The 66736-nt window shown below is 44.7% G+C and overlaps 9 protein-coding genes and 1 non-coding gene across 14 annotated transcripts; 4 read left to right on the top strand and 6 right to left on the bottom strand.

Annotated features, from left to right (window-relative positions):
- Positions 1-9683: 9683 nt before the first annotated feature.
- LOC112903291 (protein ACCELERATED CELL DEATH 6-like) lies at positions 9684-14041 on the bottom strand. The gene is made up of 3 exons (XM_025972530.1): positions 13843-14041; positions 11095-11744; positions 9684-10714 (listed from the first exon to the last, which is right to left on the bottom strand). The coding sequence occupies exons 1-3, from the start codon at positions 14036-14038 to the stop codon at positions 9962-9964; spliced, it is 1599 nt and encodes a 532-aa protein (XP_025828315.1). The 5' UTR covers positions 14039-14041; the 3' UTR covers positions 9684-9961.
- A 3530-nt stretch (positions 14042-17571) lies between these two features.
- Positions 17572-21170, bottom strand: LOC112902942 (DNA repair protein RAD51 homolog A). Its single transcript, XM_025972141.1, has 9 exons — positions 21034-21170; positions 19758-19902; positions 19544-19654; positions 19357-19448; positions 19173-19267; positions 18980-19093; positions 18343-18472; positions 18072-18193; positions 17572-17962 (listed from the first exon to the last, which is right to left on the bottom strand). Exons 1-9 carry the CDS (start codon positions 21118-21120, stop codon positions 17839-17841), a joined length of 1020 nt encoding a protein of 339 aa, XP_025827926.1. The 5' UTR covers positions 21121-21170; the 3' UTR covers positions 17572-17838.
- A 182-nt stretch (positions 21171-21352) lies between these two features.
- Positions 21353-25623, top strand: LOC112903376 (proteasome subunit alpha type-5). The gene is made up of 9 exons (XM_025972626.1): positions 21353-21511; positions 21631-21712; positions 22257-22337; positions 22790-22903; positions 22989-23090; positions 23673-23731; positions 24613-24715; positions 25091-25156; positions 25238-25623. The coding sequence occupies exons 1-9, from the start codon at positions 21498-21500 to the stop codon at positions 25328-25330; spliced, it is 714 nt and encodes a 237-aa protein (XP_025828411.1). The 5' UTR covers positions 21353-21497; the 3' UTR covers positions 25331-25623.
- A 6248-nt stretch (positions 25624-31871) lies between these two features.
- On the top strand, positions 31872-32204 carry LOC112872338 (protein LATERAL ROOT PRIMORDIUM 1-like). Its single transcript, XM_025935436.1, has one exon. The coding sequence runs from the start codon at positions 31872-31874 to the stop codon at positions 32202-32204; it is 333 nt and encodes a 110-aa protein (XP_025791221.1).
- Positions 32205-33792: 1588 nt separating this feature from the next.
- LOC112903361 (GRF1-interacting factor 2-like) lies at positions 33793-38325 on the top strand. The gene is made up of 4 exons (XM_025972605.1): positions 33793-34020; positions 36461-36537; positions 37510-37603; positions 37685-38325. Exons 1-4 carry the CDS (start codon positions 33928-33930, stop codon positions 38057-38059), a joined length of 639 nt encoding a protein of 212 aa, XP_025828390.1. The 5' UTR covers positions 33793-33927; the 3' UTR covers positions 38060-38325.
- Positions 38326-38602: 277 nt separating this feature from the next.
- Positions 38603-42320, bottom strand: LOC112903390. The gene is made up of 4 exons (XM_025972648.1): positions 41753-42320; positions 41182-41334; positions 39857-40156; positions 38603-39347 (listed from the first exon to the last, which is right to left on the bottom strand). Exons 1-4 carry the CDS (start codon positions 42278-42280, stop codon positions 38904-38906), a joined length of 1425 nt encoding a protein of 474 aa, XP_025828433.1. The 5' UTR covers positions 42281-42320; the 3' UTR covers positions 38603-38903.
- A 327-nt stretch (positions 42321-42647) lies between these two features.
- Positions 42648-49960, bottom strand: LOC112901916 (phosphatidate phosphatase PAH2-like). 5 transcript variants are annotated; one of them, XM_025970784.1, is made up of 12 exons: positions 49720-49960; positions 46112-49641; positions 45278-45840; positions 45135-45208; positions 44725-44809; positions 44460-44546; positions 44189-44261; positions 43779-43822; positions 43555-43683; positions 43308-43409; positions 43066-43217; positions 42648-42978 (listed from the first exon to the last, which is right to left on the bottom strand). In XM_025970784.1, the coding sequence occupies exons 2-11, from the start codon at positions 49245-49247 to the stop codon at positions 43161-43163; spliced, it is 4350 nt and encodes a 1449-aa protein (XP_025826569.1). In that variant the 5' UTR covers positions 49248-49641; positions 49720-49960; the 3' UTR covers positions 42648-42978; positions 43066-43160. The 5 variants fall into 5 exon arrangements, with proteins under 5 accessions (XP_025826569.1, XP_025826570.1, XP_025826571.1 ...); XM_025970785.1 differs by having other exon boundaries at positions 49749-49960; XM_025970786.1 differs by having other exon boundaries at positions 49754-49960.
- A 2413-nt stretch (positions 49961-52373) lies between these two features.
- Positions 52374-52476, top strand: LOC112872493. Its single transcript, XR_003224687.1, has one exon. It is a non-coding gene; the product is annotated as a U6 spliceosomal RNA (small nuclear RNA).
- Positions 52477-53123: 647 nt separating this feature from the next.
- LOC112903418 lies at positions 53124-57130 on the bottom strand. The gene is made up of 7 exons (XM_025972679.1): positions 56782-57130; positions 56295-56352; positions 56085-56165; positions 55974-56009; positions 55569-55808; positions 55332-55470; positions 53124-53803 (listed from the first exon to the last, which is right to left on the bottom strand). The coding sequence occupies exons 1-7, from the start codon at positions 56967-56969 to the stop codon at positions 53340-53342; spliced, it is 1206 nt and encodes a 401-aa protein (XP_025828464.1). The 5' UTR covers positions 56970-57130; the 3' UTR covers positions 53124-53339.
- A 5396-nt stretch (positions 57131-62526) lies between these two features.
- Positions 62527-63710, bottom strand: LOC112872337 (cyclin-dependent kinase inhibitor 3-like). Its single transcript, XM_025935435.1, has 3 exons — positions 63376-63710; positions 63072-63230; positions 62527-62958 (listed from the first exon to the last, which is right to left on the bottom strand). The coding sequence occupies exons 1-3, from the start codon at positions 63708-63710 to the stop codon at positions 62889-62891; spliced, it is 564 nt and encodes a 187-aa protein (XP_025791220.1). The 3' UTR covers positions 62527-62888.
- Positions 63711-66736: the final 3026 nt, after the last annotated feature.

Raw genomic sequence — 66736 nt, 5'->3', positions numbered from 1 at the left:
CTCGCAATTAAGAAGGTGTTTGAGAGTACCCGAGGAGGAACACGTGCCAATAGAAGCAATAGACCTACAGCCGGATCTGCGATATCAGGAAATACCGGTAAAAATTTTGGACACTGTCACAAGAAGAACAAGGAACTCCGAAGTGCGGATTTGCAGAGTTCAGTGGAGCAGACATGGAGTGGAAGAAGCGACATGGGAACTCGAAGATGCTCTGAAGAAGGAATTTCCCCACCTGTTTAGAAGCCAGCCGAATCTCGAGGACGAGATTCATTTTAAGTGGGGTAGGTTTGTAACACCCTGGAAATTTCGCCCGGAAATCACGCGCTAATACTTTCGCTCTCGAGAACCATTTCGCCCAAACCCTAAATATTTTCCCGAGACCCGAAACCGGCAGCCGAATCCAACCGCAGTCACGCCATCTTTTCCCTCGTTCCGCGTGCGAGTGCCGCGCGCGCGTGGCCGACCGGCCGCGGTCTCCGCCGTGATTTTCGCCGCGCGTCCGCCGCCGCGAATCCCGCCGGCGCGCGCGCTTTCCCTTTTTTTCCTTTTTCCTTTCCTTTTTTTTCTCCCCATTGTTTTCTTTCTCCCTCTTTCTCTTTGTTTTCCTCTCTTTCCTTTTTTTTCCCCCATTTTTTCTTTTCTTTTTCCCCCTTCCTTTTTTTCCCTTTCTTCTTCTTCTTCCTGTTTCGTCCCTCTCCTGCACCCGCGCACCCGCACGCCTCCTCTGCTACCGAGCGCGCACACCACCCGCCGCCACTCTGGCCCCTGGCCTTGCCCTCGCGTGCACGCCAAGCCGCCCCGCCCTTCGCGGCCACGCCGCCGTACGCGCGCGCGCCGCCGGCCGCGCGCACGCGGACCACGCGCGCGCACAGCACGCGCGGCTGCTCGGCCGCCGCTCGGCCGTCGCCCGCCGGCCTCGCCGCGCCCGCCCGCCGCTGCCGCGTTCCGCCTCGCCGCTCGCGCCGCCCTGTGCCCGCACAGCGCTAGCCGGCCCCTCCACGTGCTCGACCTGCCCCCCCCCCTCGCAAGCAGGAGCACCATTAATGGTGCCCCCCACTGCTCGCCGGCCGCCCCCTCTCCCCGCTGCTCGGCCCGCCTATAAGAAGGGCCGAGGGGCACCCCGGCACCCCCACAACCGCCGCCGCACGCCCAGCCTCCGCCCCCATCGCCCCCAGCGCCGCCCCGCCGGCCCGCACCGCCCGCCGCCGCCGGCCTCCGCCGCGCCGCCGCCTCGCGCAGCCCCCGCCCGAGGTAAGCCCCAAAACGGGACCCCCTCGGCCTCCTCTCCATTTCCCCCCACACACCCGAGCCGCCCGAGCCCCTAGGCCGCCGGATTTGGGCCGGCCGAGCCCCACCCCCCCCCCCTCTCTTCCTCTGTTCTGTTGGCAGGAGGAAGAAGAAGGGCTATTTTGCCCATAACCCCCCCCCTTCTTTTCTATTTTGTTAAGAGCCCCTCCACCCTTGTGTATTTTTGCAAGAGGAGCCCCTGTTCTCTATTTTTCTTTCAAACCAAGCCCCCACTATATAATATTATTTCCAAATAGGCCGCTCACACTTTCCACTGCCCCCCCCTAATATTTCTAGGATTTACAAACAAGCCCTTCCCTTTGCAGAAACTTGCAAATAAGTCCTGGATTCCCTGTTTGACCCTAAACCCTTCCTTTACCTCGTCATTTTATGTGCGAAACGACCTCCGATTGACCCCAAATTTTACCACGGCCTTTCTAGCATAGTTCTAAGCACGCCATACAAAAATCACCCAAAAATATGGCCCCTACCTCCGTAACCAAATTATTTCCGATTCAAGCTTATCGGTAAAAGCTTTTAGTTCGTTCGCTTGATCGTGTGCCTGTTTACTCGCGTCTTAGGAAGCGGAGCGAACGAGGAAGGCCCCGACTGCGATCAAGTGAACGCGGACCAGTTTTGCGACCCCGAGCCCGAAGGACAGTGCTCCGAGCAGGACCTTCCGCAAGGATTCGAAGACGGCAAGTTCAATACCGCCCTTTAATGCATGTTTCTGTCCTAGTTTTTACAAATACAACCCAGTGGCCTGTTTTACAAAACTTTCATGGTTTTACTTGTTGAAAACAAGGTAGGATAGCCACCCTTACTTGTGACAACCATACCTTAACCATCTAGCTTTATAAAGCAAGGTGCGTGTGTGCGTGTGTGGGAGTGGGAGGAAAATAAAAGTGGATTTAAAGGATGAGCTAGACGGGACGGATGGCGTGTCGGTGTGAACTGTCATGGGTGTGCTCGTACCTGTGTGGTTGAGCAAGGAGCGGACATGTCCGTCCTGTCACCACTAAGGCCCGAGTTGATGTGTCGTCTCACCTAGCTTCCTGTCGTGCAAACCACTTGACCGTTGTATGGGCAACGGCTTAGCACAACCCCACTAGTTAGTCTGCTAGCCATCAGAAGAGCTGAGAGCAACGGGAGATCAAGGAAAAGGGAATAAGCTCTGTGTGACTTATGCCCCGGTTAGACCTCGGTGAAAGGTTGAATAACCCCTTGATGGATCCCGTGGTGGCTAGTTAGGTCTAGCTAAGGTGGGTAATGGCTTTGTTGGGATCCGCGCCGGCACTACGGTGATCGTGCCGCGGTACCCCACCTGTGGGTAAAGTCGCACACCTCTGCAGAGTTAAAAATCTATTCGAATAGCCGTGCCCACGGTAATGGGTAAGTTATGGTGTGGTCACACAACTAGTGATTTCATGGGTTTGGTTGGGTTGGCGTGAGTCGTTCTTAAGGTGTACGGCAGTGGTGCCGCGTGCTACGACGGACGGGGAGTCCGGTAGCCACGTCAAAAGTGAAGTCCGTGTGAGGCTTCGCAAGTGCTCCTCAATACTTAAGTATATTCTTTTTGAAAGATGTTTAAAAATAAACCCTTGCATGCAATCACGGTTTTCCGTAAAGAAACCCTAGCCTGATCCTTGGTTTATCCCGTGCATCGACTTCTGTTTTATTCCCCCTCCGTGGGTGTGATTGGACTTGCTGAGTACGTTTGTACTCACCCCTCTTTTACTGTCTACAGCAGAGGACCCCGACTACTATCCAGAAGACGTCGAGTAGGGTATCGTCCTGCACCCAGCCTTGCCTGTGGTTGAGCCACCGTGGATTTCCGCATGGCACAAGACTCTGATGATCCTCATTTCGTAGCAAGTGTAGTAGTGTGGACTTGTATTGTTTTCCTCGCGATAGTGGCGCTTCACTGCCCATTACCGCGTCGTGCCGAACGGTGATGTATCATCTGATGTAATAAAGTGTTATCAGCCTCCTGGAGACTGATAAAGTATCACTTTTAGTCTCCCCTGATGGGCGGGACGCCTCACCCTATCTAGGTCTTTGGTATCCAAAAGGTTCAAATTTCAAACTAGTTGGCTATTCCGATGCGGATTATGCCGGATGCAAAATTGATAGGAAAAGCACATCCGGGACTTGCCAATTCTTGGGTAGGTCCCTTGTATCATGGGCATCCAAGAAACAAAATTCCGTTGCTCTTTCCACAGCCGAAGCGGAGTATGTTGCAGCCGCACATTGTTGTGCTCAACTTTTGTGGATGCGACAAACTCTAAAGGATTACGGTTACACCTTGAATCGTATTCCACTCCTATGTGACAATGAGAGTGCCATTAAAATAGCCGAAAATCCTTGTGAACACTCTAGAACCAAACACATAGATATTCGGCATCATTTCTTGAGAGATCATAACCTTAAAGGAGACATAGAAATCTCTCATGTGAGAACAACTGACCAAGTAGCTGATATCTTCACCAAACCCTTGGATGAGAAAAGATTTTGTGAGTTAAGGAATGAGCTAAACATTATTGATTCTAGGAGTGTTAAATGAAATGTTGCACACCTGCTTGCCTAGTGGAGAATTTCTTTTTGAAACAAAATGAATTTTCAAAATGATGCATGCTTTGTTTGTGAAAATCTCGATTTTTCTTAGTTGTTGTTTTAAAGTGGTAAACTTTTTTTTATGAGGTGTTGGGTTGGAAAACGTGTTTTATTTGTCTTTTGCTATGTCTCATATACATCCAATCTTCTCTCTAACATATCTAAAAGTTTGGATATGAGGTCTGTTTGGCTAGCTGAGAGGTCCTGGCGGACAGTCCGCCAGGACGTCTCGGGGTCAGCCAGCAGAACTGAACATTTTTCTTTCATCCAACGTATCTATTCGTGGGCCCATTGTCTTATGTCCGTGGGAGGCTGTCCAAAACCCCCTATACCCCTTGGGTGAAGCCCCTCTCTCTCTTCATCCACATAACACAACTCCATCCTCTCACTCTCCCTCCCCACGGACACCACCCCCCATTGTCCGTGGAGCCAAGGATTCGATCCCTCCGCAAGGTCCACGGCAAAGGAGATCCTCCACAAGCTGCAAGGACCTACTCCCTTCGATTCCAATCCTTTGGAAGCACTTCCATTCATCCTAGGGCAAGAATAAGGTATATGCAATCCTCCATCGATCTCTCTACTCGATGCATATCTTGAGGAATGCTTTTAGCTATTGATTCCTGCTAGGTAGAGCATTCTATTCCTTGAAAATCTTGAAGAATGGATGGCTAAATCTTAAGTTCCCATGTTCATGTTCATTTCATGACCTAGACCTTGTTTCTAATCGATCTCCCAATCTATCCATCCAAAGTTGTTCAAAATTTAATTCTAGGCTTCCATTATCATCTAGAATATGCCTACAAAGTTTGAGCCCCATTGGATTAATCCTTGACATCACATATTTTCGCGGGAATATTCAAAACTGAGCCGTCCTGGCGGACAGTCCGCCAGGAGGCCTCAGTTCTGAGTTTTGCCACATAAGCATGTGTTTGTCAATACTTGTTCTTTCATCACTTCTAATCAAGCAATATGCTTCCTATGCCTGTCCAGATGGTGCATGAGAGGAGAACCAAGTTCTTGCATGATCCCGTCCCCGACTCCGATTCCGATGAAATTGAAGTCGTTCCTCCACCCAAGCGCACAAGGAAGCCAACGCCCAAAATTCCAATGAGTCGAGCTGGCCAAATGGGTGGTCCTAGCCATGCGGCACCTAGGCGTAGCTACCAAAGGGCTGCTCAACCACAAGAAGATGTGCCTCAAGAGTCAGTTCCTATCTTTGATGATTACCCTCCACTCCAACCCTACCGGAAGTATATCATGCATAGACCGGAGTACACAAGGATCAACTTCGGTGACCCTGGAGTGAAGCGAGTGGATTACACCACAAAGCAAAGGGGTGCTGTTTTTAAGGAAAGAAAAGAAAATCCTTATGACTTTGAGAAATACATTACGGATAGAAGATTTTGGAGCAAATTCCAAGCAGATTGGTATATATCCGTTTTCATTGAGAAGAAGAATGCCATTACCGTCTCCAAGTACATTAATTGGGATGAAATGAGGGAGAAGAATAATCCTACCTTTGAGATGGTCATAAGTGAATGTGAGAAGAAACGCCTATATGACTTCTTGGCCATCAAACAAGATTGGAACAATGAGCTAGTAGCCCAATTTTGCTCCACTGCTTGGTTTGAAGGAGAAGGCAAGAAGTCCTTTATTCACTTCAACCTTCAAGGGCGTGCTTTCTGGGTTTCATACAAGCAATTTGCGACAATCCTTAAGCTTGATGACACCTTGGATGAGATGGAGATTCATGATGAAGTTAATCCAACGGATGAATCTCTTGCGACTCTCTATCGGGATGAGGATTCGGACTTGTCCACGACACATAGACTACGTCCATACATGGAGACCATGAACAAGATATTCCGGGAGACCTTGACTCCCAAGAGAGGTGATCGCACCAAGATTCATGGAACGGTCAAGCTGCTTCTCTTGGCTATGGACTTTGATCACCCGTCCTTCAGTGTCTTTCACTTTTTCTGGACGGAGTTGAGGTACATGCTCCATCATGGCAGTAATCCAGTTATCTATGCTCCATACATTCAGAGGATGATTAATGCTGTGACTGGAATGGAGTTTGGATATGACACGGTCCATGCCCCATATTGCCCACAGCCTCCCAAGGAGCTAGAGTTTCCTCCCGACCGCGACTCTCCACCATCAGCTCACTCTCCACCTCAGCCCACTCCGGACATACCCTCCCCTTCGGTGGTTCCCTCCACTTCTAGGGCTCGTGCTCGCAAGAAGGGCAACGCTTTTGTTCGTGGCTTGAAGGCCATCTTCAGGGTATGCCACAACACAAATGATGTGGTCCGCACTCACGCAAGAGCAAATCAGCAGAGCATCAACAGGATTGAGCGCCACCTTGGCATTGAGGAGACGGCTTGGCCCGAGTTTCCACCATCTCCTCCTAGTGACTTTCCAGCTGAGTGGGAGCAATATGACGATGATGATGATGAGAATGATGAGTAATCGTCGCTCCTAGCTTCCTTTTCATCTTTTCTCTTTTTGGTGCTTGATGCCAAAGGGGGAGAAGATTGTATCCTTGCATTCCTAGCATTCTTATCTATCCATCCTTTAGAGTCATGGTGAGACTTTGGATGTATGTGAGACTTGGCTTGTATCGTATTTGAACTAAGCTGGCTTGTAATTTCTAATTTCTTTTTATGGATGATGCTTTGCTTGGTTGTGAACTTATTGTTTTTTCAATGTTTGTGGAATCTTGTGGTATTCTATTATCTTGGTTTTATCTCATCTTGATGCTTTGACCTTATTTGGTTTGCTCATTATAAAATGGACTTCATGTATATCTTGCGGATGCATGGATTTAGGGGGAGCTCTTGCAAAAAAAAAATTCTTCTATTGTGAAATAACATCATCAAGCTCTTTTGAATTCATTATTTTTATAGTTTCATTTTGGTTGTCATCAATCACCAAAAAGGGGAGATTGAAAATGCATCTAGGACTAATGACCTATTTTGGTGATTAATAACAACCTAAATGTGTATCTAATGTTTCAATTGAGAATAATGAGCAGGGGTCAAAGAAACCAAAAAGGAGAAAAGAAGAAGAACCAATTCCGACGATTCGCTAAAATTGGAGAACGGTACCGGTTCAAGAAATGTGGTTCAAGCGAAGATAATTCTTTGTTTTATATTTTCTTGAGTCTAGGTATACCGTACTATCAAGGGGGATGTGGAAAGTGTGTGGTAGAATACAAATAAACCAAATCCGGAACCTATGCCTTGAACAGAAAAATGCAAACCCGAGTGGTCCTGGCGGACAGTCCGCCAGGACACTAAAAACAGCCTAGGCTCTATGTATACCCCTTCAACCCCAACGGGAAAAACACTCTGTCCAACTATTCAAGCTGAGCCTAAAGCATACTCTAAGCACTCCAAAGCTCCCCAAAGTGAAACCCTAGCTTCTCCACTCCAAATCTTTGGTCTAGGGTTGGGGTTGAGCAAGATCCAAGCAAGATTCAAGCTTTCCCCAAGAGATTCACCTCTCTTGGGCATCTCTTGGCATTCTCCATCACTTTCCATATCTATTACTCTTGGAGCTTGGCTCCTAGATGGTTAGAGGTGTTCAAGAACAACCAACTCATGGTGTGGTTGTCTTGAGAAGTTTGTATTACCCTTGTTGCTAGTGAAAAGCTCAAGTTTGACCTTTGTGGTTGCTTGAGAGAGGAAAGGGTTGAGAGAAACCCGGTCCTTTGTGGACTCCTCAACGGGGACGTAGAATCCTTGAGTGGATTCGAACCTCGGGTGAAAAATCGTGTTTCTCTTGTGTTTGATTACTTCACCTCATCACTTGTGCATTCGTTATTCTTGCTTTTTGTACCTCCGTGTAGTATTCTTGCCTGATCTACTTGTATACTTATCTTGTGCTAGATTGCTTCCGCATTTAGTGTTTATAACTTGTTTTAGAGCATTTCTATTCAAATAGATTTTGTATACAAGTTTTAGTTTTCGAACGGTTGCATTTCATACCCGAGGCGTCCTAGCGGACATTGGAAGTGCCCAGCGGACAGTCCCAGCGGACGGTCCGCCAGGCAGCCTCGGACTAAGTTTTTGTGTGCAGGTTTTAAGCAACGATCGCCTATTCACCCCCCCTCTAGGCGTACTTTCACGTGCACGGCTACCGGGAGGCCACCGCCGCAGCGCGTAGAGGAGGCGTGCGGGCTACCGGCTGGACTGACCCGAGGACGATGCAGACTGGTGGGGTAAGCAGAGGAGGATGCGGAGGTTTAGGGTGAGCAGAGGAGAGCGGCTGGCCGGGGGGCGAGTGGAGGAGGGTGTAGAGGACGGCGCGGCAGCAGGGAGTGTCTGCAGGGAGCAAAGGCGGCGGCGCAGGGAAGACTGAACGAGAGAGAGGTGCTGCGCTAGTGTTAGGGTAAAGGGCCTAACTTCCGTCGACTCCCCGACCGACGGAAGTTACCACTTAATTTCCCTCGGTGGCCTCACGGGCCGACGGAAATTAATCAGTAACTTCCATCGGCCTGCTTCAGCCGACGAAAATTACTTAATTTCTGTGGGCCACCGAGAGAAATTATTTTTAATTTTGGCCGACGGAAATACTCTAGATTCTTGTTGTGTGCGGTGAACGGGACAAGAACAGATGGCTTCCGGCGGCCGTTCAGCAGCGCTGAGCAGGAAGAACACGACGACGACGACCAGGTTTGTTGCCTGCGTGATGGTCCTGGTGGTTGTGCAGCTGCTGCTCCTGATGATGGCCACGCCCGCGGCCGCGCAGTGCTGCTCCAACGGCAAATGGTGCCCGGAAGTCCAGGCATGCCGCTAGGCGATGGACAGGCCCTGATCGCCAAGGGCGTCTGATCATCGTCTTTGCCGTCGTCCCTGATCGATGTGATGCTTCTTCAATTTCACAGTCGCCTCTGTGTGTGCGTGTCTCTGCGCGCGCTTTTGAATAAAGTCCCATCCTACGCCCTGCCCCACGGGGCCCCCTATCCTAGAATTGAGGATGCATGTTGTGTTAGTGTTGCACTGTTGTTCCTGTCTGTTCAATGTTTATGAAACTAACGATTTATTAGTGCATCAGCATTCTTGTCGTCAACCTGGAACAGATTTGTCATGACGTTAGAATAATTTCCTATTTTATCTCGTGAACTTGCAACACCGAATTTCTGCAGTGAGTCGACGCACAAACCTAGTAAATAAAAAGTTCTAGTATAGATATAATACAGCAAATTGTGCCATGGCAAGTCCTCCTCTTTGCTCCTATTGGGGATTTGCCTTTCGATCGGCCGCTGTTCTAACATGAATTTCTCTACCCAAACCGTCACCGCAAATCCATGAATTTCTCTACCCAACTTACGTGCCCACAACACTCTGATGGCTGGCACAATTGATGTGAGCATGCCCTCCACCATCCACCAGAAATACTGCAGTGTCTCTCTCATCATCCCTTGTGCGAGAATCTAGCAATGGCCACCCCCATGGATTTACATTTCTTTTGGGCATTTCCTCGAACAGCATAATGGTGGCATGTCCATGACCTCAGTCATCAGCATACCGACACGCCCTAGGGACACATTCTTGATGAGCATCGGGTGTGTGGTGGGGGCGATGGACATGGCCGTCCTGGAGCTCCTGAAAGGACTTGAGCACATAGCCTTAGGTGCACTCGTCCATTTCGGTCCCCATAGCGCGCAAAATCTATTCAGCGATGAAGTTGATGATGATAATGATAATGACGGCACCACTGAAGTTCTATGATTGGCATTGAGAGGATTAAGAAAGAACTGAGGAGAAGGTGAGAAGTTTTACAATTTCCATCTCTGTACCATCAATTGAATAAATGGGGGACCCATGACTACAATGAATAAGCTTAGCAAAATAAATCCAGCTATTTCACTTTCCCCAATATTGCTAGTAGTGGCGGACGCAAGACGAGAATCTGGATTGGGTGAAGAAGGGAGGAGAAGATGGCCAAAGTGGATCAAACTCCTGTTTCGCCCCACCTACTGTTAAATTTTTTCTCAATTTTGCAGTACACTCCTGGCTTCCAAAAATTAAGGTGGGACGATGGCCCACCTTGCCTACCCTTTGGATCCACCCCTGGCTAGGAGATTGGAGAGAGTCTTGAAAATAGCGAATAGTGCTATGAGATCGAATATTACTATCAAGATCACGAAGGGGGAAAACGCAGAAAAACAGGCGACTGGAGCTAAATTCCACCATGTTGCAAGCAGTCTTCGTGTTCCTAACCTGGCACGGGCCGTGTTTAACACGCAGAGCATCCGCCAACCTTCCAGGTTTCCAAAGACCAAAGCTCCAGAACTAATCACACAAACCGTGATCGCTATGGCATGAGCAATTGGTGCCAGCACCAGGTATAACCCCAAGGCAAAGGAGGCCATTAAGCTTGCTCCTGAAGCATGCAGCAACATCGTAGAAATCCAGGTATGCCTGTAGCGTGCAGAGAGCCCCATGGCAGGCACCCCGGCAAAGACCAGGCTGAAGGTAGCCAAACATGAACAGATGAATGCCAAAGCATCGGCGAGAATGAACGCATTGAACGCATAGCTCCCAGCGAGAATTGGCGTCCCAGGCACACCACCGTCGCTCGATGATTGATAATAACCTCCAGGCAGTGTGAAAGCTGATGCAAATGTCACCGTCGCAATAAGCACAGATACAATGCCCATGGCCTGTGTTGTTTTTGCCAAATCCTTCGACTTCTTTTCCACGTCTATTTCTCCAAAATATTTTTCACGGAAGAGGTCAGAACGACTTCCCCCAGCTGGAGCTCCCACCAATAGTAATGTCCTCGATATTAAAACTCTTGGATGCTGTAAGAAAAATTCCCAAAATTAAGTAAAAATCAAGTACTCTAGCTACTGACAAGAATCGTTTGGTGCATTTTGCAAGAACTGAGAGGCAGGAAGAGAGAGAGGGAGTTGGAGAGAAAAGAATAGCCTCTACATTATCACATAAAACTCATTGAACTTAAGTCTATTTTAGTTGTGTATCTTGGAATTCTTGCTAGATGATATATATGCGATGGGATCTTTATTTTAAGCATGATCTAAGGTTGTTGCTGCTTTTTTGAAATGAAGGAGCAGGAGAGCTGTCTATTATATTGATAAATAAGAAGTTAGACCTAGACTCGGCAATACATAGCCAACAACAATAATATGAGAAACAAAACCAATATGAGAAACAAACTTACCGTTAGATAATGTAAACCTTGAGGTATCTTAACCCATGAAAGATGGAGAGGTGTCAGCTCATCCTTATTTGCTATACTGAGATCCACCTTGGGATTCTGAATCAGACAGCTAAAGGCTGCCAGATTTCCCTCATGGACTGCATGGTGAAGCGCGGTGTCCCCGTTGTTGTCACGCACATTTAGGATCGTTAAAAGTTCTGGCTCTGCGCAGGCATTGCGAGCCACTTTATAAATCCCTGGCTGGGTAGCAACATGGAGGAATGTTCTTCCTTTGCTATCTTGCAGATTGGCACAATCCGGACACCTCTGAAGCAAGATTTTGGTGACGTCAAGGTTATCAGCCAAGGCGGCAATATGTATGGGATACAACCCTTCATTGTCCGGTTGATACGCCGAACAAATGTTGGCATCTAGTAGCAGTGTGGTTGTAGATTTTGACCGTGGCCAAATGTGTTTGAACCTTTCGGAGACGAACGACACTTCAGGCCACCAATCCGTTGATGCAGCCAAGTGAAGAGGGGTGCTCCCGTCAATGTCCCGTTGCATAGTGAGCTGAGAGAGAAGGGGAACAGTGCTCATTCGTCTGGCCCCTTCCCCTTGTTGCACTTGGACCGTAACGTCCTTGAACAATTTCAAAAGCATTGGAAGCGCTACATGCATGTAGTTATTCATTAATCCTCATAAAACACGCAAGAAAAGGAGGATAAACTATAGAAATTCTCATAAAATCAGAAAATCCGGCAATCAATTTGTTAGACTATGACCATGATAGGTAATAATAGTCATTGGATCTCTTTTGCTTTCTAAAAAAAATTACCCGTCACCGCCATTATAAAAGTAGTCTAAAGTGTGTTTTGAAAAAGAAGTTGTCTAAAATAACCCCCTATCTAAAATACCCACCAATGCCGTTAAGAAAATAATCTAAAGTAACTCCCTAATCTTCATCTAAATTATTACCCACCTATGTCATTATGAAAGATAATATAAACTATCATGTTTACATATAACTACACAACCTTATTACTATGAAAGATAATATAGAACTACCTCCTAAATTTGCATATAAATTACATAACTCTTGTTGTTGAAATAAACAAGAACAAACATTTAAATCTGCATCTAAATTACTAACATATGCTATATTAAAAATACAATAAATTACACCTATATATATATATATGCTTCCAATCACCCATTTCTACCACTACATTAATATAAACAGAACAAGTTAAAGTAAACATATACGTTAAGTGCCACCACATAAATTAATCTAAGTATACATGCACGCATAAGCTATAAGTATATTACCATAATTAACAAACACAAAAAGTTTCTTGAATGAATCACATACCAATGATACTAAAAGTGTATTTAAATAGTATTAAGACTCCATGGCAATAAGTTATGTTAGTTGCAACTTTAGATAAATAATAATAATTTGGTTGAAACATTATATTTAATCTATATCCATTATAAGTTATTGAGGCACTTATTAGATCCCCTAGGTACCGCAAGGAAGTTACGCGGGAGGAAAAAGAAGTCGGATTCCTACTAGGATTCCAACTGTAATCCTACTAGAACTCTTACCTTGTAATCCTATTAGGAACCCCGTCCCCTAGGATATATAAAGGAGGGCAGGGGTACCTAGATAGAGAGAGAGGGAAAGATAACCAACAGAGAGCAGCCAACAGGCAACTCAACACCCAAGCGCAGGACGCAATATACAACACCCCAAAACAGGACGTAGGGTATTACGCTACTCTAGCGGCCCGAACATGTCTAAATTTGTGTCTTGTGTCCTTGCATTCACCTTCAAGTTCCAGATTCGGCGATCCCTCACCAAATAATCACCTACCTTAGGGTATCCCTAGTAGGCCGATGGTAAAAATACCGACAGCACTCATTTGTTTATAAAACAAAGTATTGTACTACATCAAAGAATCTTTGATAGAGGCAATTATTTTGGCCCAAAACATTATAACATATCGACATTCATAGTTTAATTTATACACTCATCAATTTTTAAACAAGAAAGTACACTACTATACTCATAATTGTTTGATTGAGGAGATTCAACATCTTTCGCATTGTTGTGTAGGCTAAACGCTTGTTTATCCTATTATAGCAACTAAAAATACACGACATTTGTAGCGAGATACAAAAATAATGGTTTTAAATCAGAGAAACAATAAATACATGGAGAAAAAAGGGTCAACAAACCTAATAAGATCAAAATTAGAAAGGCAAAATCTAGATTTGTAATTCTTTGATTGAGGAGATTCGACATCTTTTGCAATGTTGTGTAGGTTAAATGCCTGTTAACCTATTATAGCAACTAAAAGTACACGGCATTTGTAGCAAGATGTGAAAGTAGTGGTTTTGAATCACAGATACTATAAATACATGGAGAGAAAAGAATCAACAACCTAATAACATCACATTAGAAAGGCAAAATCTGGATTCGTCAAGTTATGATACATGGCATGCAACATGAGATCAAATAACTCAAGGTACGGTTTCAAATAAACACTTATCAAAGAATAATGATGGCGTGAAGCAACAGTGAAAAACTATGAATATGGGATTATGGATGGAAGAACATATAAAATAATTGGTAACCAAGTTTTACCACAACCGAATAGAGTTTATAGAGTATCAGTATGAGTATATCATGTTAGGAAATGAACAAAAGGAGATTAAAGGTAAGCAGCTTTGATTAGATATGGGGAATGAAATCAGTACAAGTACCTTTGCTGCGAGTTACAGCTGCATGCAAAACGTTTCGCCCGTCTGGTCCGGAGCACGATAGTTTGCCGTTGGTTTTCTGGATTAGATGCTCTGCAATGTCCTCCTTGCCCAATGAAATGGCCAGGTACAACGGCGAGGTTGTGTTACCCTCATCAGCCTCACTTGGAACGGCGGCCAGCTCTGGATCCACGGACATGAGCTCGTCCATTGAGGCCTCGCTGCCAGCGCGCACCGCCTGGTGCAGGGCGGTCTCCCCACACTTGTTCCGCATCCTCAGGAACTCCGTCACCGTGGTCTCGTCGCCGGCCGCCGCGAGCGCCATGATGCAGGAGATCATGCCGGCGTTCCCAGCGCCGGCGGCGCAGTGCAGGGGCGTGTCGCCCCTGTTGTTGCGCGCGACCAGGAGGCCGCTTCTGCCCCGGTAGATCATCTTGGCGCAGTTGAGGAAGTCCTCGTCGCCGTCGTGGCCGCAGGCTGCAACGACGTGGAGCAGGGAGTCCCCCTCGTTGCCGGTCAGCCCATCAAGGAGATGCAGCAATGGAGCTGCCGCGGGGGGCCGATCAACTTCCAGGATGACTTGTGCCGTCGTCGTCGCTGTGGCCGCGGCAGGGCCTCCTTGCTGCTGGTCGCCGTCGTTCCGCAGCAGCAGCAGCTCCTTCAGCCGCTCGCTGTCGCCGCGGCGAGCAGCCATGAACAGCTGGGGATCTAGCACGGGCGGCGGTGGCCGTGCATTGATGTTTGGTGCAGCTTGCTCGGCTTCGTTGCCGGCTACGTCAGCCATCGACCACCCCTATCTAGCAGACTAGCAACAAGTTCACTTGAGTGATGAACTGATGATACCTCGGAATGTCTCCATTGGTATGTTGGTACTCCGTGTGCTATATAGTCGTCGATCGTCGGCCGTGGTCGGTCCCTGCTGCATTTCCTCGGGCTATTTCTTTGACTAGGTGCCTTTCCTCGGGCAGCAAGCAAAGATGAATGGCAATAGAAAATTAAATAATTTCAAAGCGCATCTGGTGCTTTCCTTTGCTTCATCTATTTCTGTTTCATATATTTTTTATTCCCTTGCATATTATATTTTTGTCCCTTTTATTTACTTTTGGTTTTATCTTTTTTTTTCCTATGCATTTGGTGCTTTGCATGTTATCTGCTTTTGTGACTCTTATTTTTTAACTCTCTTCTTTTACACAAACTAAGTGCGTGAGTGCTATAAGGACATTGTTGCTTGATGCTTCTCTCTTCTTATTTAATCTTCTGTTTTATTTGATTTAGTTGTCATTCTCCCCTTGCTTACTATACTTAAATTTATCCATTTATTTTTATTTTTTCTAGGATCATAATTTGTTCTATGTCCGCAATGTATTATTTTCAGGTATACAAATCTATGTTCCATTAGTTTGTATAATTTATTCCACATGCACAAATATTTATTTTACGAGTTTGTACAGTTTGATTGTATAATTTACGCTTTTATACAATAAATTCATATAGTTTATTCCAGCTATACGAGTTCGTATAACTTTGTTCAAGGTATATATACTCCGCATCCCATACTATAAGGTGCCCACGTAAAACGCCCACTACTCTCATCTCTACTTTTGGTGAAACCAGTTAATAAAAAAATTACACATAAAGGCTGCTGCAATTTTTTGCAACTCAAACCAATAGATTCAATTACCTGAGCATCTACAATGGAAAGCAGAAACTTATGTCCAGTTGCATTCCAGATCTATCAGCAAAATGTTAAATAAAAACCAAAATATTTCACGGCGAAAGCAAAGGCATTTGAATGACACCACGGTCCCCATTCACAGATAAAAAGATCTAGAATTCAGACTATTTCCTCTTTGCCAGCCATAATGCTGCAATGCCATAGTTTCACTCAGACTACGGATTCAGTAGCTGCCATGTATATAAACTGTTTAGAGCCTGTTTGGTTTGTCAGGATTAAATTTAGTCCTGTCACGTTGAATATTTGAACACCAATTAGGACTATTAAATGTAAACTAATTATAAAATCCATTGCATAAATGAAGACTAATTCGCGAGACGAATCCGTTAAACTTAATTAGTTCATAATTGGACAATATTATGCTATAGTAAACATATACTAATGATAAATTAATTAGATTTAAGAGATTCATCTCATTAATTAGTCTCCATTTATGTAATTAGTTTACAGTTAGCTTATATTTAATAGCTTCGTTGCCGGCTACATCAGCCATCGACCATCCCTATCTAGCAGACTAGCAACAAGTTCACTTGAGTGATGAACTGATGATACCTCGGAATGCCTCCATCGGTATGCTGGTACTCCGTGTGCTATGTAGTCGTCGATCGTCGGCCGTGGTCGGTCCTGCTGCTTTTCCTCGGCTATTTCTTTGACTAGGTGCCTTTCCTCGGGCAGCAAGCAAAGATGAATAGCAAAAGAAAATTAAATATTTCAAAGCGCATCTAGTGCTTTCCTTTGCTTCATCTGTTTCTGTTTCATATATTTTTTTATTCCCTTGCATATTATCTTTTTTTCCCTTTTATTTACTTTTGGTTTTATCTTTTTTCCCCTATGCATTTGGTGCTTTGCATGTTATCTGCTTTTGTGACTCTTATTTTTTAACTCTCTTCTTTTACACAAACTAAGTGCGAGAGTGCTATAAGGACATTGATGCTTGATGCTTCTCTCTTCTTATTTAATCTTTTGTTTTATTTGATTTAGTTGTCATTCTCCCCTTGCTTACTATACTTAAATTTATCCATTTATTTTTTCTGGATCATAATTTGTTCTATATCCGCAATGTATTAGTTTCAAGTATACAAATCTACGATCCATTAGTTTGTATAATTTATTCCACATGCACAAATATTTATTTTACGAGTTTGTACGGTTTGATTGTATAATTTACGCTTTTGTACAATAAGTTCATATAGTTTATTCCAACTATACGAGTTCGTATAACTTTATTCAAGGTATATATACTCCCGCATCCCATACTATATGGTGCCCACGTAAAATGCCCACTACTCTCATCTCTACTTTTGGTGAAACCAGTTAATAAAAAAATTACACATAAAGGCTGCTGCAATTTTTTGCAACTCAAACCAATAGATTCAATTACCTGAGCATCTACAATGGAAAGCAGAAACTTATGTCCAGTTGCATTCCAGATCTATCAGCAAAATGTTAAATAAAAACCAAAATATTTCATGGCGAAAGCAAAGGCATTTGAATGACACCACGGTCCCCATTCGCAGATAAAAGGATCTAGAATCCAGGCTATTTTCTCTTTATCAGCCATAATGCTGCAACGCCATAGTTTCACTTAGACTACAGATTCAGTAGCTGCCATGTATATAAACTGTAGTATAATGCAAGATAAACTGGGTAAAAAGCTGATTTAGAGCCTGTTTGGTTCCTCAGGACTAAATTTAGTCCCGTCACATTGAATATTTGAACATTAAATGTAAGCTAATTACAAAATCCATTGCATAAATGAAGACTAATTCGCAAGACAAATCCATTAAGCCTAATTAGTCCATAATTGGATAATGTTGTGCTACAATAAACATATGTAATGATGGATTAATTAAATTTAATAGATTCATCTCATTAATTAGTTTCCATTTATATAATTAGTTTTACAGTTAGCTCATGTTTAGTCTCTCTAATTGGCATCCAAATGTCCAATGTGACCCGAACTAAAAATTAGTCCCTGGATCCAAACACCCACTTAGCAGGACAAACTAGAATCGATTCAATATCCGTTGCAGATGTCATATTACATGCATTAGCAATGCAGTACAGTACATTCATCGTTTTTGTACAACAGTGACACTCAACGTCACAGCAGGTATGCATTCCCACATGGGAAAGCAAGTGCTCTGTACATCGAGGAGGGGCAACACAGCAGTTGACCCAGCGTTGACAAAGCAAGCAGCAGGCCAGCAATGGAGATCAAGTGCTGTACCCTGCAGTAAGCTGAGATAGGTGGTCAATTGGTCTCAATCCTTGACGTCTGCGACACCTTCAGAAGCTATCTGAAACCTCGCTTCCGCCTCAGCCAGGCAGGGAGAGCTGATTACTTTACAGATTCGCTCCTCCCCTCTTCCCTTGCGAAGAGCAAGCCTGAAACAGCATTTATATTTTAAGATAAGATGCGGATAGGAATACAACAGAAGTTGGGGATTGCGATACAGAAAACTGGTTAGCATTGTCAGTTTACAAAGTAAAACACCTTGTTGTGGAAGCATGAGCCATGATGTTTCCACCAATGGGCTTGATCTGCGGTCCGGCAAACATAGCAGAGCCATCCACTTGTGCTACTACTTGATTGGTGATAACCACAGCTACTCCAAACTTAAGTGATCAATTAAATCAAATTAAGCAAACTAAACAACCATGATGGCAGTGTGAACATCACTTTCATTTTGAATGAAAGCATAAACATAAAGATACAATGCTTCAGTCTCAATGATTAAAAGAAAGAATCCTAACTTATAACTGACCTCATCAGCTAACTTCTGAAGGCTCCTTAAGAACTTAGCCATATGCATTTGCCTTGCTGATAGCTCCCCTCTTCCTGAGAAATCAGTTCTGTACAGAGCTGTGGCACTGTCTACAACCATGAGAGCAAACCTGCAATTGTAGACATTCAGATGAGAAATTTGGAACAACAGCTAGTACTTCTATTACCTTCATAACAAGCATAGTATAATATTTGTACTGTACATGTTGGACTGAAAAAATGTACATCAGCTGCCCAACCACATTACTTTTCTGTTAGCTTAGCTGAATAATGTGTCATGAAGAAAACCAGGATTTTCTTGTTCAATGCAGAGTGAAAACTCACAAAACTACTGCTTTAAATTATAATGAACTTCAGTTCTTTGCAAGAGTTATATGTATACTTTAAATTTCATAATATGGAACTGCTATGTGATAGAAAGAAACAGTGCATTAAGTAAGGCCTGATCCTTATGGTTCATAAGCAGAAGATAACCAAATCTATTAACTATTTACCAAGTGCAGAAATGTAGATCACCTATCTAAAGAAAATAAAGCACGAGTATAGTTGTTATGTGCTTAAAGTAACAGACAGTCAACAGGTAGACTCATAAAGTAAAAGTTGGATTTTCAACTTACCTGGTTTCTATCATCATAGAAGCTGCCTCCAGCAGAAGTCTGGATTGATGATCTGTATTATAAGCTCTGGCATAAGCCACATTCTCTAACACATCAGCGCCATTCAGTCCAAACCTGGATTCCAGGATGTTCATGTTTAGCAGTCAATTTTTTTTTGTCATAATACAACTAAAAACTGCAATTAAGGTATCACCTGTCAGCAATCTGCAAGAGCCTTTGTGGTCTGAAAGTACCCTCTGCATCAATGTATAGAGCCTTTCCTTCACCACCACCTTGGTCCAATGGAAGCTGTAATGTGAATTACTAACATATTTGAGACCAACAAAACAATCCAGGCATGAAATGGAAAAAAATAGGTAGGCAGATAAAAATCTCACCTGACACGTAACACAAAGGGTGTGACACAACTGAGTCTTTCCAGAGCGGAACTCACCATATATCTCTGTGATAGATCCTGTTTCTATCCCCCCTGTTGAAAGATCATAACAGAATGCTAAATGATCCCAACTCACTAATACAAATTCTGAAGGCAAAGAAGGATGATGGAATCTACAAGCGCATTACCCTCCAAGATCTTGTCAAGCTCTCTTGATCCAGTTGTAACTTGAATAATCTCCAGTCGCTGTGCATGAAGTTGGCTGGCACTTGTAAACCCCAGTGGAACTATCTTCGATGCTGCAAAAGATTTGCAGACAGTTATTGCATTGATAGTGTTCAAGTGCAATACAATTTTCACACAACTGAGCATCAATACAATCAGCAGCCTCATAGTATTAACCTGCTTCAACTATCTTGTCAACTTTAGCTTCACTTATTCCTTTTATTTGCAGAAGATCTTTCCTTGGAGTGTAAGCCACAGCCTCCACAGTATGGAGACCAGAATCTTTGAGCTTTTTCACATCCAGTGCAGCTATACCAGATGCCTGGGCAACAAATAACAATTAAAAGTAACTAATTAGTCAGGCACCTTAGATGGCACTGAAACAAGGGAATAGAAACAAATTGCAACATGGCATCCTAAGAGCTCTGGCATTCTACGTTTAGCTTGAAGAAAGTTACATCATTAGGCAATGAATTGTATTTGCGTCATTCATTAGTTAAAAGGCCAGTGTTATTCAGGCAGCATATTCCTCATTTTCAGGACTGTCAGAGAGGGAAAAACTGACACATCTAAAATGTTATAGGCATAGGAAAATCAACAACCAGAACAGCACTTCTCACAAGAAACTGAATAGTAGATTCATGCTTCATTTGTCAAGCCAATCTCAAAAGAAAGAATCCGTGAATCAACTGGACAGCCTAATTACAATTCAATTGCGAGACCACCATCTCAGGTCAGCTAGAAATGCCCTAAACGTTGAAACTGTTTATTGCAGCAGAATCTGCAATCTTGGGGAGAACGACCAAACCAATCCAAAAAAAAAAGACCAACATAAGTGGACTGCGACTGCAAGCCACCAGAACCACGGCCTTGATCCCTGAATCGAATCAAGGGGCTAGGGTTCCATAACTAAAAACTTGTTCCCGATTCAACTCCGAACAAACAGGAATTTCCAAGGGCCACTCAATCTTGATGCGATTCATGGGGAAAAGGCTAATCAATCAAGAACCTAGGTTTTCGAAACCAAGAATCTGGGGACACAGTGCCGACTCAACCACGCATCAACCAGGTTTCAAGAAACGCCCAGAATCTTGGCGCTATTCACGGGAAGAGGCGAATCAACCAATCAAGAAGCTGCGGCAATGATTGGGGAAAACCAATGCCAGCTCATCCGCGCACGTGCCGGGAAATCCAAGAAAGCCTCGGCCTTGACTCCACCAAGCGGGGAAAGCAAAAGATTCAAGAACCTCCGATATCTCGGCCAAGACCCAACGCCCCACCCAAGGAACCTGAGAGGCCGAGACCGCGACGAAACCCACCTCCATTTCCCGTCACGCGGACCCCAAGAAAAGTCGGAGACGAAACCCCATTCGGGCGCGGAGGGGGAGCAGGGAGCAGGCCAAGAAATCGGCGAGGGTTTCGGCGGGGGACGGGAGGAGACGGGGGCCCGTACCTGGAGCTGCTCGATGGGGAAGGGCCCGTGCCCCACCTCCTCCTCCTGCTCCGCCGCGGCCCTCTGCTGCTGCGCCGCCGCCGACATGGCCTCTCTCTCTCTCTCTCTCTCTCCCTCTCCCTCTCTCCCTCCCTCGTTCAAAGGAAATGGGAGGGCGCGCGGCAAGGCGGAAACGGTGGGCTCCTTTTATCGGACCAAACCTGGACCGTTAATGGGCCATCGCGTGAGCCCACACGGCCCGCAATTGAGCCCAGCTAGGAAACCTAGCCCCCGTCTGCCTGGCGTGTGGGACCCATTCGTAAGTGTGTCTCCGTTCCCATCTCGCCATTCAACTTCGCTCGCAAGAAGCTCACGAGGCCATCAAAAGCGAGGCGAGGGGGAGGAGAGGGAGGCGCCGACGCGGAGCTCCTCCTGCTCGATCCAGCACCCGCTGCAGCCGGCTCTGCCGCCGCCGAAAGGACAGGATGTTTCTCACGAGGTAGCGGATGCTCTCCTTCCCCGCCCTGGAGTTCCAGATTTTGTTTTCTCCTCTCCTCTTAAAACCCTCGATTCGATCCGGCGGCGGCGCGTTTATTGGCGTTGGGGGTGGTTTCGCAGGACGGAGTACGACCGCGGGGTGAACACCTTCTCGCCGGAGGGGCGGCTCTTCCAGGTCGAGTACGCCATCGAGGCCATCAAGGTGAGATTTCCCCCCTCCCGGCTCGCAGCGGAAGGGCGAGTTGTTGGATCGAATCAGGACAGTGCGGGCGCGGGGATGTCTAGTGGTTGTGCGGACTGGTGGGGAATTTTGGGGGGGATCGCGGGCTAGATTTGTGGGGGTTTGGGCGAGTGCTTGCTCGCGAATCTGGATGGGGTTTCTTAGGATGAACTGAATTGCAGAGATTTAGCCGTTCTAGGTGGTTCGTTGCTGAAGTCTTGAGTGCTGGATCACTCGAGTTTACTAGTTGGGTTCTGTGGATTGTGGAAGGTTTTGTGGTGGTTCCGTATGTCTTGTTAGTTTGTTACTGTGTCCATTCCAGCTGCGATCTCATGCCATGCTTTCTTAAGGAGAACGGCACGGCACTGCATTAAGTAGGAAATTTCTCAAGAACAACACTTGCACCAAAATACACACAAATACAAACCACTACTGCATCTGATGCAATGCTCTTACTTCGTGGTATTTATATGTGGGTTTCTGCATGGAAGTGCCGCTTATGTTGCTCTTTCTTTTGCTCTTGCAGTTGGGATCTACTGCGATCGGGTTGAGGACAAAGGATGGCGTTGTCCTGGCTGTTGAGAAACGTGTCACCTCGCCACTTCTGGTACTTACCAAGTTACTTAGTCTTCCTTTTATCTGGTGAATATTGCACAGTTGTATGGCAAAACAATGGGATGTTCAGTTGAGAAACATTTGCTTGCCAACTGAACTTATTTAATATGAATCTCCTCTCATTTGGTGAATTAAACTCTCATGGCTTCCTATACAATAATTGTCTTAGGTAGGTCTGATAGGATTTTCCTCTTTCACACAGTTGTTACCTTGCTGATGCAGCCCCTCGTTCGACTACAACTTTTTTAGCAATATTTGTTCTCCAGCTGATATAACTTTAGAGTTATAAACTCTCCACTTCATGCAATTTTGTGGCTTGATAAAAGGAATAGTCTTAGCAGCTGTAGCAGCTCTCCACTTAGCCTCTGGTTTTCATGTTACAGGTTGTTTCATGTTTATAAACTGTTAGTGAATTCAGTGTTTCTTTGCTCTTTGATGTTATAGGAACCAAGCAGTGTGGAGAAAATCATGGAAATTGATGAGCACATAGGCTGTGCCATGAGTGGACTTATTGCTGATGCTAGAACACTGGTCGAGCATGCTCGTGTTGAGACCCAGGTACTTCCTCGAGTTATCTACATACTTACATGTTTGGGGAGCTTTATCTGTTAATCTTTATCTGACTTGACATGTTTACAATCAGAATCATAGGTTCTCATATGGTGAGCCAATGACTGTAGAATCTTCTACACAAGCTATCTGTGACTTGGCTCTGCGCTTTGGTGAAGGTGACGAGGAGTCGATGGTGAGCCTCATTTATGTTATTAGTTATTACACCACCTGCACAACGCAAGAATTATGATTAATTAGGGTTTTACACCTATATCCTTGTTTGCTGCATTATGTAATTGGTTTGATGGTTGCCTGCTTATTTTTTGAAATGTTTTGACTGTGGAGGACATTGAATCAAGTAGAACATTTCGATGTTCTAGTTAGCCCTTTTACTCCCATAGTGACTACATTGAGAAGAGATCAATAGAATAGATACTACTGAACTTTATGAAACAATAAGAAATTTGTTAATCTAGACCTATCCCGGTTGCATTGTCTCTTTGATCTGTGACCATTATTTTACCAAGGGACTGATAGTGACAATGAACCCCTGAATTGTTTTTTAAGTTTCAGTTACAAAAGGTAAGAAAATATTCCCATTTGCCAACTATTTTGATATGGCCAACCCACTACTAGTTTTTGCAGCATTTACACACCCACAGGAAACTTTATCACCAATCTACTTTTTTCTATTTCCATTCAGATAGAACTGGGTGTCCTAAAGTAGTCATTCATTGTGGAGTGTGGGTTTTGATGTACTTATTTATTGGTGCAGTCACGGCCATTTGGAGTCTCTCTCCTAATTGCTGGACATGATGAGAATGGACCTAGCTTGTAAGTATTGATCCGTTTAGCTCACTTTGTGTTTTCTTTAACTGCTGGATTTAGATTCCATGTTTTTTAAAACTGGGATGTATTACTTCTTTATGGTATATAAAATCATGCTATCATGCATTGTAGCTGCTTTTTATTGGTTTTTTTAGACTGTCCTGGTAAAGTAGCTGCTTTACTTCTTTTCTATCATGCATTGTAATTGCTTTTTGTTTACTCTTTTTAGATTATCATGATAAACACTATTTTGTATTAAATGGCCTATGTCTCTGTTCTAGACTTGACTTACCGTTTGTTCGGCTCCCATGAATTATGTTTGTTTGCTAGGTGGTTTTGTTCTAGGTCATTGTGCACTAATGTTTGGAAGGGAAATTATTTGAAAAGTAGAATTCCTATAAAATAAGGAAAAACAGAAAGTCCTGGACCTTCTGAACACGGACTGTCCTAGTGGTTATCTTCATGGTGTATTGAGTTCCATTCTGTTTGTGGACAAGGTCTTAGCTTATAACAAGCATTAGTGCCTTAGTGATATATAGAAAAAAGGTTGACTTGATGCTCAGTTAGTTTTCTGTGGAGTTTTCCAGTATAGAAGTATTTCTTTCCCTGCTTCCCAATAAGTGTTGGGAAAGCTTCTTTATTTACCACAGGAAGTTTAGCTAAGTTCCAGTTGTTTTATCGGGGATACATGTTGGCTCAGACATATAGTTTGGTTAATGGAATATTGATCGGGCACTTAGAACAGCCCTCTTTGTCTGTTTTTCTCTCATCATGCAATCATATGGCATCTTCATCCCTCTATATTTGAAACATCTTTTTTGTCATGATGTCATCATCAATTCACACAAAGCCACTAGAATTCATTGTTCGCCTTCTGTGTGCTGCAGGTACTACACTGACCCATCTGGGACCTTTTGGCAATGCAATGCAAAGGCAATTGGATCAGGCTCTGAAGGAGCTGATAGCTCCTTGCAGGAGCAGTATAACAAGGTATAAATACTATGTTAATCAAAGAATCGTACAGTTCCGAAAAGATATGTTGCCTGTCAACCCTAGTTATATGGAATTATGCATCAAAGATCAGATTAAGTCTTAAATTCAATTCTGTAAAACAATGTCTAAAGGCATTATATCAGTTGCAATGCTGCATAGAATCTTTAAATATGCTACTCACACAGAATGGCATCCCAAGATGTTGCTTCGTTATTCCACGGGTGTATGGGATGTTAATAGCTCTCCTTTGTGACAGTCAAATATAAATGTCATGCATTACTGCGATGTTGAGAGCAAATCCATAAAAACAAGTCGGATGTTATTCCTGTGAAAAAAATCGAGAGTAACGCCTTGCTGACATCTCCGGTGCAGGACCTGACCCTCCAGGAGGCGGAGACCATAGCCCTTTCTATTCTGAAGCAGGTCATGGAAGAGAAGGTAGGGTGTGCTGGACTACTCCATATTCCATTGTTCAGCTCTGTAGGGGAACATGTGATCTTATTGTCTCATTCTGAACAGGTGACCCCAAACAATGTCGATATTGCCAAGGTCGCCCCCAAGTACCACCTGTACACCCCTGCTGAGGTTGAAGCCGTCATTGCAAGGCTGTGAAACACTTCCAGATTCTTGCTATCCTCACCATCAATCAGTAATAGACAGTCATTGTACGAAGCGTGGACATCATTGTGGAATTCGACTAGTGTGTTGATTCAGGCCTCTCTGCCTAGTGTGTTGCCATGTCTGTCATCATACACTCTTTTCAACTCCCACAGGGGCAGTCGCTGATAGTCTGATTCACAGCCCAGTCGGCTCAGCTGTTTGTTTTTAAGTAGCGTTGAGAACTTCTGTCCTCCCAGAAAGAAAGTGCACTTGTGTTTTTACGAATTCGGCTTCCCTTTTTATTTTTTATTTATTTTTGGACAACTGGCTGATGCTCGTGACCTAGTGCCATTGGAGACTAGATTTGCAGCTTGCACTTTCCTGTTGTGTGAATGGTAACAGTGGTTCTCGTCTCATCTGTTGTGGTGAACCACTCGGAGCCATATTGGTATTTCTATTTCCCATGTGAAAGAGGCAAGACTGCAGCTTGAAGCAGCGGCTGGAGAGCGAGCATGCTAGGAGATGGAGGGGCTTTCTGACATTCCAGGATCTGCCGGTTCTTGCCTGGTGCGGCATTTCTACAAGCAACTACGCTTCCCTGGCCGGCGCTTGGTGGGTGAACAGCAAAAATCTTTGCAGAATTTAAAAGACATTTTGAAAACTTCTAGTGGTATATTATAGAAGAGGGTTAGGGTCGGCTCGCCATTGTATGTTGCCTATAACCAGGCCACCCTGCAGATGCTGAACGCCTGAACCTCGCGATGCTTCAGAGTTCAGAGGAACTGTCTCCGTCTCGCCATGGTTGGCCGGAGCAGGAGTAACCCAACAAGACGATAGCAACGGCTAGGCCGTCACTTGACCATTGGGTAACCTCTTCTTCCTTCCTCCTGGCTCGCGCCCGCCCGAGCTCCCGCAGACCATGGTCGCTTCGCTCTAAGGTCTGAACCAAACGAAGAAGGCAACCATGCTGCCGACCTGGAAGAAGACAGGACGGCCTCGTCGTGGCCGCAGGCAGTGCGGCGCCGCGGCGGGCGGACCTGGAGCGGGGAAGCGTTGGGTCGGAGGCGGCGTCCTCGTCCCTGAACTCGCCAGCGGCGTGGGCACCTCGTTCAGGCACACGCATTTCCTGGCGGCCACCTCCAGGCTCCAGCAGAGCGCTGAGTTTCAGACAGGGTTCGGAACAAGAAAGCTGAGTGACTGCTGTTAGATTCAGATGCTCAAGCTGTTTTGCGGAATTCAAAAAATAATTCAAATCTTTGTGGAAACAATTGATTGAGGAAAGGTTAGTACTTAATGTGGAGAATCAGTTATCCTGATGCTCACTGTTCTGCTCCTGCAGGCATAAAGAAACTCCTTGTCCTCCCTGTCTTGTACAGTTGTATTTGCCGTACATGCTGCCTTCCAATGACAGCCAGTAATTTGATCAATTTTATACATGACAACTGGCATTGAGGTTCGTTAGTAACTTCTTGGCATCTTGTATCAGTGCACATCGGGGAAAAGTCTACATAATCCCCCCCACTATTCATAGTGGACTGCTTCAACCTCCAAACTATAAAATCGGATATTCTACCCTCTAAACTTTTTAAAACCGGTAAAATAACCCACCAAGTGGATTTGGACGGTGGTTTGCTACAGTAGCGCTGTTTTGTTATTTTCTTTTTTATTTATTTCCGCTGAATTTTAAAAAATCATAGTAAATTAAAATAAATTATAAAATAAAAAATTTAATTTTATTGGACTCCACATGAGTAGATCTAAATAGTGAACATATAATATGGTATTCTTTAGTACAAAGTTTTTATTGTAGCTTTAGACTATGCTTTTCTATAATTAATTGAAATTATTATGGTTAGCAAATTATTGTATGCTTGAACTATAGTAAAAATTTTATACTCATTGGATCATGTATAACTTAGTTATAGATAAAGCATAGATTCGGAGATAGATTCCGAGAGCATAGATTTAACAAGCATAAACTTAAATAAATCTATAACTAAGTTATATATGATCCAATGAGTATGAATTTTTTACTAAGTTTAAGCGTACAATAATTTTCCCACAATAAAAATTTCACCATAATTGTACCATGGATGCTGCAGTCATGAATTATTCCAATTAATTATAGAAAAGTAAAGATCTAAAGTTACAGCAAAAACTTTGTACTAAAAAATAACTATATTATATATTCACTGTGTAGATCTACTCATGTGGAGTCCAACAAAATTGGATTTTCTATTTTATAATTTTTCTGTGATTTACTATTATTTTTTCAAAGATTCAGCGGAAATAAATTAAAAAGAAAAAGATAAAACTACTCAACTGTAGCAAAACCACCGTCCAAAACCACTGGGGTGGTTATTTGACCGGTTTTGAAGAGTTCAGGGGGTAGAATATCCGGTTTTATAGTTTAGAGGTGAAGTAGTCCACCATAAATAGTTAGGAGGGTTATGTAGACTTTTTTCCGTGCACATTGTGTAGGAGTTGGAGTCCAATACCAGGATTTGAATCCCTTTTCTCGAGGGAACACTAGTATGACCATTGCCTGCACTTTAGCTTGAGAGCAACTGAAAGATGGCCGTAGCTTTACTGCATCGTTTGTGATCTCTGGTTGCAGAGTCAAGTTTTGGAGCCCTTCCTGCTCCTGGCCCAACTCCCGAATAACAGGGACTGAACAGTGATGAATGGAAATGGAACATCTTTGCACATCCAAAGTTTATCGGAGTATCCCGGTAATTTCAGGATTGCTACTGTGTGCTCCCATGTGTGAATGAACTCCTGATACTGAATCTGTATGCACAAGAGATGAGGTTGCACAGCGCATATTCTTTACCTTACTCTGATACAGCCTCCAATGACTCCATACACGCACCAACCTGCAAGAACATCAAGTAATAACTGCAAAGCCATCTTTATTTGTCGCAACTTTAGAGTGTCATCTTGACCTTAACTTCGGCCGGACCTCTTCTATGATAGGCTCTTAAGCTAAGCTCTAATAACTTGGTCACTAGGTTTTACTGCTCTGAACAATAGTTACCAGATGTTGTAGAGAGCGGGTCACTTAAGAAGAGCAAAAATAAACAAATCTGACTTGTTCAGAAGAGAAGGAAAAGCTCTGACATGAAGCATGGCAAGGATTCACTTTCTGATACTCAGTACAAGGACAAAAATGCTTCTTTTCTAAGAATAAATATGAACAAGAGAAAAAAAAGCAGGCCATGGAAAAAGTCTGAAACTCAGATTAGTTGAAGTGGACCTCACAATTCACATCATCACATTTCACAGATCACCTTGCCTACCAAGTCAGTAAGGCATAGATCATTGTTTTTACAAAACAATCATCATATACACTGGATCAGACCTTTTTCATGAGTTGATCCATTCCACTCCCAAGGTGGCATTTAGTAAAAGTTTTTAAACACGTACAAAATAAAAAGAACACACTACTACTCCTACGAGACCGTAAACACATATAGCATGCATGAAGGAATCCGCATGCTGCATAAAAAAGAGACCTTGTTCACAAACCAATCTGCCGATAATTCACCTGATAAAGAGGAATCTCTTTTTTGAACATAAAAAAGAGGAATCTGCTAATTCAGATCACTACTCATTAGTGTGAGAGATACAAGTTGTTCATGCTCATATCCACAAAATGCTTACACTCTGAAGATCCAGCTTGTCCATGCTTGCGCTGTGATCTCTCTTCGCAAATCAGAAATGGAACGGTCGAACAGAGCATTCTGGAAATTTGATAAATTCAGAAATGAACGCCTGCATTGTAGTATTTGTAGCCGGTGCATCTTCATGGCCAAGCTCGCAATACTGCAGGTAAAAGCAATCTCCATGCCATTATTGACGGTTCACCTCGCCGGATCAGGCGCATCCCGACGACGACGGCAAGTTGAATTTGACCGGCAATGTCAGGGGAAACAATCTGCTGGTGGTTCTTAACTTCTTAACCGTGAAGCATTTCAGCGAGTAGTTTCTGCGCTTCCCACCTCCAGGTATCGGCGGGAAGGATGGGGCCTTCGCATCTCTGGATGGCGCGGCGGCCGGGGACGGCGGCGTGCGGCGCTGGACGGGTGGGGAGAAGACGATCCGAACCAGGGTCCTACACGCAAAATGTGGGGGGTTTCTGCAAATAATTGGATCGCGATCCAAACTAGGGGTCTATATGCAAATATTAGGGGTAGTCGTAAATATCCGGATCTAAAATAGGGGGTTATTTGAAAAATACTCAGGGCGCTTTCTGAAAATCCGTTGTCACGGCCGCTTGCTCACTTCTGCGGCGGACGCCCCTTGGGGACCTTTTCTTCCTCCTGCCGTCTCGGCGTTGCCCCCATCTTGCGTTAGGGGTCTATATGCAAATATTAGGGGTAGTTCGTAAATACCCGGATCACGATTAATAATCGCGATCCAAAATAGGGGGTTATTTGAAAAACAGTCAGGGCACTTTCTGAAAATCCGAGGTCACGGCCTCTTGCTCACTTCTGCGGCGGACGCCCCTTGGGACCTTTTCTTCCTCCATCTTGCGTTTGGGCCGGCAAGAAACCTTGCCGCCTCCGCTTCGTTGCCGCGCGCGTCTCGCAGCCGGACCATCGCGGCGGCCGGAGGCGACACCACACTCCGGCCGTCTCTCGCGTCCATCCCCTCTCTCCTGGAGGACTCCCTGGAAGGGGCGGCGAGTATGCGCGCTAATGGCAGGCAAGGCGCGTGATGAACGGAGCAGAGCTCGGGTGCTCGACGGATTTCCTGTCGATATATGCTCATGCAATTGCCATCGATCCCCCAGGACTCGAACATGATAAGAACTCCAAATTTGGGACGTTGCTAGACACTAATTCCTGACGCGGAAGAAGGATCATCTGCAGCGGTGGCACCGTGAGATTGAGGTCAGTCTCTTCACCTGTGGCCGCGGTTTGGGTTGCATTTTCTTTTTTGAAAAGAAGTTTGGGTTGCATTGCAGCAGACGAAAGTGTGCCATGTCATGCCTTCCTCGCCGTCGCCTTCACCGACGGTTCAAGTAGGAGTAGCAACAAATTTTCTTTTTTTTTTCTTTTTGCGGGTAGAGTAGCAACAAAGTTATAAAGACCCTTCATAGAAAATTCGCGTTAGCACAATTTGCTGTATTTTTTATGCGACTGTCAGTGGCACTGTCAGCCCGTGCAGTAGACAGCAGCAGCAGAGTAGTTAACTTGGGCGGCCCAGCTACCTATAAATTCTGCCACGTGCGACGCCGGCCGTTCCTCGCCAAGAAAGAATCTTTCTTTTTCTCGACGCGCACGCATGCACAAGCATCCTCTGACATGTGGGGCCGGAAGGGTGCTCGCGGACTCTGTGGTCAAACGGACCTATTTTGCTACTGCGGCTGATCTAGCTAGAGCAGGGTTTAAGTTTACCTTGGAGTATGAACAAAGTTCATTGTCATTTGAACCGGAACAGAACCGATTCTGCCCGACCTTAATTTGAGACAGATGTATGTCAAATTTACTCTCACGTGAAGGATCAACGATGGACATCATCAAGATGTACCTGAATCCTGCTCTGAATCGGTTTGCTTGTTTCTCCTTAAATGACAGTGGAGTACTACTGCAAATTTCTTCGAAAAAAAATCCTGCTCTGAAGTTGTGATTTTTTTTTTAACCTTGCCCCGTTTCATCACAACATTAATTCGTCTTATGAGCCACTCTCTGATTGAAAACCAATGCTTACATTACATGGACATGTTAAAGAAGAGCCAAACTGAGACTTTCCAAACGTGACCAACATCTCGCTTTCACCTTTCTTACGGAATCTGTTTCTCCATTTTTGCCATGCTTCCAAGCTAAACAAAAAGGAGAAAAAAAAAGGCATGCACAACCACAACCTTTTCTCTTTTTTTTTACCGTGCTCGGAAGGAGGATCACATGGAGTCATGAGTTTCACCTTTTCAAACAAGGCTCACTGTCGCGGTCGCACACAACCAGGACAGTGCTCCGCTTGCCTACTCTGCACTCCATCCATCACTCGTCAGACAAACAGTGCTGCAACTGCTACCGTAACTCCGTAACCATAAATCTGTAAAAGGACAGGTTCGCCCCTCCCTCGCCTTCTTGCTTGGCATTTATCTCTCCCAAGGGAATCTCCTCATTTCGAAAGGAAGAACCGTGAAAACTTTGTGACATGGGAACCGGATAGATTTCACGGCGTAGTGCATCAGGAGGAAATTGTATATTTGGAACTTCAAATATCGTGCTTCGTAATTTTGCCATTTCTAATATCGACTTCGCAAAAATCGGCCTTCAAACATGTGACACTTGATTTCCTTGCCATTAGATGTATTTTATCTCTTTTCTATTATTTATTTTTGTATTTGGCACCTCAAGAGACCTTCTACCCGGCATTTCGTTCGTCTCCCGTTTCTCTTGATTGTCGCTCTCCTCTCCCTCCCATTCATGAGGAGACCTAGGGCCGGCGGCTAGCTGTCCATGGCAGATGCACGCTGCAGACGTGTCGTTCAGGGACAGCCTTCCGCGACAGGTGCGCACCGGCGGTGTTCAAGTGCGTGCGTATGACGTTCATCGAAGACGGCGAGGACGAGTACGCGTACCAGGCTATGGTGACCATCAACGGCCACCTGTTCAAGGGGTTCCTCTATGACCAGGGCCCCGATGACGGCCGTCACGCGGCCACCAGCAAAAAGGACTTCACCGCGGGGGTGCCCAACATCTCGAAGTTCCACCTCGGAGCGGTGTCCGCTTCCAGTTCTGGTGGCAGCGGCGCTATCAGGGAAGGCGGCTCCTTGATGGTGCCCACGAAGCTATACGGCAGCTGCGACGGAGGACAGCATCACATTCTCGGCGGGTCTGTCCAACTTCATCCCATCGTGGTGTGGTGTTATTAGTGATTCATTGGTGTAGAATAGCATCTATGAAGAATTGTTTTTAGTCTTACTACTGCTCTAGCACCAGGCCAATTTTCTAGATGGGATCAAAGGTGATGTTAGGCCAGTTCCTTCACAGCCACCAATCATCGGCCCGCCGGCCGTCCATGGCCGCCGGCCCTAGGCCTCTTCACGAATGGGAGAGTGAGGAGAGCGATGATAGTAGGGAGAAATGGGAGATGAAACGAAACGTCGTGGTGCAAAAAATACAGAGGGGTAAAATGGTCCATTGAGGTGCCAAATATAAAAAGAAATAACAGAAAAGAGATAAAATACATCTAATGGCAAGAAAATTAAGTGTCATATGTTTGGAGATCTATTTTTACGAAGTTGATGTTAGGAATGGCAAAACTGCGAAGTGCGATGTTTGGAGTCTCGAATATACAATCTTCTCGAGCATCGGTCATCTACTGCACAAGTGAAATTCGGTGCTTGCCTTCGTCAACCATGTTAGTAGGATCTTCCCGTGATTAATTTCACAATGAAAATAAATTATCTCCACCCACCCATTATGTTTTCTCATAGCATGCTCACCGCACCTCTCCCTTGCTTCTCTAAAGCACCTATTGCTTCTGTAAAGCATGATGTCATGAGGCTGCTATGTTGAGATGCATTACGAGATGAGGGTAATGCTGTACTATTATTATAGCGGTATGATTGAATGTGTACATGCAAACATCACAAGGTATAACAACCAATGATGGAAGCGATGATTAAATTAGGTGGGGAGGGGGGACTTGCTTCTTCTTCTTCCTCCATCTTCACCTCCTCCTCCTCCTCTTCTTCTTCTTTTCTCTCTCTTCTCATTATCTTCCTTCTTTGCTTGCAATGAAGTTTCTCGCAGTAGGGGAGCCGAAGCCCTCCTACCCCCCCCCTCCCCCTAAATTTGCCCCGGACAACAATTTATCTTTTCTTTTCCCACACGATGTATATAACCTTAATGTCTAGTCTTGTAATATAACCTTGATGCTTTGTGTGCCTTTTGAATTATTGGACTGATCACTGATCTAGGATCCTGGTATCGTATACACTATAACAAACAGAGGCAGAGCTAGACAAAAATAGAGGAGGTGCGGCACTTCATAGCATATGTACCATATTTAAGCAAATATGGTGAATGATTCCATTGCACACTCTTGAAAAAAAAATAGCCTATATATTTTTTGAAAAGAAAAATTTAGCCTATAGTAATATAGATTGATGATCATAAGCTACCCGAGACGTGTAGTAGGTAGAGGAGAGGTTGCACGAAAAAAGAGCAAAAATAAATAGGTGGATCGTGCCTTTCACATAGTCACAATAAAAAAATGAATTCAGCTCAAATTGCCAACATAGTTCCTTGTCTAACTAGAAATTTCCAAGAACGCAGTAATAATATCTAGAGTACTCCAATATCTATTACCAACATTTCGATAAGGCACCAATACCATCGTTCCAGGGTACATTTGTCTCGTTTTTGACCGGCGAGGGCAAACCCGTAATTGGCCCTCTCACCCCTTTTCTCCCCTTTCCTTCCTTTCCTATTCTCAGGCACTCGTACCAAGTTGTTAAGTACTCTGCTGCAAAATTTCTTCCAACTCCCGGTAGTCGTCGTACCATAAGCCCCTCCGCCCCTTTCACCAACTCCAGAAACCTCGAAAAGCAAGCGACGAAGGCAAGATACGCCCACGCACCGGCTCCGGCGATGCAGCAGCAGATGGCCATGCCGCCGGCGCCCGCCGGCGCCGCGGCGGCAGCGCCCCCGGCGGCCGGCATCACCACCGAGCAGATCCAAAAGGTGCGAACCGCCCACTTCCTGCTAGGGTTTCCCGCGCCTGAGGAGGATGGTTCTTTTTCAGGCTGCTGGGGTTGGTTCGATCAAATATTGGATCTTTCCGCGCTGTTGTTTAGGGCGAGATTAGGCGTTCTTGTTCTTTTCCTGTTCTGGGGGTAATCGCAGATTCCTCGGCTTAGTGCTTTTGGTCAATCGGTGAGTAACAGTAGGTTGGTGGCGTGTTTTGGGTTTTTGGAGGCCGGAGAGCCACATGCGCACAATCGAGGGTGGATTAGGCCAGCACAATAGGAGGCGGAAGGGGAGTGGAGGCTAGCTACCTGTTCAAAACTCAAAAGCTTTGGACTTCATGTGAAGGTCATGGGCGGCCATACTGTGAATTGAGCATGTAAGTGTGCTTTGGCGGCTCAATGCATAGCGAAACTTCCTGGCCTGAGGCTCCGGTCATCTGGGGTTGAAGGTGCAGACCCTTGTTGTCGCTTGCTTTGCGGCTGTAAGTCAGGGGGGCGTCCTTGAAGGGCATTTTTTTTTGTGTGTGTGGCACTTCCGGCTGCCATACAGCATCTCCCTGTGGTACTCTGGCCGGCGGCGAGCTCATTGCTCGTCTTGTTGGGTGATAGCACATCAGCCAATGTTTACTGGTTGGCTGTGCAATTCTGTTTACAGACCGACCATGGCTCTTTGCCATGGAATGTGGCTTGCATCTCTGTATTCGGAGAATTTTGTTTTTTGCGCAATGGCACTGCAATGTGTCATTCAAATATCAATTTTGAATTTTTGGCGAGGGCCAAATGTTCAGTGGCACCATGACGTGTCATTGAGATACTGATTTTGAATTTTTGGTGAAGGCAAACTGTGCTGCAACAGCTCTGGAATGTGCCATTGAAATATCAATTTTGACTTTTTGGCAACGGGCAAATGAGCAATGGCAACATGCTTGCTGTTCGAATATCAATTTTGAATTTTTGGCAAAGGCCAAGTGTGGCCACTGGCCAGCTCTATGCCATGCGGCAGAGACTCTCAGGTCTCAGCCTGTGCTTACTGTTTCCCTGTGGTGGGGCAGTTGACCAGCCCTGGCTCCTCTGCCTTGCAGCATGGCTTGCCAGACGGCAGTCACTTTTACTAGGGGAAATTGTTAAAACTCATCTGTATTGGGTGTTTGTCTAGAAAACACCCCTACAACTTCATTTTTGCCAGTAATAACACCTGTTCTCTTCCTTTGTGTCTAGTTCCCCCCTTAATGCTGTTGACCACATGGTATCCTGCTTGCGTTCATTTGAGCATGGTATGGTGGCTTATAGTGTGACTTCCAGCATCTCTGGGACAATTCAATCTGATCTGAAACCCTCCTTTTTATGCATTCTTCAAGAGGGACACCAAATTGTGAATCAGTGCAAAAAATGGAGTGCTAGGTCAGGCTAAATTGTACGGAGATGCCAGAAGCCACAATAGAAGTGACCATGCCATGTTAGAAGCAACATAGCCAGCACACCATGCAGTCAATGGCCTTGGGGGGGGGGGTAAAACACCAAAGGTAGAACTGCAGGTGTAGAATACGAAAATAGAAGTTGCAGGGGTGTTTTGACAAATCCCCTTTCACAGGTGGGTTTTAGCAATTTTCCATTTTTGCATGGTCGTTGGGCAATCATTGTTCAGCAATGCTTGTCTGTCAACCGTGCTTAATTATTTCTGAACCATAGCCCTCTGCCATGGAATGTAGCTTCCTGGTATAAGATCAGCTTTGACAGTCAGTCAGTCAGTCAACCATCCACCAATAATGCGGCTTGTTACCCTGCTCTATGGTGACTTGGTGCCTAGCTGCATTGTGATGGCAGTGTGGCTGCCAACTTGTGGCTGTCTTGGCTGTCCGCTACATGGCAAACCTTGATGTACTTCGCTCAGCAACTGTGGTTGTCACTCCTCAGTCCTATTGTCTTCCCCATGGTTAGGATAGTCACCTCAGTTATACATGATGGTCTGCATGGGTAGATGTGCGAGCCATGACTAATGGTTCTTTGAGGCTAAATTAGGTGCATCTCTGTCGTAACTGAATTATTTGGATGGCATCCAAGTGCTATGGTCTGCGCGATATGAAGTCATGAAATACATAGCTATCATAGATGTAGGTTGCATTCTTCTCTGGGCTGCATTTATCTACTATTCCTCACAATGCTGTGGAACTCACTACCAAATGCTTGGCATTAACATACAATTTAAGCTGTGCTTGCAAGAAGCCAACCATATCAGCATGGCAAAATGAATAAATCAAATGACAAAACTTTTTTTTGAACAAAATCACTTATGTAATTCTTATACAGAAGGTAAATGGATTGCATCAGGATTATGCATAAACCTAACACTATAGTGCATGTCATCATTAACTTTTGATATTTATCATCATTAACTTTTGATATTTAGTAACACTAACTGAATTTGTCTTTTGCAGTATTTGGATGAAAATAAGCAGCTTATTTTGGCCATCCTGGAGAATCAGAACTTAGGAAAGTTGGCTGAATGTGCTCAGTAAGTATCTTCCTGAACTATATAACTAATTTTACTGGTCGAAATGCATATTGTTGGTTTTCCTAGTCTCACAATGATGAACCTTTAATTCATGTGTTGCTTATTTAATTCACACACTAGTGTATGCAAATTCACATGTGTTGCTTATTTAATTCACACACTAGTGTATGCAAATTCTTGAGCCTTAAGATTTGGATAAGCAATGTTAAGGATCTTATTAAGTTTTACTCCCTCATCATTTATATTTAATGATGTAGGTTTGTTGAAAGTGGTTTGGTTGTAAAAGCTATGAGCTTTGATAGTTTGACTGTAGAGTTGTTCTATAAATAAAGTGCTGTACGAGTCATGGAGTTTAGAGTACAATAGAATCTAACCTGCATAATAATTAGGCCATATACAATGTTTTGGATATCTTTTAACAGCAGCAATCTTTTGTAGTCATCTGGCAACATTGTGTTAACTCAAAACGATTAATGATTGCCCTGGTAGATGAATTCTTTGTGATCTATTCACATATACTTGTAGTTACTGAAGTGTTATCATCCTTATGAAGTCAAAAATGTTGCATTGCTTAGCTTTTCTATTCTGATATATTCTGTCATCATCCACAATAAAAATTGCTTGAAATTTTAACAAGATGGATTAGTTCTGTCTGAAATTCTGATCCATTTGTGAGGTACTTCATTTTGTCTTACTAGTTTCACCCATCATTTGATATGGCTGTCTGAATTAGATTAACTGTAGGATGTCTGAAATTCTGAGTCATACTAGTTTCAGCTGTCAATTGAGAGGGATGCATGCACATTTCTACGCCACACCTTCTTGATGCACTGAAACTTCAGAAGGACAATTCATGTTTAACAAAATCTTATTCATGATCGACCTGCCTATGTAAATGCCATCTTGGAAACCAACATGTATCAATGGCAATGCATTCTGGATAACGGTATCTTCCATGCTCTTAACTTTCAGGTATCAAGCTCAGCTTCAAAAGAATCTCTTGTACCTGGCTGCGATTGCAGATGCCCAACCCCAACCACCACAGAACCCTGCAAGTCGCCCACAGGTTAGTAGCCCTGTTAAGTTGGTGCCATTTCACAAGCCCTACTTGCAACATTCACTTAAACTTTCATTTCTTCGCGAACAGATGATGCAACCTGGCATGGTACCAGGTGCAGGGCATTACATGTCCCAAGTACCAATGTTCCCGCCAAGAACACCATTAACCCCGCAACAGATGCAAGAGCAGCAGCAGCAGCAGCTTCAACAGCAGCAAGCACAGGCTCTTGCTTTCCCGGGACAGATGGTCATGAGACCGGCTACCATTAATGGCATGCAGCCTATGCAAGCCGACCCTGCTGCTGCCAGCCTACAGCAGTCAGCGCCTGTCCCTGCCGATGGGCGAGGAGGCAAGCAGGACGCAACTGCTGGGGTGAGCACAGAACCTTCTGGCACCGAGAGCCACAAGAGCACAACCGGGGCAGATCACGAGGTGGGCGGTGATGTGGCGGAGAAATCCTAAGTCGAGCAACGGAACCAAAGGACTCTTGAGTGACAACTAGTCCTTACTCTGTGGTTTAGACGACATGTCCTATCGATCCATGTAGAACAAAAAGTTTAGATTGGTGATGAATGATGTAATCTGTCCAAGATTGTTACCGCGTTCTTACATTGCTGTAGCCATTATGGAATAATTTTTACCAGCCTGTTGTCTAGCGTATTTTACTATGTTTTCCAGCTAATTAGATGGTTAAGAGTGGCTCCAGCATGTCCTCTTTACAAGTTACACTAATGCCTTTAACTGACATTTTGAGCTGAAATCAATTGCGTGGAATGCGGATGCAATAGTTGCAATGCTGTATCCATTTGTCAGAATATTTTTTATGGGTCAACATGTGACGTAGATGATTTACATCAGTCATCAGTAAAGATGAACATGCAACGGAAATAATATGTAGTAGCAAGGACGAACAAAACCATAGCCTGGCGAGATGTGAAGAATTTCCAACTCCATTTAGGAGTTCGTCACTCAAACAAATCCATGTTCACAATCAAGCTATCAGTATGCATAACCAAAAAAACAAAAACTAACATTCAGATACGCTCAGGTAGGCAAATAACTAGCAATACACAGAAGATATGTTTCCTTTCTCGACAGGAATGTCAATGGACAGCGGACTACAAAATGAATTTGAAACTACTGTCATTTTCAGTACATTGCAAAATTGGTTCAAACACCTACAGGCTTAACTTGCATTGGATTGCTGTGTATCAGAACTCAAAACAGCCTTTTCCAATCACACTCACTTTCAAGTATTGCATTCCATTTCTGAGATATAATAACCATCAATCCCTTCCTATGGTGATTACCGTCGTCGCTTTCTCCTTGTAACGTCTTGTGGGAACTTGAGAGGGGCAGGAAGTGTCATGAAAGAGGACCCAAAAGCACCTGATGACACAGATTTGCATCCCAGCTGGTCAAAGTATGGCTTAATCATCTGGCGGGTCATTTTCAGGTCCACACATATATCCTTAGGATCGGATTTGAAGTCATCAGCAAAAAGTGTCAGGACCAAGATGTAGTTGATCAGGAGCTCGTTTTTCTCTGATGATATGGCACTAGACCCTGGTTCTGTAAAAGTCAGCAACAGGTTGCGATATACAGCCTGTGGGGTCACGGGTCCATGGTTCGCCTTGTTTTCCTTTCTGTCCTTACTGTGACGCTTGGACATGGCACCATTCCGTGCCAATAAAGACAGTAGATGTTGGACGTAGGACAGTATCCAAGCAAGTCTCTCTTTATCTTCACCCTAACACAATGCAAGGCAAAAGCTGAGTCTTTTAGATCACATTAACCAAGTGGAATAGATATATAAGAGCAAACTATTGGCAGCCAGACTGTCAGTCTCAAGAGGGGACATAGAGATAAGTGCAATTCAACATGTCAACATTGCGGTAGTAATGCTGCTGGCTATACTGTTATAGGAATGCTATGCGAGTAAAAAGTAAACTGTTACAAGCCCCACAACAAGAAAATAATGCCCTTCAAATATCCACATGAATTTCAGAGTCAATTAAAATGGTTTCTTACCGCTATATTATGTGGCAAGATAAGACTATATGAATTTTAAAAAACAACAACATAAGACTATATGACTTACTATCAAGAAAAAGGTTCTTGACTTTCCCTTCATCTTCCTGATTAAGTATAAAATAAGTTTCCTTGTTCTAAGAACCTTATACTGATATTAGCAGGTGGCAACTGAAAGTAGGTAACTGGACAACAAGAAAAAGCATACCAAAAAATGTAACTAATTACCTGAAGCTTCTGTAACTTCTGCACACGACTCGAGACAAAAGTCCCATAGCCTTTTGAAGAAATTTCTCCTGATTCAAAATGGTCAACAATTTCTAAAAGGTGGTGGCGCATAGTCTTTGGAATAATCTCATCCAAAATATAAGCCTTTTCTGATGTATCTGCTGTAGGGTCATAAGGTGGAATGTTCCGAACAATTAGTTCCTGCCTGTCATTGGTGTTGACATTACTGGTTCCCAGGTCAATGTCCTCATAAGCAGAAGGATCATTCCTTTGTTCATTTAATGATCTCCACTTATTATCCTGCAAGGAATATTACCATCAACCAAACTGAACCATGTCTGTACTTTCTTTCTACCTTTTCTAATGCACCGAGGAAGGAAGAGGGAGGGATGTGGCGGTGAGGGTCATTTATCGGACTGTAAGTACCACTGCGACATAATGAAAACTGTAACTGATGTAAAATGGAAATTATCATGGTCCATGGTTGAGATGAATCCAAATCAGAGTTTAGATTAAATCATTGGTTTACATATAACAAAAATCTTTCACAGAAAAAGACCAACAGCAATCATATTGGTACAATGACAGTTACGTAATTCTTGTTTAACATTTAGCGGGCTATAACATTTAGCGATGGACTCCTCTAGAGGCTATAGGCAGCTCTACTGGGATATAGCGGCAGCTATTTCATTTAGCAATTTTGCAAAAATATAAAAATTTTCAATTAATTATGCATGGAAACTTGGAATTAAGTAACTTTTATATCAATGCAAATACTCGAATATATATTTTGGGCTCTATAAGTATAAGTCTTCATGTCTCTTACTTAATAACCAGGAATATAGTTAGGACTTTAAGCGGGCAGCATATTTAGCCTACACTAATAGGCTTACCGGCCTTCCATGCAAGGAAATAATGTATCATCGGTATCCGTACTGGAAAATAAGATTAGCGGTTATAAAAAGATTTAGAGGCTATGCCAAATAGCGGTATTTAGCGGTGCTAAAGCGTCATTAGCAGCAATAGTGGAACAATTGGCGATATCATAGCGCCATGCCTGTGAAAAAGCAATAGAGCAGGTATAGCGGAGCAATAGCCAGCTATTTGCAACCTTGCTATTATTTGACCGTGTCCTAATTCCTAAATGTTATCTTACAGACGTATTTCACAGGAAGAAGACACACAAACTGGGGCACACAGAGGAAACTTTTGATTGACACTTATTTTGCTTTGCAGCTTTGCGACTATAAGTTCAAGCGCACACCACAGATCAATCCAGAAACATACAGCCGCAAACAGCAGCCTAGTAAAACTAGACAACATACCTTATCCCTGTCTGTCTTGGTTCCATACATCATGGTAAGATCTTGAACCTTCAATTCATCATTTCCTGCAACTGAACTGGCTTCTGATGCCACCTCAGAGTGCTGCGAATGCGCTGGCTGCTGCACTTGGAGATGTGGCTCGAGCCTCAGAATCTGTTACCGAGTACAGACGTCAAGAATGACGTTACGCACCAATACCATCCATGCATGCAAAAGTATTCTTAGCTCTTTTAAAATGCATACCACTGTTGTGCTTAAAACAAAAACATCACAGCAAGGGCTTTCCTTCAAAATTAAAAACAAAACAAAACAAAATATTGAAACTTTAGCGTTACTCCGCTAAAATCCTAACTATGCAGGCATTGTCACAACCCCAGTAGACCATCCAATTGCAACTTTCTATTGCACAATTAGACAAAAGAGAATGCTTAGTATTTACTTAAAAACTAGAAGTGCTCATTAAACAGCTAACATTTCATGAAGTCTGTGATAAAAATAGCCATTTCACTTTGGCTGTCAACAACCATACAAGAAAGATAAAAAATTTGGTGTAATCACACAAAACACTCACCTTGTTGGCGGCTATGGGGACGACCCTGAGGGTGCCGGAGGCCTTATCGAGGACGCCGAGCGCGTACTCGCAGAGCTGCGGCGTGGCGGCCTCACCGGCATAGCTCCGGCCGACGAAATCGGGGCCTCCGCCGGGGCTTCTGACCACGAGGTCGACCCAGGTGGGGTGCTTCTCGTGCCGGAAGAGCCGCGCGTTGGGGGAGGACTCGTCTTTCGCCGCCGCCGTGGCGGCGAGGGGGTCGTAGCCGGTGGGGAAGTAGGCGACCGCGGGGGCGGCGGCGGTGGTTCGGCCGCCTGTGAGGGAGGCGTCGACGGTGACGTTGAGGGAGGCGTTGGTGGCCCCACGCTTCTTGGAGTGCTTCTTGGTGGACGCGCGGACGGGTGTGTCGGTTTGGAGGTCCGCCATTGGTGACGGCTCTGGGGTTTTGGAGGAATTGGCCTCACCGTCGAGGCCCTTGCGCTTCTTGGAATGCTTCTTGGTGGAGGCGGAGGCGGGGCCGGGCGTGGCTAGGGTTTGGAGGTCCGCCATTGTTGGCGGCTCTAGGGTTCTGGAGGAAGTGACCAAGGTCTCTTGCTTAAGAGGATTGTAACATTTGCGCACGGGCCCTTCACAGAGTTTGCATTTACATATTTAAGATTTTTCTTCCCCATGTTAACTAGAATTGCAGCTTAGCTCAATTGAACATCTGCATTGACACCCAACTTAAAAATTCCAGGTCGGTAAATATAGATGTATACTAGAAAAAACACAAATATAACAGAGATGGCACACACATAGTTGGTTCATACCACAATTTCCTGTTAAGTACTCACAAAGCCTAGAGGTAAAATACTTGCTGCACCTTTGGTCAATGCAACATGCTTATAGCCAGAATGCTTATGATTCAAAAACCAGCAAATGAACAAAGCTGACATTCTATTGTATTATTGAACTGCTCTTGTACAGATTACAATGGCACCACAATTACACCAAGAAGGATGAGACGAAACAACACTATCAGATCCCTCCATTCAGTAAATTATACACCTCTCAGTTACAGGACAAGAAGGTTCAGTCCAACAACAACAGATGGATTGACAAGAAACAGCTATATTGCTTCTGCTGCCTCATCAGCGTACAGATCGCAAGTCCTCTATTATGATCCTATATATACAGTTTCGATCTTGCAGGTGCTTATATTAGGAGCATCCACACGTAGCCAACCAACGATTGGCCTGCAGAAACAGCTGGCCAATGCACCAAGCATGTTAGGCACAAGTTCATGAAGAGGAAAAAAGAAGTGGTAGTGCAAAAATATAGGTAAAATGAAATACCTCAGGGTGCTACCTTCACCATGGTTTTCTTCTCATCACCACTGTGGCGCATTATAAAATTAGCGCAGCATTGTTGTGCAGACTTCACTTGTACCTCACATATCAACATCAGGCAATGGCATTTTCCAGTAATTCCAGGTATTGTAGTCCTCCTGAATTGGATTAGAACTTGTCAGAATAAGCAGAACTAAAAGTAGTAACTAGAGTTGAACTACTGACAAATACTAGATGGGAGTGCTGACCTGCTCCGAAGATGACGATATTGGTGGGAACATTCCATGGACAAGAGCATGCAGAGACGTGTATGACTTTGTATCAACTCGCCGATTTACTGCAACTTCACCCTGCATTGAAGGAAAATTTTAACAAGGAGATGCTATCTCCAGTGCAAGTATGCTCTCGCTGGCTGAACTCCAGCACAATTATGCAGATAGATATAGATGCTAACAGGAGGGAGGGACAAGTGTTTTTCATGTCTTAGGCTGTTACCTTGGGGTTTATTATGAAGATTTTGCCCATAGGAATACCAACTTTGAGGTAACTAAGCTCATCTGTATCTCTATTTCCGAATCCAGCATAAAATGGATTCGAGTCAGGAGGAAATAAATCTTTGATAGCCTGTAAAGGACAGAGAAACCATTAATAGAACATCAAAGAAGTCAAGCTATTCTTCCCATCTGTTTGTGCATGCTAGGCTGCTAGGGAGTACTCACCTCTAGGCATGAAATCTTGAATTCATGAGGAGCTCTTCTGATAACTACAAACCAATGCCAACAAACATCAGGATCACTCAAACGTATAGAAAATATAAAGGAGTCAACAGAGATACTTTTTATGTCAATATGATTGTACTGTGAGCACTTATCATAGACCTGGTGAAAAGGACAGGCCTCTTATCGGATAATGGTTGAGGGGGTCCATAACCAAGAGTGTTCATTTTGTTATTGAGATATGATTGTTTTGGAAAAAGATTATGCTTACCGCACACACCAACTTTTAAAAGAAGGTTATACTCCAAGTTTACTCATGTGGACCCAGATTAATAATTACAGGTGATCAATGCAATATTTTTTTTGGCAACGAAAAGAATAAACAATGTGAGAATATATCAGGATGTGCTCACCTTCTCTGTAAAGTGAAGGGAAGAGACCATCTGGAGATATAACAACAGGGCCATCAGGAAGTGCTTTGCCATCCTGAAATCCAAATTCACATGAGGGAATAAGATAGATGAACACCAGACTCTATTTGTTAGTTTTGCTGTATTTGTGTCTGTGAATGTGCAGCATGTTCAGACCTGTGATTTCGTTGCGTAATCGCTGTATACTAAATTCATGGCCACCACAAACAGATTCTGAAAGTATAGGATTGACTAGAACTGAATTTAAAAGTACCTGCTTTAAGCTGAAAAGAAACCGCCTTGTAATGTGGGCTTGTGAAATAGCGCGTGCACTCAGAAATAGAAGCTGATATCCATTTTCCTGTGCACGCAACAAAAACAAGATAACAATAACAAACCAAATCAACAAACATTCCAGACCCAATTTGGTGTGTAAATTCACAAACATTAGAAAGATATCAATTGATATGGCATGACTAGATCTGGAAGTGAAATTGAAAGTAGCTCTATTTTGTTACAAGCATGAGTAACATGAATACCTTTATTGCAGAAAACAAATGAGCAACTCCATTTTGAGACCAATCAACACCAACCAATGGCATGAACTGGCCAAGAACGTCAGATCTACAATCATATTACAAAAATGTGGACAATTGTAAAATTTGAATATACATCATTTGTAGGTGGTAAGGATCAGATAGCCCATATATTTTATAATGATTATAAATTACATTAGTTGGATGAAATTCATTATCTTCCTTTTTTTCCCTCCCTCTTAGAAGTAGACAATATTTTCCAGCAAAGAGAAATTAAGAATCTTGGGTTAACAGAACAATATAGGTGTATCATTAGAAAGCTGGAATGACTGATACTCCTGGCAATCAGGTATCCAAATCATAGTATTTAAACATAAAAACATTGGCTTCAATGCTCCAGTTTTGCAACTTACTTGGTGATAGTTCCATCCACATCTGATATGACAATGCGCGTATTCCATTTCCATAAATATATGTGACAATCAACCTGTTGAAGAAAGGATGGGATATGACAAATGCAACTTAATGGAACTTAAAAAAATTAAGTAAAACTAACCTGCTGTTTCCCAACAATTGCAGTTGAGAAGGTAAATGTTACCACGTTCTTGCCTTCTCTAAGATCAAGAGATGCGAGCTCCTCAGATGTTGGAGTGAGTGATCGCACCTTCCTCTCAATCCTCTTTGCCTTGGATTTATTCCTTTCTCTATCTAATTTGTTAACAGGTGTCGATTCTTTAGCAGGAGTGGATACAGAAGTCTCAACAGTGCTTTCACAAACTGGCTGGACAGCACTAATAGTCCTTGTACGTCTGAAACTAAATGGCCAGATTCTCCAGCTCCCACCTGGTTCTGCACTTGGCTCAACTCGCTCCACCTTTATCATGCCTTTGGGTTCAAAAACTTGTTCCTCGCTGAAAGAGATCAAACCGAGCACTATAGGCGCAGCTGCATCCCAGGGAAAATAGCGGCCAGCAATCCTAACAACTAGCTTATTGTTTCTCATTAGTGACTGCTTCATGGTACGGAACTTCTCTAAGGTTACCATCTCAGAATCAAATGCACTGCAAGCAGCATCCTCCCCCATGCCTTCAGATAACAGGTGCCTGCATAGTGAAAATTCTGCAAAAATGGCACAGAGAGATTATCATTGCTGCCAAGTTACTTCAATAATATTCAGACACTGCAGGAAATCATAGAAACTGCAACAAAAATAGCTAACAAGACCAACATATTTGTCTTTATCAAAGTTCACTATTCACTTGGTACAACTAAATTATTGGGAAATTCTTTAACAACAGAATCACATTTACTCCGGAACAAAAGTGACCGTTATAACCAACTGATGTTCAAAAAGTTTAGAAATGCTAGTCCTAGCAAAAAGAAAACTCACCTGCAAAAGGGGTGAATGAATCAACTTTCAGGTTGTCAGCGTGCTTGTCATCAGGTACTACATTGCTGGTAACCTCAGGTGGGCTGGAATTTTCTTCTGAATCACCAGTAACTTCTGGTTTCTGCTCAAGAAAAGAAGAATTCGTACTCTTGACTGGGTCAACCCCATTATTTTCAGCATTTGGTTGTAGTGAGCGGCTTAGGTGAAAACTATCAGGCCTTTCAAGATCATGTATGTGAGAACGGAGATTTGGTAGAGACTTAGCCTCTATGCTGTTATCGCCTGTCTGCAGGTCACTTGTAGGAATAGAAACAGGGCTAGTCACAGGCCTTAAAGAATCAGAGCAGTTTTCCAATTCATTTGCAAGATCTACACCACCTCCTTCCTGTTTATCTGTGTCGCAATCAGATTCGTCATGTCCTCCTTCGCCTGCTGTTTTGTCAGCCACTTTGTCATCCATGGCCTCTCTACCCGCAAAATATTCAGTATCACTAAATTGAAACTGAATTTCTTCTGTATACTCGGAGAATGATACTGCTGCTTCCTCAGGCTCAGCTGTAGCCTCAAGCACAAACCCAACTTCACCTCCACTCACAGAACTGGATCTTCCTGTTTCATCTTCTGTTTTTGTGTTTTGCACTTCAACATCGGCCAAGCTGGAAGACCCGGTAGCAGTTGATGAACCCTCTACTCCTATTTTATTAGGAAAAGTAGCTGACTGAGTAATGCATTCCGTGGGTGCATCTCCTATTGTTGAGGTCAGAGTGACAAAAACATCAGGCTCTCTGTTGCATGCTTCATTTTCCACAATTAAGTTCTCTGTTACATCTTCAGGATCATTGACCAAACTGGAAGACCCAGCAACAGTTGGTGAATTCTCTATTTCTATTTTCTTAGGAAAATTAGCTGATTGAGCAGTGCATTCTGTGGGTCCATCTCCTATTGTTGAGGTCAGAGTAACAAAAACATCAGGCTCTCTGTTGCATGCTTTATTTTCCACAATTAAGTTCTCTGTTGCATCTTCAGGATCATTGACAAAACTGGAATACCCAGGAATAGTTGGTGAACCCGCTATTTCCAGTTTATTAGGGAAATTAGCTGACTGAGCAGTGCATTCTGTGGGTCCATCTCCTATTGTTGAGGTCAGAGTAACAGAAACATCAGGCTCTCTTTTGCATGCTTTATTTTCCACAATTAAGTTGTTTGTTACATCTTCAGGATCATTGACCAAACTGGAAGACCCAGTAGCAGTTGGTGAACTCTCTACTATTGTATTGGGAAAATTAGCTGGCTGAGCATTGCATTGTGTGGATCCATCTCCTATTGTTGGGGTCTGAGTAACAGAAACATCAAGCTCTATGCTGCATGCTTTATTTTCCACAGTTAAGTTATTTGTTACATCTTCAGGATCGTTGTCAGGCACATAACTTGATGTCTCTATAACACTAGAAGAAGCATCAGGGCAAACCACATCATGCTGACAAGCTAAATCATGAGCCGCATCGGTATGTGAAAGTGAAACACAGTCCACAGAAATATCCATATCTGGACCATTATCTTGCAAGATCTGGGGAGCTGGATCTTCTAAGATAAAAGCTTCATGTTCTTCAACAACCACTTTAATCATGTCTTTTTTGTTGCTGGGAGCACCGCAGCATGCAAATGACCTTTCCTCAGAAAATAGCTGTTCTTTACTCCCATCAGAGACTCTGGGATCCTCCTCACGTTCTACACTGTCAGCCAGTGAGATATCTGATGCATCATGAATTTTGTCATCTGAAATACTGGACACAGCATATGAGCTCTCCAGAGTCTCAGAACTGCTGAGAATGACCATTTTCTCTTGAACTGCATCTTGTGAAATCTCCACAGTTTCAGAACTGCTGAGAATGACTACTTTCTCTCGAACTGGATCATGTGCAGAAGGGATCAACGTAACCTCATGCTTTTCAGTTGGTACATCTGTGGTTGCATAAGCTGGTGAATTGGCACCTGTCAAATTTTGGTTGGCTCCATCTGAATCTACAGTGACAAACTGAGAAACCACCTCACTCTTACTGCTTGTAGTGTCTGTCTCAACGGTATGGATTTCAAAAATGCCATTGGAAAAGGCCTCCTTTGTGTGTATTTCCCTTCCTGCAACATCTTCCGAATTATGCAGCAACTCACCTTCAGTATTGACAGACTCATGTATACTCTTATCTGTTCCCAGATCATTTGACAAAGATTCTGATCCTTGTTGATGCACGGTTGAGATGATCCTATCAGTGAAGTCACTAGTCTCATGTGTATGTATCTCAACAACCTCTTCCTTCATACTAGTGGTTTGTAAACACTGATCAGTTTCATCTGCCGAACTGTTTCTTTCTCCACGAGGAATACAAGAATTGCAGTCAGCACTATTGCAGTTAGAGTCCATCTCTTTCCCATGGTCCAAGCTATGTTCTGGCAGTACAGTCTTTGAGGTTTCCATCTGATCACAGTTGCTAGCTTCTGCCAACTTGCTCTTGGAAGATTCATCATTAGAACTGTGAGATTTCGAACTCCGCGGGAGATTTGTCGACCACTTTGTATCAAGGAGTTCGGCAGCAATCTCTGCCCGCTCTAATGAGCTCACTCTATCCACAGCATGTGCATTGTTCTTAACTGATTTCCGACCAAACATCCGTTCAAGTATGGTGGTCTGCCTTGTGGTTGTCCTCGCGAGTATCTTGCTCTCCTCCCCAACATCAGCCTCCATCGTGGAGCTATCACACGAAGTGCTCTTCGACTTCCTCAACTGAGCTTCCTGGATTGGTACCTCCCGCTCATCACCTGATGATGCGGGGGACAGAACAAATTCACCTTCCTCGCCGTTCGGGTCTGCATTCCTAAGGAAGTAAGCCTCGCCATTGCCGTCCAAGTACATGTGGAACCCAGCTTCAACGCCATTGACAGAGATGTTGACGACCTTCTCCCTTGACTTGAGAACCCCCTGGAACTTGCCAAACCGGACGTACCACGGCGAGCTCTTGAAGCTGCCGTCCTGCTGCTGCACGACAACAATGTCGACCGCGCCGCCGAACGGGTGGAACGGGCCGGAGACGGTGTACACGCTGCGGGAGATGAGGCTGCTGAACTTCCCCACGGCGTACATCTTGCCCACCGCCGACGAGCTCCCGGACAGCACAGACCATCAAATCGTGGAATCCTCCAACCTCTAGCAAGGGCATTACGGCCGTCCACGACCACCCATACCAGAAGAATCAATCCTTTCACCACAACCAGGCACGATTCACAGCAGCCACGACAGCCATCCAATTTTACCAAAAAAAAAAGCAATTTCTATCCCTTTCAATCACACCGAATTGACAAAAATCTATGAGCGCTCCAGTCCCAAGTAACAAAATCCTCCCCAAAATTCGATCCTTACCGCCAAACCCTTCCAAAAAAATCCGATCTTTACGCCAATCCAACACGCGATTGACGTGGTACCTCCACGGGGAGGGATCAGGAACCGCCGCTGCCGGAGCTACCCTCCAATCTTCCGCCTAATTCGATGGACACAGCAGAGTAAACAGATCAAAACTCAGGGCAATCCGAACCCAATGAGCAAGAGAGCAGGATACCAAATCCAATTCGGAGTAAGGATCTCTACGCGACCCGCACAGGAACCGGGAAACCGAGGAGGCCCGCCGGATGCAGCTCGCTCGGATTTGTGAATTGGAGGTGATTGAGTTGAGGGGAATGATTGATTGGAAGGAGTTCGTGGAGCATATTCCGGGATCGAAGAATGCCGGGGAAGGGATAATTCCACCCCTCACCGGCATAGGGGTAGTTGTTATCGTCGAGATGACGATGCCACTGGATTTATTTACTCGCCTAGAATTGACAATTTTTTTTCTTGGCTCCTAACTTTTCTGGAAAACAAAAGGACATAAAAACATTGGAGGCCACACTTCAATTTTCCCTCGATGTCTCATTTTGCAGATACCACATGTGCATGTTTGGATCCGTCAGCTAATTTCTTAGTTGTCTAGTTAGAATTAGCTTAGTTATTTTTTCAAAAAGATTAGGTTAATTGGATCAGCTAATTATATAATTGCTATATTGTATATAGAAGGACTTTAGGTAGACATTAGCTAGTTATGTTTGGATCCATCCCTACCAATCCGCTAGACATTAGCTTAGCCCTTTTTTATGTGGTATCTTATATTTTCTGAATTGAATCTTTGTACATTCCATATCTAGCTATCACATTGAAATGAGGTAAGGACGTAAAACAGGAGAAAAATAATAAGACAAAAAATATGCGAAATTCTTTGTTCCTACGAACAGCATAACATTGAGAAACCCTCTAAAACTCCACACGGTCCTCCTGTGCATGGCAACGGGCAGTAACTGAACAATAATCTAATCGAGAGAACATGACAGTTTTTGTTATCACCCAACGGTGTCACGGGGCCCACAGCTATTAGAAGGGAAGGAACAACAACAATGAATAAGAAAAAAGAAAGAAAAAAGGAGCAGTCGGAGCCAAAAGAAACCTAGGAGATGGGATGAGACACTGCAAACATTTGCAAAAAGCTAGCAGTGTATGATGTCCCGACTAGATCCGGTGGACTGGATATAGATCTTGCAATCTCGGCGAAAATGGCATGAAAAGTTTGCTATGGCTCATCGGATGATGTATAATTAATTGAGACATTTTCTGGAAAAGAGATGGGGGCAGAAATCATATTGAAAAGGACTTCTATTAGTGTTCTTGCAAACCCACCTAACCCCAAAATTTATTTAATTTTGAGCGTTTTGAGGATTCATAATTGATAATTGCTATGACAATCTCAAGGGTACGTGACATCAGTTGAGGTTGAGCATGAAAAGAAATCTCATGTGTGCATCCAGTTGGATTGACATCATGTATCTTGGAGCTCTTGGCCTTTCTTAAAAATCTTTGCTTCTCAAGATGGAGCTGTTCGTGGTATCATTGGGGCATCTCTCTCATCTAGCATATTCCCTCATCTTTCTTTTTTCTTTTTTTTAAAAAAGAAAAAAAAAGAAAGGAAGGAAGAGAGAAAAAAACATCCTTTCGAAAGCAGCCATCGCTGAAGGAAGCCTCCCTCACTTTTAGGCATCGCTCATCTATTTGTCATACCCTCTTCATATATATGAAGTAGTATGCTTGACTAAGAAATTACGAATCAGATCATTTGTTCTTAGTGTGCAAGAGATTTGGTCTTTTTCCATACCTTAATTTTTTTCATCATTAGGAAATATTCGCATAATATGTTGTATCTATCACACATAAAGTGGAGATGAAGATTAAAAAAACATAACACCAAGAAAACTATTCGATGGAAAATTTAATGATTACGCTACATATTCATCTATCGCAGCTTTTCTCAAGAAAAGTACTACCTTTGGTCAGGCAAAACTGAAACTGTTCAGATCTCTTCGCCATGGCGTGCCGTACCTGCCTACTAACAGCAACTAATGCTGATAGAAACCTCATTTGTCTGTTGGAAGAATGCCAGAAGAAACTACAGATAGTGACCATAGGCAAGGACAACTAAAGACATGACGTGAAAGAAGAAAAAGAAACGTATGTATGCATGGCTGTTGGAGGAACGCCACAACTCCCTCAACTGCGTGCTGTGTCGCCACAGATCATCCCAGGCATCACAATCAGCAAACTGCAACCGCTGTCCACATCAAGCTAAGGCAGTTGCACCATGTCATGTGCAAACTGTCCATGTGGAGTGCTTCTCAGGGTCATGGAGTCATGAGAGCTGCACTCACTGGTTTTATATTGTTCTAAGAAAAGCATAAACTTTTTTTTAAATAGGGTGTGGTGATGACTATACTAGAATTTTGCTACCATTTATTTTCCCTTGAGAGGAATATATGTATCAGCTATATATTTTTCGAGCGAACGCATGTGCCTTTTATTTTTTTATTTGTGCATATATATATATATACCTGTTGGTTTATTTCTAGTGATTTTTTTAGAGAAATATTTTTTTAGTGAACGTACCTTTTTTTAGATGTTTTGATGTACCTGTTCATTGTGCACTAGTAGCCTAGTAGGAGGATGATGCGTCGAGCGGCACCAAGGCCCACCATTCCTCTCTTGGAAAGATGGGCCGCGCTGGATGATCCAGCCCACGCGGGGGCTTGCGCTCGGCCTGCGGGGAAACGAGAGACGGGTTCCAGAGTTTAGTCCCAAACTGCCAAGCTAGCGCTGCGCGAACCAGCTTATATTCTCGGCTGTGGGAACCGGGTTGTCTCTTCGGAGACATCCGATAAAATTGGAACGATACAGAGAAGATTAGCATGGCCCCTGCGCAAGGATGACACGCACAAATCGAGAAATGGTCCAAATTTTTTTGTGATTTTGCGCGCCGGTCCCTGGGCCCGAGTTTTCTCCTTACGGATACGCCCTCGGGCGCTTGTTTTCTCTCGCGCGGATGCCCCTGGCGTATTCTTTTCAGGCCCTCCTACTAGACCATCAGCCTGGTCCGAATTGTTTCGCGCATTCGCGTGCGACTCCCTGGGCGCTACCTTTTCCTTGCAAATATGCCCTCAGCTTGTCTTTCTGGATGGCTTATTCATGCCCCCGTCCCCAGATGCGACTTTCCACTTACAGAATATGCCCTAACCTTTTCGTTTTAGGCCCTTTTGCTTGCAAATGACGTTGCAGCTGTACACCTCCCAATCCAGAACTTGGGAGACCTCCATTTTCGTGATTTGCTCACAGTGAAGTGTATCCATGGATATGGTCCTTCCAAAAGGAGAGAAATTGCATGCAGCCTGCCTCGTTTTTTTCCTCTTGGTTCTATGCCTCCTAATTTCGCTATGTTTATTATGAGCAAACACATGGTGAACTCAGATTTCTCTACATGATTCTGCTCAGAACTTTTTCAAGCTCACATTCTTTACACGGTTCTGCAAATCTTGTTTGTAGTTCATTCTCCTTGAGGCTCACTGATAATTAGGCTGGAAAACATATTTTATTCTTCACCAGTCCAAGTGGTTTCATTATTGAAAATAAGTGGCCAAATCATATATAAACGTGTATAATTCCCTTCAGCAACAATACACTATGTTATTGGCAAATGTGCAAAATCTAATTTCCCATTATATTCGCTGGGTGGTGACTATCTCAGCTCACCATAATCCACCAAACAAGATTCTCTTCGTAGTATACACAAGTTAAACTATGTGCATCCACCTGCTCTGGTCAAAACTTTCACAACCTCGAGCGCCGCACGCACTTCATCGGATTGAAGCTGCCATGTCGACGTGCAACCGTACGCATGTGGCTTGAAGCAGAAGGCTTGAGGTCCCAGCCTTCTACGTTCTTTGGGACGCATACATCATACAGCACCTGCCCCAGGACCCCATTCAGGCTCAAGCTCTCCACACTTGGCATGTTGAAGAGCTCTGGCTTCGGTCCCTCACTGCTTTCATGGTACTCCATGGAGCTAGGTAGGAAGAACTGATCGGTTGGATCGATCTGTGCTCGTCTTAGCCTGTCGCTAGAGCTTGCGGCAGTTCTTTGGTGATTGGAGATGGATGGAGGCATGTCACCGTGTTCACTTGTGCCCACTTCATATCCCTTAAGTTGTCGTCTGCTCATGTAAAGCGCCGATGCTTTCATGAGTAGCTCGGTCACCGCAGCTCGGTATTCCTCAGGGTGATACTTATAGTGGCCTGCATAACAAGAGAGGAGAAAGTGTTATACTCATCAGTTTCATATGGCTTGAGATATTGTGCATCCACATTTTTTAGGCTAGGCATCAAGCATCCCTATGAAATCTTCTACATGCAGAACATCTGAACAGAGTCATGCCTGCTGAAAATTTCAGATAACTGAATTGATGATGCCACCAGTATTAACAAACTCTTGCAAGAGAGAGGTCTTATTTATGATATGGTTCAGATTTAGTTTAATGAGCCAATTTTTATGTCGTGGTAAATTGACATTCCGTAAACCTATGCAAGACCTGATTTGCTAGATATTAGTGGATTTAGGGAACACCATGCACAAAATTCTTTACCATTTTTCCTCTTAAGAAATTTGTAAGAAAGTACAGCAGCATATCCAGTAGTTCTTAATGTTGATCTCCAGTGAGGAGGTTGGAATAAAGAAATGGGGGGACTCTAGCTTTAAATTATCAGTTCAAAATTCTGCACATGAGGTCAAATATTTTTTTTAAGACGCACACACAAATGTTGTCCAAACCATATCTTGACATCTGGATAGATGAAAACGAGCTCCAAACAACATGCACAACTCATGATGGCGTTATGACCTTTTAGTTTACAATAGGTGGGGAGTCACTTTTCTTTATGTCTCTACAGAAACTTTGTTTTTTCAGTTTTGGGAAAGGTTTTCCCATTGAAACTAGAACATAGCTGCTAATCAGTCAGATACATAACCAATTCTGGCAAGGTGTACAAGCACCTTTACACCAGACATGGTTTCCACCTTTTTACAAGAAAAACATTTTGCTCTTTGGGAGAGTTATAAATGAGAATTGTGACCGCAGGTTGACTTGGATTGTTAGATTAGGTTAGGCGAATGTTCAAATAAAGTTTCAAAACACCATCATAAGAGGATGATCTGGCTGGTTGCTGAGTGTTGACTCAAAATCCTTCTGGTAAACTATTTAGCAACTTCCAAGTATTGAATGGCTATTAAGGCAGTAGGCACCCTGGGACTAATACAATGTATGCTAAAAGTTCCAATTTTGCTTTTCCATTAGAGAGCTTGAAAATACAGTACTAGAGCAGTCCTGCATTTGGGAACTAGTTCCATCATGCCATCATGATGCATTCTCCTCATCATATTTTACCTAAAATCATTATGCATTCCGTAGATTGCTACCAGTACTTAAAACAGCTGAATTGCTCTTGACCCCTTGTCATGTTAGAAAACCAAGAAAAATAATCAGTAACATGTTTAGTGTTTGCATTTCTTTTTATAGCCTAGTGGCATGTTGGGTGAGGTAAACAGAAGTTAATGGGGAAGATGTTCAAGAAAAAAAAGATAAAAAGGTTGTCAAAAACTCTAATTAGGAAGTCATAACAATCAAAATGGAGTAAGATCAACCGCTCCCTGGTTAATATTGCTACTTCAACTAGGTTAAACTACCTCGTATCAATTTTAGCTAACACTTAATATAGTATTAAGTAGACTGTAGACAGAAGAGGGGGGGGGGGGGGGGTGAGAACATACCTACATGAGGAGAACTGTGCCATTTAACTAGGTTCACATCACCACCAAGCTCCAGTAGACGGTGGCCAAAATTTTCAACAACCGAAAATGGAGCAAGTTGATCATCCTCCGAACAGAGTATCAGTATTGGCCCAACATGCTGCATGTAGAATGGAGCACGTTACAGATATGCGCAAGAAAAATCATCTACAACCAAGCATTCAGGCTTCAAGCAATGTGGTCAATAGAGGGGCATACCACTGATGAGTATAGTGTTTCCCAATAATCTTTACGTTGTTCTTCAAATTTGTTTATGAAAAGAGTGTCAAGACCTGAGGCAACACCTTTAGCCATCCATGACAAAACACGCGGAGGTTCAGACATCTTCAGAACACTTGGGTCAAGGAGAAACCTAGTGCCTAAATCACTGACAAAATCCACAGGACTTGAGTCGTACATTTGCCCACATAGACAATCCCGTACAAGCTGATACTCATCCTGTAGACACCAAAAGCAAAAAAAAAAAAGCTTTCTTCAACATGAGTGAATTAGAACTGGAATACCCACATCTCTGTATCTATAGCTTATTTCATTTACTGAACAAAACTTCAGGTAGCATTTCTGTGAGCAATGAGTAAGAGAGGAAGGGAATAAGTGTCATACCATACTTAGTTGCCCTTTACATCTCTGCTCTATCAGCTGTCAGCGAACAATGAGAGCTTTAGCCTAGAGGTAACTGCTTCAGTAAAAAGGTTATGAAATTCCATACTTTACCTGAAGAACCTTGTATGTGCAACCCTTTGGCCCTCCCGAAAACGATGCGAACACAACAGGTACAGGTCTGATCTTCAGCTCCTGTATTTCCAAACGGCAATATACCAACAGGCGTCCGATTGCAGCAACCAATTAGATGCGCCTAAACATACATCCACAAGAAATAGTACCACATCGGATTGAAATTGCAATGCAGTGGGGTAACTCTACCTTGACAAGCTCCCCAAGCACCCTGTCGGCAAGCATCGCAGCCTTGTCGGGGAAAAACCTGCTTAAGCAAGCGCATGTATTAAACAACAGCCAACAGAACAATCCATTAGTTTGTACGGAGTATGGAGGCAGGCTACTAAATTAGGAAGCTATGACCCAACAGGGTACATGTGTCATCACAGCATTTCTAGGCTCATCCAACCTAGCTATATGAAATTTGGCATGACCGATCAATTCGAAACTACGAATCAAACGCATATATCGTGTATGGAGTCAGTTGCGTGCCCCCAAATACCCGAACAGCTAAACTGCAAGGCACAAGAAACCGAAGCCTCCTCCTCTAAATCCCCAGACCTCCGGCGAATCCAAGAACGCCCACAGACATCGGAACAAGCTAAAAATCGCATCTTTTTCGCACTACCGCATCGAACCGGACCACCCTCTGCGGGCAAAGGATGGAAGAAAGAGATCGGACAGGTGGCCGTACAGGGTGAGGAACTCGGAGTGGCAGACGAGGCACGCCCACCCGCGCGCCGCGTAGAGCTCCACGTACGCCCGCACGTGCCGCTCCTGGCTAGACAGCCACGCGAACATCACCACCACGCCGGCGGCGGTGTCCCCTCCCCCTTCGCCGCTCGGCCGCCGGCCGCCGCCCCAGTAGTGCCGCCCCCACATCCCGCGCCCGCCCCCGCCTCGCGGCCCCTCTCGGAAGGTCCTTGAAGCTTCGGCGCCGCCTTGAATTGTTGGGGGGAAGATGGCCGCGCGTGCTGGTGCGGCGGCGCGGCGCGGGCGCGTGCTGGGGGGTATCTTTCTGGGGACGTGTGGCGGGGTGAGAGGGCCTTGCGAGGTGGGAGCGCGCTGCTGGTAATAATGCTATGGAGCATCATGGTGTTCTCACACTGGAGCGATGATGGCGATAGGTTGTGGATTGGAGAGTCAACCCCATGAGGGCCATGACAAATCCAGGTTGCCCCTACAAAAGCGAAAGTTCATAGATAAAGCCCCATTATCTGTCCTTGAAAAAAAAATTTCTACCCAAAACCAATTAAGTTTTCTAGAAATCCTTGAATGGTTGGCTATCGGATCCTGGCTGTCACGAGTTTCGCATGATCTAATCAAGGCCATTTGTTCGAAAAACTTGGTAGTTTTGATTAAGTACGATTTATTATACAACATGTAAGGCTTTTTGTCTCAGCGCAAATTCTTTGTTTTGTTATACAACGTGAATTCTAAATAACAAAAGCGTGTATATTTCAACATTGTTTTTTTATACACCATTGATTTAGTATATTAAACTCTATTGACCAAGAAAGTATTCAAAGAGGGCAAGATTACCATGTGAATCGACGTAGCATATTCGATATCCGAGATGCAGAGGCAACATTATTAATTCTACTTGTTGTTTTCTTGGAGTTTTTTTTTCGAATACGCAAGTCGTGCCTAGCGGCGTGCTTATAGATGGCCACTCAAACCGCCTGACACGGCCCAATCTGGACCTGGGCTGGCCCGGGCACGAACTGACAGGGCCAGGCAAGAACCATCATACTAACGGGTTGTGCCATACCGTCCGTCGTGCCACGTTCTTGGTCCAACCACGAGCCCACAGGCCCATTTTTCATGCTATGCCGGTCCGGTCCGGCACGGTGATTTTGTCGTGCCCGTGCCGGCCGAAGCTCGTGCGTCGATGGAGGCCGGCCGCTAATGCCGGCCGCTGCGCCTACCGACGCGCCCGCTGACACCAGCCGCCACGCTACTTACGCCACCCGCCGCTCGTTGCGCCCGCCGTTGCCGCGCGCGCCTGCCGTCGCTTTTGCTAGAGCTTTGGCTTGGCGAGAAGAAGAACAGGGGCGTCGAAGTGGGCGAGAGAGGCATACGGCGTCGAATAAGAACGCTGGCGGCCTCTCATCCGCGTGAGGATGATGCTGGTGCGTCGGTCTCACCAGCGACATAAGAAAATGGAGAGCGGTGCCGCTAACGGGCCGGCCTATGCAGGCCGTTAACGGGCTAGCTTTAAATATGAGGCTGTGCCGTGCCGCTCGCCGTGCTGTGCTTGGGCTGGGCAAAAAACTCAGGCCTCGTGGCGAGCTGTTGGACCTCAGACCTTTTGGACATGCTAAGACGCCAACCCAATCCTAAAAAGTTATATTACATAAAGCAAAACAACCAGGCCATAGCAGGCCGTGCCGTGCTTGAGCCGGGCTAAAAACTCGTGCCGGGCTGTTGGGTCTCGGGCCTTTTGGCCATATATAGGCGTGCTAAGACGCCAATCCAACCCTAAAGGCTATATTATACAAAGCAAAACAACCTAGGGAAGGGAGAGAGAGAGTAAAGGCTACTCCTCGCAGAAACGACGACCGAGGTTCTTCTTAGCTCCAGCCGCAGTCCAGTTGTCGCCCTCGAGCTCGATGAGCCGATGGACCATGGACGGCTGCAGAGCGTCGCCATGGGAGTTTTGTGCATTGCGCTCTTTCCATAGCTACCAAGCGACCAAGACGAAGAGAGAGTCAAAAGTCTTTCCGTTTGTCCCTCCGGAGCTGCAAGCGAAAAGGTGCATCCACCGGTCCGGGAGCGACGTGCCCGCTTGAGGTGGGAGCCGTTTCGTTGGAGTTAAAAAGCACGTTGAACAGAGATCGATCTCTTGCAAGGTGACACGTGGCGCTGCCCCCACTCGGTTCTTGCTCGGCGGCAGCAACGATGAGTACTTAAATTATTCGATCTGCTCGCCATTTCCTTGGAGTAGGATGCAAGAAGCCGCCTGTATTACTTAATTATTAGGAATGCAACTGATCAGGCACATGCATGCCTTTGACGACGTTTACGTGCCCTCGTAAACTACTCGAATGACTTGGTTTGATCGAGATTGAGGTGGAGGCGGATCGTCCACGTACGGCAGCAACGGCCTGTGCGTGATGGTGCACTTCAAAATTTGATTAAATTCATCAAGTCTTGACTCGTGGAAATTAAACTATGGTTTCACATGTGTGTATGGATAGTACGTGCACTACTCCAGTCTACAAGTAGATTGGACATGGTTTGGTTCTTCAATTCAAGATTTGCAATTCTCTTTGGAGGCAAAACTTTGTTGTATTCAAGCTATTTTCGTGAATTTGAGTGTTGTTAGCATACTTTTTTATTTTACGCAAACTTAAATCTCTTCTCATTCTTTGCGGGTAACTCGAATCTCTTCTTTGTTCAATTGACAGTTGAGTCCTGCATGGTCTTCTTTATGGCCAACCGAACGTTTGACAGCCCAGCCCAACCAGGATGTAAACCATTGGGCTTGAAGGCCGGCCTCTCAAAAGAAAATTTCCTCTCACTAGCTCGCAAGGACGCTGAATTCGATGGTGGGCTCGGCCATGGGCCTCAAGGGCCCCTGACGATTGCCAAACACTTTTTTCCTGCGTGATTAGCTGTTTGACTGCTACCCCATTATCACGACACCATTTTACAAGTGACCAGTCAAACTTGCACTAAAAGGCCCAAAATACTAGAAAATTGGGTATCCTTCTTGTTGTTCGAAGCCTAGGGAATTTTGATGAGAAGCTACCAGTACGAATTTTCGTGAAAACCATGGAACTTAGTAAGTACATTCATACTAGCTTGGGGGGAAATAATGAGGTTTTATCACAACAAATTTCTCAGATGAACATCATTTAGGGCAGCTCCAGCGTCGATCCAAATCGAACTAACTGCAGCAGTCTTTTTACAATCAACCTCTGCAAACAAGTCGATGTGTGCAAAGCAGGTAACAACCAAAGTTTCGTTCGACTTCTTCGGTCTGCAGAAATCGACGCAGCGCTGGAGCTGCCCTTAAAGACTTTTCACCTTTTTTAATCCAGTAAACCTCGTCTTTGTGATGCTTTAAGAAAAGTTCTTCTTTGAGATTTATCTAGAAAGAAGCACACCAGAGAATGCACGAACAAAGCCAACATTTTAGCTTTGAAAGACCTGAATCGTCGTACGTACATCCAAATTCAAGGTCGAACATCAGTGCCTTGGTACGTGTACTTCCCAGCAAGAAGGTGATGAGGAATCGACCTTGTTTGTCCTTAAAGCCTAAAAGGTGATGAGGTATCTCGAATCCCGAGGCAGAGAGTGAAGATGGCAAGATGCCATCCAATGGCTATAAGCTACTGCTAGCTTCTCCTGCTGCTGACGTGGTGGCCCATGCATCTATCACTGTCTCTCTGTCTCTCTCAAACGGTCACACATTCTGAATGTGCAGAGGTAATGCAGCTGCAGGTTTCTACGTACCTTCATGGCTGCATCATTCCTCTCACCATCTCTCACGTGCACATCCACTGTGGACTGCAATATCTTTCTCGGGGAATCCAGCAGAGAATGAACCAATGGAGAAGAAGAGGCAAAAAGGAAGGTCATGTTTCCGTATGTTCAGCATCACATGCATATACCATCTCTTGGAATCCAATGAAGCAAACCATAATACACATTCGTTTATACACATCTATGTTTTTGGGTTATCAAATGGAAAAATGCTAGATGAGCAAAATGAGAGCGAGATATATAACCTGTCGGAAAATTCTGTTTCGACTAGTTGCTAAAAAACCGCTCGTGTATTCTGGAACAAAGGCGGTGTAAAATTTTGGGCGCATGTATATTGTCGCGTGTATTTAAAGAAGAAATGAAGAGTGGATGTGGATATTCCCTATGTTAGGAATTAGCTGACATTCTCCCCAAAGACTATACATGCTGAGAATATACCATCACTTGATACCCCTGTCTTCTTGCTCCTACCAAACAAGCAAGCAAGCAAACAACCAGCTGAGCTCCAGATCCAAAGCATGCACCAACCCAACAACCAACAACCCTAGGCCAATCACCAGCACCACACCTGGGGTGGCTAATTGTTAAAAAGGGCAACTTTAAGCTCTTGTGTTGATCTTGCTTTTGTAGTACTCAAACGAGCTATTTGATTTAAGTGTACTACTATATTGATCATCAGGGGAGCGCGGGGCCCCACAGGTGCACCAAATGATTAAGCACCCAGAAAAGTGCAAAGGAAGGGCATATGCATCAAGATTCCATCTCCTTTGTGTTCTTGCAGCCTTTGGAGGGTGTTTTTTCTTTTGGTTGCTGATGCAATTATGAAGCCAACAACCAGCTGATTGTGCCTTTTGACTTGTTTAACATGACTGTGCAAGTCATAGCAAATGGTCCATTTATTAGTCACCCAAACCCAAGTACTGGAATTTTTCAAGGACAACACAACAGCAACTTCACAAATTTCATTACAACAAATTTAAATATATGGTGCCTATATTTTTTAATTAGTTCCCTTGGCTATGCAACATCATCCGTTGTGAAATCTCGAGATGCGTAAAACTAAAAAGCGTGAAAATTGGCTAAGTTTGAACGCCGTTTCAAAAAGAAAAGAGAGAGAGAGAGACAAAAGTAAAAAGAAAATATCAGCTCACAGGGTTTAGGGCCCTTAGATTCTAGAAAGAAAGACTGCATGGAAATGGACAGGAGTGAACAGGAAGGACATGGCAAATGTACCTTCGAGGTCATAAATGAGCTTTTGAACCTTTTCCACAAGCTAAGAAAATAGCATCTTTGACAGTACATGAAAGCCTGCAAATCCTAAAAGCATCGCCAGGTTGAATACAAGGTTAAATTTTTTCTGAATATCCTTGCAAGCAATTTTTTTTTGAGAAGAATCGCAAAAGATCGATGAAAAGTTAACTTGTAAAGAAATCGCACCAAAAAGAAGGCACCATGCCCCTGCAAAATTAAATCTACTCACGTCTCGCACATGTAAATATAATAAAAACTGATTTTTACACAGGTAAAAAAGGACAGGAATGCATGCGCGCATGAGGCCTGCACGTCGTGTAGCATGCACATCGTCGTGCAGATGAGGCGAAGTACCCTAGAACAAACGCACGCAGTGGACCAGCAGGCAATGCACGGCCGGCTTCAAGCCAAGGTACAGTCACATGTCAGTGAGATTTCTGAGTCGGAAACGGCACGGCTCGGTTTGGATTTTCCAGTTAACTCCAACACCACTGTTGCTACATCACTAGCTTGAGAACAAAGTTAACCTGGATGTATCTAGCTGTCTGAGTAAGTAGCTTGCTTGTAAAGAAAATTATGTATGAACAGACCTTACAAATTATGTATGAACAGACCTCACAAATTTTGCATATACTGCAAAATTCGAATACAAAAGTAGTTATACTGATTTAAAGATGCGAGATTAATGCGCGGAGAGTTGAACTGAAGCGAAAATGAGTAGAATGTCATGGCGGAACGAAACCGATCAGCATGGGGAGCTCAGAAGCTTCCTCCAATGGATCATCTTATCCTATACACATACTATATGGTTGTCAGAGACAGTAGTACACAGTGAAACCGATGAACTGAATCAGTGGCAACTATACCTAGCTTGCTACTGATGACAAGAGGTACTAGAGAAGCAGTGAAATTCTCTAAACGACATGATCAGGGAGTAATCAGCAGGAGAGTCAAGGACTAACTCCAATTTCCCAAGGTAGCTAGAAGAAGAAGAAGAAGAAGTAGCATTCCTGCTTGCGATCTACGGGTTGACAGTTCTGCCCCCCTTGCTCCGTCCCCTCACGTGCTCACCGGCGCCCACTCGAACCGGCCTTCCAACGGGCGGTCGAGGGCGACGTCGTAATTGTACCTGAGAAATTGCCTGTTGGTGTTAGCGAAAAAAAAAACCCAAGCTTTGTTGTTCAGGCCGAATCGTGCACACTGGCACTGCTGCATGCGCACCAACTGTGGATAAGTGCTTACGCCTCTGCGAATCGCCGGCGCTCGGCGAGCTCCGCCGCGGCGAAGAAGGCCTCCATCTCGGCCTCAAGCGGCGGCGACGGCTGGCCTGCGACGCCGGCCTTGCTCTCGTGCTCGCGTTTCAGTTGCACCACGCCATCGCCGGAGAGGGGCGTGTTGGCTCTGAGTTATTTGAACAAAATTCAGAGGACTTCCAAATTCAGAAGAAAGAAAGTACGTAGTCAACACAGTATTGCGCGAATTGTCCCTAAAGCTGCTACTTGTTCTGTGATCTGGATGAACGATGAACGCGGAACACTACACTTACTCGGAGCTGTCTCCACGGTCGCCGTCGCGGGCAACAGGGCTCGCCTGCGGCGGCGTCGGCAGCTCTTCCTCCGGCCGGCCGGCGCCGCCGCTGAACGCCGGCCTCGGTAGCTCCGCGCTCTTGCGCCGCCCGGGGCTGCCGCACGTGCGCTTGGCGGTGGCCGTGGCGCCGCACCCGCGGCAGGCTGATCCGCGGCTGCTGCGGCGCCGGCCCGGCGGGCTGCACGTGGCGGCGGCGGCCACCGGCACGCGGCGGCCGCTCCGCAGCGTGAGGTACGCCGCCGCCTCGCCGGGCGACGGCGGCTTGCTGCCGCGGATCCTGACGCACTTGCCCATCGGCTGGGGCTGGTTGGTTGCTGTGCTGGTGAGAGCTAGTACACTGGGAGAGTGAGTGAGATGGGCATGGCCGCATAAGAAGGCTCGCCACGTCACGTTACGGCAGTGGGTTGCCCTTTTTTTTTTTGAGAACGTACGGCAGTGGGTTGCCAAAAAAGAAAAAAAATTCTTGGCGTGCAGTGATGCAGATGAGAAACGTAAATGGCGCCTGCAAAGGCTCGGCATGTTTTGCAGCGACCATATTGATTATTATCACGGTTAATTCTCAAGGAAATGTGATTCTAAGCACGGTGTCTGACTACTAAACATTGGCTTTTCTACCATCCAACCCCGCTTTACATTTTTTTAAAACTGGAATCCAAGCAAGTCATAGAATTATTCTTGAAAGCATGATAGGCAGTCCGTTTCTTTGTGGAAAGTATAGTCTTGATGCGGTGGAGCCTTTAGGCCGGTGCAAAATTAGTATCTCCCATAAATTTCAAGTTGGCTAGAAAATCATTAGAACCTCATATGCATCACACACTGTATTCAAGGGGTACATCTTCAGAATGGGATGGCTTAGTCTGGCTGATTTGAGCAGACATATCCGTATCTCATCTGAGGGGTATATCTCCTCCAATTCATGATGGACCCGTCCCACACCTGACTCCAAACCAAACTATTCCATTCCTCAAACAAGCAAAAGAATGTGAGCGGTGAGGAGATGATGAATTACCCTAACCGATTAACAGCTGAATACTATCTCATGTTATCTTTAGAAACTAAGGGATTCATTTCTTGAGATAGCACAACTAGTTAGAAACTAAGAAGAAGATATAACCTACAGGCGACACTGATGACAGCACAAACGTCTTGTCAAGCCGGATGTATAGATCATCATCTTGTGTGCAATGTAGTACTCATAAGGTGCTGTCTGTTCCCTTTTTTTTCCTTTGGTACACGATATGCAGACTTGGCAACAGTAGGAGCCACAAACAGCTCAACAAATGCAGGCACTCACATGCACAAAAGCCTTGGGACAGGTCCGAATGAACGGACTCTGACGAGTGAACAGCACATGCTGCAGTTGCAGAGGCCCCGGTTTTGTCTCCGTCCCCATCCGATCCAGGTTTGTTTGATCGTTCCCAACTCCAACTCCATGATGCATGGGGCCGGCCGTTCGATGGTCACTAGCTATGGCATCCCTCCCCTACTAGCAACCACCACCACTAGAAGAACATCCAGAAACAATGGTGCCCCCATCAGTTAGAACAATCTTTACCGAGGCACGTGAAAGCTAGCAGTTCTGCCTGTTCATCGTCACGGTTCACCAAGAATAATCTGATCTTGTTGTTGCCTGTGATCCAATGATCGACGACGATCGGTGCTGTAGCAGCTTCATCTTCGTCGACCTCGATCGCCTTCAGGCTTCAGACACGGATGGGGGCCAATGCAGGCGCCTGAGTGAGAATCCGTAGAAAGTAGTAGCGCGCGGCAGCGATCATGGAGGAAGTAAAGTAAACAATTCGGTGTGCATCAAAGTGTGGAGCTCTTACTGAGGCCAAGGTGCACTGACATCAAGCATATATGCAGAGCAAAGAGGCGGCAGTAGAGCTAAAGCACACACTGATGAGTGATCATGAGGTGCCAAAGAGGCCGTTAACCTGATCAAAGCTAGCGATTATCATTAGCTTATTGGGGAATCTAAGGAGCGCCAAAGCCTGAGTGCAGAAAAGTGCATTTTGCCACCTACCTCGCCAGCCATTGGTGTCAGCAATGATCCGTTGTTCACCACCACCCCAATGTTTGTATCAAATTAAAGCACTTTCAGATGGGACGACCCGATGGCGTTAAGGTCTCTGCAGGCTGTAAGTGTAATGTAATTAGCGTAGCAGGTGACGGTGAAACCTAGGATGGATCAAAAGCGCCCAGCCACTGAAGACTGAACTCCATGATGCGTGGCCATTCTTCGTTCTGCGCCACTGATCTGACCCCCGGTTCTGAACAAGATTCGATCAATCCCATTGGGCCTGTCGCTGCGCAGGCTTTTCGGACGACGCTCTTGGACGAGGTGCACCGCATCAGCAGCAGCAACCGATGCTGTCACTTCCTAGCTCGGTACCTCCTGCAGGAACAGCGGAAAAACTGACGGGCAGACGTACGGATTATCGATGGATGTGGCACTGAGTGGGGGCGGCTGCATGCAGCTACCAGCAGCAGCTAGGTGCGAGAGAGCAGCATGCCGCTGAAGAACGGATCTCACTTTCTTGTGTGGGGGACGACGCGCGCATGGGTATCTCGGAGTGGCCGAAAGTCGGCTGTCGTCGTCGATCGAGCTCCTGGTCGGATGGATCGACTCTGGATTTTATTCAGCTGCGTATAGGCGCATGGACATGTTCTTGTGAGCCATGCACAGTACTATATCCTGGCCCAGAAGTTCTTGCTGCCACTGATTTGTTTATTGGTGAATATTCATAAAATATTTTGTGATGCAGCACACAAATGCTCCAATAAACTATGCATATGTCATTACAAACCAACATGCAGCACCTAACGAAAGGAAGCGAATTTATTTGCACAAGCACAGAACCCTTGGAAATCGGTCTTATTGACAGGAAGCACCAGCAACAAGCAAGGAACTAGTAGTTCATAACTCCTGAGCAGTGGACTCTCACGAGAAAATAGGATGTAAACTGCAGTAGCATGGCAGAGGCCAGAGGCTCCGGTTTGGTCTCTCGATCGATCTGTCCCTTGTGTCCCAACTCCCAACTCCAAGTTTCCAACTCCACGGACCACAGGCACAGGGGGCCGGCCGTTCGATCCCTGTGACACGATTTGCTACTAGTCTACTGAAACTACCGAAGATCTAGGAATGATGCTGCCCTTGTTTCCGAGTCACGAGACACGAGAAAGCACCGCCTGTCCGTCGTTGTCGTCGTCGTTCGCCAAGCAAACCTGATCTCCTGCGTTCTTCCCAGATCGATGCTGCTCCGGCATCGTCTTCATCGATCTTGACTGCAGAGTGTACGGGACCAGCAGCTAGAATC

The sequence above is a fragment of the Panicum hallii genome, chromosome 8 (assembly GCF_002211085.1).
Source record: "Panicum hallii strain FIL2 chromosome 8, PHallii_v3.1, whole genome shotgun sequence".
Lineage (NCBI taxonomy): Eukaryota > Viridiplantae > Streptophyta > Magnoliopsida > Poales > Poaceae > Panicum > Panicum hallii.
Note: the sequence above shows the minus strand (reverse complement) of the source record. Positions and strands in the feature narration are given on the sequence as shown.

Coding starts and splice junctions, on each gene's coding strand:
- LOC112872338 (XM_025935436.1), top strand. CDS start 31,872: ATGACGTTCATCGAAGACGGCGAGGACGAGTACGCGTACCAGGCTATG.
- LOC112902942 (XM_025972141.1), bottom strand. CDS start 21,120: ATGTCGGCGGCGGCGCAGCAGCAGAGGGCCGCGGCGGAGCAGGAGGAG. Junction 19,449..19,543: donor GCTTGACAAGATCTTGGAGG/GTAATGCGCTTG, acceptor ATCTTTCAACAG/GGGGGATAGAAACAGGATCT. Junction 18,473..18,979: donor TCTATGATGATAGAAACCAG/GTAAGTTGAAAA, acceptor CTACAATTGCAG/GTTTGCTCTCATGGTTGTAG.
- LOC112903361 (XM_025972605.1), top strand. CDS start 33,928: ATGCAGCAGCAGATGGCCATGCCGCCGGCGCCCGCCGGCGCCGCGGCG. Junction 34,021..36,460: donor CCACCGAGCAGATCCAAAAG/GTGCGAACCGCC, acceptor TGTCTTTTGCAG/TATTTGGATGAAAATAAGCA. Junction 36,538..37,509: donor AAGTTGGCTGAATGTGCTCA/GTAAGTATCTTC, acceptor CTTAACTTTCAG/GTATCAAGCTCAGCTTCAAA.
- LOC112903291 (XM_025972530.1), bottom strand. CDS start 14,038: ATGTCCGTGGATCCAGAGCTGGCCGCCGTTCCAAGTGAGGCTGATGAG. Junction 11,745..13,842: donor AGCTGTAACTCGCAGCAAAG/GTACTTGTACTG, acceptor ACATGCATGTAG/CGCTTCCAATGCTTTTGAAA. Junction 10,715..11,094: donor AAGGTTTACATTATCTAACG/GTAAGTTTGTTT, acceptor TTTTTCTTACAG/CATCCAAGAGTTTTAATATC.
- LOC112901916 (XM_025970782.1), bottom strand. CDS start 49,247: ATGTACGCCGTGGGGAAGTTCAGCAGCCTCATCTCCCGCAGCGTGTAC. Junction 45,841..46,111: donor TTCATTCACCCCTTTTGCAG/GTGAGTTTTCTT, acceptor CCATTTTTGCAG/AATTTTCACTATGCAGGCAC. Junction 43,823..44,188: donor CCCTTCACTTTACAGAGAAG/GTGAGCACATCC, acceptor ATTGGTTTGTAG/TTATCAGAAGAGCTCCTCAT.
- LOC112903376 (XM_025972626.1), top strand. Junction 21,713..22,256: donor ACGCCATCGAGGCCATCAAG/GTGAGATTTCCC, acceptor TTGCTCTTGCAG/TTGGGATCTACTGCGATCGG. Junction 25,157..25,237: donor AGCAGGTCATGGAAGAGAAG/GTAGGGTGTGCT, acceptor CATTCTGAACAG/GTGACCCCAAACAATGTCGA.
- LOC112903390 (XM_025972648.1), bottom strand. CDS start 42,280: ATGGCGGACCTCCAAACCCTAGCCACGCCCGGCCCCGCCTCCGCCTCC. Junction 40,157..41,181: donor CCAAGACAGACAGGGATAAG/GTATGTTGTCTA, acceptor TATTCCTTGCAG/GATAATAAGTGGAGATCATT. Junction 39,348..39,856: donor AGAAGTTACAGAAGCTTCAG/GTAATTAGTTAC, acceptor GCATTGTGTTAG/GGTGAAGATAAAGAGAGACT.
- LOC112872337 (XM_025935435.1), bottom strand. CDS start 63,710: ATGGGCAAGTGCGTCAGGATCCGCGGCAGCAAGCCGCCGTCGCCCGGC. Junction 63,231..63,375: donor GACCGTGGAGACAGCTCCGA/GTAAGTGTAGTG, acceptor CAAATAACTCAG/AGCCAACACGCCCCTCTCCG. Junction 62,959..63,071: donor CGCCGGCGATTCGCAGAGGC/GTAAGCACTTAT, acceptor GCAATTTCTCAG/GTACAATTACGACGTCGCCC.
- LOC112903418 (XM_025972679.1), bottom strand. CDS start 56,969: ATGTGGGGGCGGCACTACTGGGGCGGCGGCCGGCGGCCGAGCGGCGAA. Junction 55,809..55,973: donor GTAAAGGGCAACTAAGTATG/GTATGACACTTA, acceptor TGGTGTCTACAG/GATGAGTATCAGCTTGTACG. Junction 53,804..55,331: donor GCACAGTTCTCCTCATGTAG/GTATGTTCTCAC, acceptor CTTGTTATGCAG/GCCACTATAAGTATCACCCT.